Raw genomic sequence first — 72,089 nt, forward strand, 5'->3', positions numbered from 1 at the left:
GGACCCAGAGCACACGGAGCACAGAGCGGACAGCAGATAACGGAATTGCAGTTTTATTGCTTATAGATTATCAGAACATTTCAAAGGGGACACAGCCCCATTGGATATTAATCTATGGATTAACTACATCATCGTTTTTATCGTTTTAATGCCATTGAAGACCAGTTTAGACCAGACAACGAGGAAGGTAAGTCATTGTTAGCCTAGCGCATTAGCGCTAACGCCATTTGTTTTGATGTACGTTTTTGTTGATAACGTCGCGAGTTTGTATATTTCAGTGTTGGGCTGTTCAGGTGGGCACCGTTAGATTCTGTGTCTCCTTGCGATCATAAACAATTTGTTGGATGTGCAGCAGCTAGGATAAGTAATAAGGGAGCGAGGAGTGATTTTCGGTGCAGTAATAGGCTAGCATTTTTCGCTCGGGGCTAATTCAGAGGATAACAGAATAGGCCTATGTTTTATTTTTATTTTTTATTTTTATTTTTCACAACAGTTGTATTTGGATGGAATGAATACCTATAGTGATAATTCAAAGTAATAAAATGATTTTTACAGTGAAAAAGTTCAAATGAAACCGATGGTTCCCAAATTACCCAGAGGTGAGTCCGCTTAGACTTTATTTTTCTAAATCTCTCTAAAAAGGTCAAATTTCACTTGTTTTGCATCAATCTTGATACAGGGTACTTATTATATGTTATAGTTTGGATTCCTAAAGCTTTTAGTCTACTAACCCATCATGCAAGGGTGGTTTTCACTATAAGTAAAGGTTTTTTTTTAGGTGGACATTAGAATTGACATGTTTTTACTATGTTCCATCTGAATTTACTTTAAAATAAAAAACATCTATATTGATTCTGACAATTCTACATCCAACTCACAGATGTAACCTTGCTTTGAGAACAAATAATTATTAATTTACCCCTTTTAGAAGTGAAGATATATCATTTGTTGTGTTAGTGGCATTTTCGAGCCTGAAACCTGAAAAACAGGCTCAGGGCTTAACTGGTTAACAGAGATTAAATCCTGGCTGAGTCAAAACGTCCTCACCCTTAATGTGAGCAAGACCGAGGTCATCTTTTTTGGACCCCAACCAACAGTCTCCCCGATTGATATTCTGGGCTCCCTCAATAAAAATATCCTCCCCTCTGTTATGAACCTTGGAGTGACCTTCAATAGCGCTTTTAAATTTGATAAGCAGGTTAGCACTGTAGTCAAGACCTGCTTTTTCAAAATACGACTATTGGCTAAGACCAAGTAGTTTTTATCTTTTAAAGACCTAGAAAGGGTTATTAACGCCTTTGTTACCTCGAGACTGGATTGCTGTAATGCTCTGTATATGGGTATGGATCAGGCCTCAATTAGACGCCTCCAGCTAGTTCAGAATGCAGCTGCACGTCTTCTCACTGGCCATAAAAAGCGTGACCATATCACCCCAATTCTGGCTTCATTGCACTGACTTCCAGTTCGGTTCAGAATAGATTTTAAACTCCTTTTATTTGTTTTTAAAGCCCTAAATGGGCTGGCTCCTGCCTATATAGCCGAACTCCTTCATCACTACACCCTAGGCAGAGCCTTAAGGTCGGCTGATCAGCTGTTGTTGATAGTGCCTAAGACCAGGCTTAAAACCCGAGGGCATCGAGCTTTCGCAGCGGCTGGCCCTAGGCTCTGGAATACTTTGCCCCTCCATGTGAGGTCGGCCCAGACCCTGGTTTTTTTTTTATTAACACTTAAAACTCACTTTTTCTCTCTGGCTTTTGTTTAATTATTTATTTATTCATTTATTTATTTATTTAGTTATTTATTTATTCATTTAGTTCTTTATTTTAATATTTATAACATAACATAGGATTTCATAAAGTATTTTAAAAATAGTTTATACATTATTCGAATATAGGAATAGTAGATAGGATTACTTCAAATATAATACCTTATATTTCATATTTTTTCCCTTTAGACCCTTGTGGTTTATTCTTAAAAACCCTTACCCTTACCTACCCCCCATTTTCCCTCTGCTGGTCTATGGCCTTGTAGAGGGTAATGGGGTACAGAGTCGCTTAGATAAGCCGGGGAGTGCATCTGACGAAGAGATAGGTTGTTGTGCTCCCTCTCTCTGTTTCTTATCCTATATCTAATAGAACTGCTCAGGTCTTGATAGATTGAGTGGGGAAGTTCATGAGATCTTTCTAGAGGGTTATCAAGAATAACTTTTATCCAATGACCTTTTCCCTCTCTGTCTGTGTCTGTGTATTCTCTTGTTCCGATTAACCCAGCCAAATCTTTTTTCTTGTTTTGTATCTATATCTACGCCGGGATCCGGAGTCGAGGCTGATCCTCTTGCTGTAGTCCTGTGTCTTGGATCCTCTATCCTGAGTTCTGGATTAAGTCGTGGACTTCGGGTCGTGGCTGAACCTGTCTCTGCGGTCCTGCCTTGGGTCTCGTCATGCTGCTTCCCTGATGGCTTCCACAGGATTGTAGCTGACATCCTCGTGGATTCATCTTCTTATTACAGACACATGCATTTCCTAACATTCGGTCTATATGCTGTAAAATGTATTATCTCTTCGATTTACACACGGCATCTATTGCACGTCTGTCCGTCCTGGGAGAGGGATCCCTCCTCTGTTGCTCTCCCTGAGGTTTCTCCCATTTTTTTCCCCTTAAACTGTGGGTTTTCTCTGGAAGTTTTTCCTTGTACGATGTGAGGGTCTAAGAATAGAGGGTGTCGTTTTTTCTCATACTGATATTCTGAACAATCTGTGCTATTGTATTTGCTGTAAAGTGTCTCTACTGTAGGCTATTTTTATTATATGTACAGCACTTTGGCTCGACCAAAAATCGTTTAAAAATGTGCTATATAAATAAAACTTGATTTTATTTGATTAATAAAAATAAGGAACAGGGAGAGGCTTGCAAAACTCTGGGAGTTGAGACTCAGGTGCAGGGTGAGGGTCTCATTGCAGGTCTTCAGGCTCCATTGAATCTCCCTGGGGTTCTTGTGCTGAAAGAGGGAGACAAAGACAGGAGAAAGGGTTAAATACATCTAGCAACCTATAGGATGGGAAATTGCTGGCCGATTTTAAACTTACGTTGTGTTTTCACTCAAACTTAAGTCCCTCTCCCTTTGCCATCAATCCAAAATCAGCTGAGCTGCACCATAAATACAGGTAATAATCAACAGAATCACAAGGACATTATATGACTCTGCTAAAAACACTCACCAATAAATTACGTTTTTGTTTACTGTTTGGAAGTTTCAAATATATTATATATTAGAAAGTAACTCAGCTACAGTAAAGCCCATGTTAGCCGGTGCGGACCGGAAAAAGGTATCTCCTATTAGCCGTCCCCCGGCAACTCCCGAGCAGCAGGGAGACTGGGTGACTGTTCAGAAGGGGCATAACGCGAAACCCGCAGGTCCCCACCAACCCGTTCACGTATCTAACAGATATTCCCCACTCAGCGAGACACCCGCTGAGAAGCCAACTCTGGTTAATGGTATCTCTATTATGAGACACGTGAAATTAGAGACCGAAGCCTCCACAGTCACATGCATTCCGGGGGCCAGAGCGGGCGACGTTGAGGCGCATCTTAAACTGCTGGCTAAAAATAAACGTAAATACAGTAGGATTGTTATTCACGTCGGTGGTAATGATGTTCGTGTACGCCAATCAGAATGCACCAAACTTACACGCAGTCTTACACGCTTCTCTGCGCTCTCTCCTAGGCAGTCATCCATAGGAATCCCGAACCCAATAAAATACCCAATATTAGCGGTGTGTGTGTCTGCCCAAGGACAATTTAAGGTAAAACCTAATAGAGGTGTCATACATAATAACCTAATAAAAGTAAATGTAACAACTACTACAGTGCAACAAAACAGGAAGATTAAATGTGGTCTCTTAAACATAAGATCTCTAGCATCTAAAGCAATATTGGTAAATGATTTAATATCAGATTATAATATTGATATATGCTGTCTCACTGAAACTTGGTTGAGACATGAAGAATATGTCAGCATAAATGAGGCCACTCCACCCAGCCATATCAATACTCATATTGCCCGAGGCACGGGCCGAGGAGGTGGAGTTGCAGCAATCTTTGACTCAAGTTTACTTATCAATACTAAACCAAAATTAAATGATATCTCCTTTGAAAGTCTCGTTTTTAGTCTTACGCATCCGACCTGGAAAACTTTGCAGCCAATCTTATTTGTTACAGTGTACCGTGCACCAGGTCCTTATTCAGAATTCTTATCAGAATTCTCTGAGTTTTTATCAACTTTGATACTTAAAACAGATAAAGTAATTATCATAGGTGACTTTAATATTCATGTTGACGATGATAAAAATAGCCTTACTGTTGCATTTAACTCTATATTAGATTCTGTTGGTTTTTGTCAGAGTGTAAATAAACCAACCCACTGCTATAATCACACTCTCGACCTTGTTCTGACTTATGGTATTGAAATTGAGCAACTATTAGTCGAACCGCATAATCCTGCTTTATCCGACCATTTCTTAGTAACTTTTGAAGTACTGTTAATAGACTACAAAGCATTAGTCAAAAGCTCCTGCAGCAGAAACCTATCTGTTAGTGCTATAGCCAAATTTAAGGAAGAGATTCCACCAATACTTAACTCGATAGCATGTCTGCATGTAAGGGAGGAAACTTATACAAAATGTACACCACCCCAAATTGATCATGTTGTTGATAGTGCTACAGATGCGCTGCGAATAAAATTAGACTCTGTTGCTCCTTTGAAAAAGAAGAAAATAAAACAACATAGATTAGCTCCATGGCATAATGCCGAAACCCGCAAAATAAAGCAAAAGTCGAGACAACTTGAAAGGATATGGCGTTCCACTAAACTTGAAGAATCTCGTTTAATTTGGCATATTACTCTCAATGAATATAAGAAAGCACTGCGTAAAGCGAGAGCAGCATACTACTCTTCATTAATAGATGAGAATAAGAATAATGCAAGATTTCTTTTCAGCACTGTAGCCAGGCTGACAGAAAGCCACAGCTCGATTGAGCCTTCTATTCCCATAGCACTCAGTAGTAATGATTTTATGTGCTTTTTTAACGATAAAATTGTTACTCTTAGAAACAAAATTAATGACCTATTGCCTTTGACCAGTATAGTGTTATCAACAGCTCCCGGAAACGTAAGTTCTAATATTACACGAGATAGTAAACTAGAATGCTTTTCAGCCATAAACCTTGAACAATTAAATTAAATGATTCTCTCTTCTAAACCATCAACGTGTATGTTAGACCCAATTCCAACTAAGCTGTTGAAGGAAGTTTTTCCATTAATTAGCACTTCTTTATTAAATATTATGAATATGTCTTTATTATCAGGCTATGTTCCACAATCATTCAAAGTAGCAGTGATAAAACCGCTTCTTAAAAAGCACAACCTCGATCCAGAGGTTTTAGCCAATTATAGACCTATTTCTAATCTTCCGTTCCTCTCAAAAATTCTTGAGAAAGCAGTCGCAAAACAGTTGTGTGATTACTTAAAAAACAATGATTTATTTGAAGATTTTCAGTCTGGCTTTAGAACACATCATAGCACAGAGACAGCTCTGGTTAAAGTCACAAATGACATTCTAATAGCCTCTGACAAGGGACGTGTCTCTATTCTTGTTTTGCTCGATCTCAGTGCTGCATTTGATACTATCGATCATGATATCTTATTGCAAAGACTAGAGCACTTAGTTGGCATACAGGGAACTGCTTTAGGCTAGTTTAGGTCCTATCTATCTGAACGCTCTCAGTTTGTACATGACAATGATGAATCTTCCACGCAAACCAAAGTTAGCCATGTAGTGCCACAGGGCTCAGTGCTCGGACCTATTTTGTTCACATTATATATGCTTCCGTTAGGCAATATTATAAGAAATCATTCTGTAAATGTTCATTGTTATGCGGATGATACTCAACCATATTTATCAATCACGCCTGATGAAATTAATCATCTAAATCAAATTCAAGACTGCCTCAAGGACTTAAAAACGTGGATGACCTTAAACTTTTTGATGTTAAACACGACCAAAACTGAAGTTATTGTACTTGGCCCGAAGAATCTATGAAACAAATTATCTAAAGATATACTAACTATGGATGGCATTAATTTGGCCTCCAGTGAGACTGTAAGGAATCTTGGTGTTATATTTGATCAGGATTTATCCTTTAACGCCCACATAAAATCAATTTCAAGGACCGCCTACTTCCATCTACGCAACATTGCAAAAATCAGGCATATCTTGCCTCAAAACGATGCAGAGAAACTAGTCTATGCATTTGTTACTTCAAGGCTGGATTATTGTAACTCTTTATTATCAGGGTGTACCAAGAAGTCAGTCAAGTCGCTTCAGCTGATTCAAAATGCTGCAGCTCGTGTACTAACCAGAGTTAGGAAAAGGGACCACATTACTCCTGTTCTGGCTGCCTTACACTGGCTCCCTATAGAACACAGGATATAATTTTAAATTATTCTTCTCGCCTACAAAGCCCTTAATGGGCAGGCGCCATCTTACCTTAAAGAACTCATTATACCCTACTGTCCTACTAGGGCATTGCGTTCCAAGAATGCAGGGTTGTTGGTTGTTCCTAGAGTCTCTAAAAGTACAATGGGAGCCAGAGCCTTTTCTTATCAAGCTCCACATTTGTGGAATCAGCTTCCAGTTTGTGTTCGGGCGGCAGACACCCTATCCGTTTTTAAAAGTGTGCTTAAGACCTTCCTTTTTGATAAAGCTTATAGTTAGGGCTGATTAGATTCAGCCCCTAGTTTTGCTGATATAGGCTTAGTTTGTCAGGGGACATCTTACTTCTTCTTTCTCTCTGTCTATACCTGTGTACTCTCATGTTCCGATTAACCCAGCTTCCCCAAATGTCTTTCTTTTTGGTGTCTATATACGCTGGGATCCGGAGTCATGGATGATCCTGCGGTCCTGTGTCCTGCATCGCGAGCCCTGGATCTTGAATCGTGGCTGTGGTCCTGGATCATAGGTTCTGGATGGATATCCTAGTGGATTCATCTTCCTATTATACACACATGCATTTCCAAACATTTGGACTACCTATGTTGCAAATGTATTATCTTTTCAATTTACACACGGCATCTATTGCACGTCTGTCCGTCCTGGGAGAGGGATCCCTCCTCTGTTGCTCTCCCTGAGGTTTCTCCCATTTTTCCCTTTAAAACTGTGGGTTTTCTTCGGAAGTTTTTCCTTGTACGATGTGAGGGTCTAAGGACAGAGGGTGTCGTATTGTCATACTGATATTCTGTACAAACTGTGAAGTCCACTGAGACAAATGTAACATTTGTGATATTGGGCTATATAAATAAACATTGATCGATTGATTGATTGAAATATGTACTCTAAATCCATATCAATAGCGATGTATCACAAAAATAGCTTTCTTCCTTATTATTGTGTAACGTTAACTATATTATGCTAGCTTGAACTCCAAAATGGATATCCTCATTTCACCACCTCCACCCACTACAATAACACACCCCAATGTTATATTTAAATCCCTCCACCCTGGATAAAAGCACATTAAGAAGCCCCTTTTCTCTAATTCCACAACGTTGGATGAAATAACATTAGGAGAACGGATTAATAGGCGGTTCATGGTTAACGTGTGTTGCTAACTTTATCCGGTATCCTAGCCTAATCTGTTTAGTTGTCCGGTTGAAAATTAACGCAAGCTCTATGCCCATCGTAGAACAGGAAACAGAAGTTGGTCCAGGTTCTGGTCAACCCAAAATTGTGATAGAGAGAGAAACATGTTTTGTCATTCTGCCACCTCTAATGCTTACAGCAAGTAATAAATACCTCAGAAGGGTTCATGTACATGTAGGCTACGGTTTGTTAGCTGTTTGCTTAAGCTACCCATATAGCTATCCCAGCTAGAAATGTTTGGTTCTAAAAACATTCTGAGAATGTTACAGTCATTGTTCTAGGAAGGTTTTCAGCGGGAAGTTTTTGTTTGGTTCCCAGAAGGTTCTTCTGAAAGGTAGGATAACGTTCTCTAAAAACATTCTTAACATTTTTGGTGATAACCTTCTTCAAATGTTTTTGATAACATTGTTAGAACATTATGCCCTACTATAATTAAAACGTTTTCAGCGGGAGGTTTTATTTTCGTTTCCAGAATGTTCTTCTGAAAGGTAGGATAACGTTCTCTAAAAACATTCTTAAAATGTTTTTGCTAACATTGTTAGAACATTATGCCCTACTGTTCTTAAAACATTTTCAGCTGCAAGTTAGATTTTTTATGTTGCCAGAATGTTATTATTTTAGAGAAGGATAACATGGTTTATGTTTAAAAAAAAGTATGCAAATGTTCTGTGGTAACAATTTACTAAAATATGGTTACATTATTCAAACATAAAGACATAATATTCCTGTAATTGTTCAACTCAAAATTCCTGGGTAAGTGAACTGACCACTAGGATTGATCATTAGGATGATGATAGTTTACTTAACTATTGGAATTTGACTATTAACACATGTAAAAGGATGAATCGGAATCAGCTGGTGACAGTAACATTTGTTTATTAGAAAAGGGGAGCTGGGAGTGGAGGTTGGTTATGGCGGCAGTGGGAAACAGTTGTTCCAGGGTGGAGAGGCCTAGCTGGTCTTGGGAGTGTGGAAGGCCTTTGATTCCTCCTGGGAGAGACACAAAAATGAGTGTGAGGCAAAAGCAGGCAAAGTTGTCAAAGAATATGCTGGTAAAAAGCTAGAGCGGCACGCAACAAACCGTTCACAGCAACAATCCGGCAGGGAAGGAGTGCAGGCTGCAGGGTTTCATAGTGTGGCTGATGAGCAGGTTGCAGGTGTGGTTGATTGGAGATTGCTCCCAACCGTGTAGAGCAGACCAGCAGGCAGGTGGGGGGGCACTAACCCACTAACAGGGGTTTCAGGGATGGGGAGTGATAGTCGGTCCATTCTTCTATATGTCTGTCTTTGGTTTTCTAAGTGTTATTCGATCCATATGACCGTAGAGATATGTGCATAAACAACAAAAACACTTGGGGTATAATGTTCGAACAATGTTATCACCAAACATTTTAAGAATGTTTTTAGAGAACGTTATCCTACCTTTCAGAAGTACATTCTAGGAACCAAAATAAAACTTTTCGATGAAACCATTCCTAGAACAATGAATGGTAACATTCTCAGAATGTTTTTAGAACCAACAATGTCTAGCTGGGAACTCAGACATGCCTACACAAATGTGCAATATCATGAATTACGTGCTTGTTTGTTTTTTTCAAAAGGAAAATGTGGTGACATCAGATTTTTTTAAAGCATCCTTTTCAAACAAATGCAACAAGTTTGTTTTTTAAAGCGCACTACAAATAAATCTGACGTTGACCATGACCCTGTTCATATTTCGCATTACAGGAACATTTTATAAAAGAATAATAACCTCCTGAAAACATTATCCAAATGTTGCTTTCAAAAATGTTCTTCATTTGTTATCATGTAACATTGAGGGAACGTTTTATAAAGAACATCTTTAATGTGTTACCCAACAACGTCCAAAACACATCCTTAGAATGTTGCAAGGAAAACGTTCCACCTTTGTTAACATATTAAAGGAACGTTTTATAAATAAACGTTCTGTCATCTCAGACCTCAATAACATCCTCAAAACATCCTCTGAATGTTGCAGTTAAAACGTTATGTCTTAGACCTTATAGGAACATTATTTGAAAAAATAAACATCCTAAAAGGTTCTTTGAACATCAGATTAAAACGTTTCTTTAAAACCTTATTAGAACCTGTAGGTAACATTAGCCAAAGTTGTGAGAACGTTCCCCGCTAGCTGGGATGTTGCCGGCTAGCAAACGCACCCTTATCTGAAACGATCGGATAAAAGGTTTCTTCAAAGGCAATAACAATAACGTGATATCAGAACACTAGAAATGTATAACTCACCTGACACTGTGGCGTACTATTCTCTTCATTCGAGTCTGTCATGTCCTGTAAATGTCAACGATGGATGTGTATAGCGGCCAAAATCATAAAAATATAAGAAAGAAATATAACGCAAAGTGCCGCCGAGGCACCCGTCAGCGAATCTTACGCATGGGTAAAAATCAAGGTCCGAGCAAAAGTCGTTTCAGTGCAATTTATTGTCAACACATCAAGCATTTCTCTTCCTTCTTACCCGATGGTAAAAAAACCATAAGCCTACCGGGTGCGCCCCTCACTACCACCTGTTTCCCATATTTATAATGAGCCGGTCTCCCCTCCCCCGGTGCCCAAAGGCTGTCTTTACAAAACAGAGGCATGGTACAACTTATTTGATCAACTTAAATAAGAATTAAAAGGAAGATTTACTATAAACAAAAAAGAACAATAAAATAAATGGATAACTATTAAATAATATAAGCTCCTAGATATGGCTTCATCATACCAGCCCCTAATTGTGATGCAATAGCAAATCAATTACAACAAAACATTCTATGGAGCCAGGTAACACCTTTAAATATTTGAGACTACGCAAAATATCTAATTACTTTTTTGTTTATCATACAAAATCTACTAATATGCATATATACATTCAACAAGTCATTTCAATTAGCCCCCACTTAGATCCCCCCCAAAGTTCATGCTGCATCAGTGTCTTTGGTGGTTTCACCAGTCACTGTCCCTGAGGCAGGAGACAATAGTCAAAGGGCATCCGTGTAGTTTGAAATGGAGAGGTTTGTGTATGGAAAGATGTAAGAAAGACAGTATGTGTGTGTGCAGGGGATAGGGGTAAGGCATTGGCTAGCTCTTGGCTCAGTTGGCTTCCAGGAGTAGACAGAGCTTACTAATGGGCCTTTGCAGGATGTTAGTCTTGGTCTGAACTAACACACTTCTGACCAGACCTTTGGGTCCAGGCAGGGTTTTAAACCACACGGCCGAGGGGCCACGAGTTCCTTGGTGCCGTTTCATCGACGATGACCACAATATCATTGGGTTGAAGATTCCTTCTAGTGTTGACCCACTTTTGCCTTTGCTGCATGAGTGGCAGATATTCTTTAGCCCACCTCTGCCAGAAGAGGTCTGCAATGTATTGAACTTGTCTCCATCTCTTTCTGGTGTAGAGGTCATCTTTGCAGAAGAGTCCAGGTGGTAAGAGTGGTTTGGTTTTCAGCTGCAGCAGGTGGTTTGGCGTGAGGGGTTCTAAATCATTAGGATCAGCTGACACAGTTGTGATTGGTCTGTCATTGAGAATAGATTCAACTTCACAAAAGGCAGTTTGTAGCATTTCATCATCCATGACCTGATGTTGAAGAACTGAAAAGAGTACTTTTTTCACCAGCCGGATCAGTCTTTCCCACACTCCTCCAAAGTGTGCTCCTGATGGGGGATTGAACAGCCACCTGACTTGCTCAGAGAGCAGGGAATCCTGGATCCTTTTGTGATCAAGCTGGTTTAGAGCAGTCTCCAGTTCTTTCTGAGCGCCTACAAAGTTGGTCCCACGATCTGTTCTGATTGTTAGAATTGGTCCTCTTCGACATGAAAACCGCCTTATGGCGTTGATGCAGGAGTTAGTATCCAGGGTACTCGCCACCTCCAGATGAATAGCTCGACTCACAAGGCAGGTGAATATTACCCCCCACCGCTTCACCTGGCCTCGACCTCTTTTAACCACGATGGGTCCGAAATAGTCAATTCCCACATGAGAGAAAGGTGGAAGGTCTGGAGCCACACGATCTTCAGGTAGGTCAGCCATTTTTTGTTCTCCAACTCTAGCTTGCATGCGTCTACAAAAAACACAAGCCTTTATTATTTTCCTTGCAGAAGAGTTGGCAGAGGGTAACCAGAATTTCTGGCCTAGTCTGGAGAGCATGTGGTTCCTCCCAGAGTGTCCGACCTGTTGATGAATATCGCGTAGAATCAGTTTGGATATGTGGGAGTTTTTTGGAAGGATTATCAGGTTTCTCAAATGTACTGGCATAGCAGATTTACTTATGCGTCCTCCAATCCGTAGGATACCTTCATCCAGAATAGGATCAACTTTGCGTAAGGGGCTGTCAGCTTTAACATATTTTCCTTTCCTTAGCAGCATCAGCTCAGATTCAAAGTAGCGCTCTTGTTCATAGTGAATGATGGATTTCTCTGCTTCCTCCAAATCCTCCACAGATAGTCCTTGTTGTCTTTCTGCAGTTTTGGAGCAGGTCACTGGTGCTTTAGCTCTTTTGGATTGAAGCAGTCTTTTGAGTTTCAACAACCAACCAACTGCTCTCTGTAGTTTTTTCCAAGAGGAGTAGTGTTCAATGAGGTCGGTGGTTGCACAGTTATTTATTTTCAAGCTGTTAACAGAGATGTCCTTTTTGATCTCTGGATCATTAAGGAGGATGTGGCCAAGATCCTTTGGCACTTCGGGCCATTCACTTTCCTCCTTTGAAAGGAAGTCAGGGCCATTCAACCATCTTGTGGACTCCAAGAATGGTTCAATATTCAATCCACGTGATGCAAAGTCTGCTGGATTGTCCTTGGAACTTACATGCCTCCATTGGCTTTCTTGGGACAAGTTGTGAATCACAGCTATCCTATTAGCAACATAGGTATGGAATCTTTTTGTTTGGTTGTGGCTGTATTTTAGTACTGATATACTATCTGTCCAGAAGGTTGATTTCTGTAGTTTCATGTTTAGTTCCTTCTGTAACATCCTGTCAACTTTTACAGCAAGTGTAGCAGCTGCGAGCTCCAGTCTGGGAATGGGGATTTGCTTCAGAGGATTGACTCTGGATTTCCCGAGAATGAATGACACATGAGTATCTCCTTTGTGGTTCGTGAATCTAATGTAGCTTGCAGTGCCATGCCCTTTTTCACTTGCGTCACAGAAGTGATGCAGCTCAGCAGTCCTTATGAGTCCAACATGTTCAGGCTTCATGCACCTGTTCACTTCAAATCTGCCCAGCTGATCTAGTTCTGCTATCCATCTTTGCCATGACTTTGAAAGGTGTTCTGGGATAATTGCATCCCATCCACACTTATCAATGCAGAGTCCTCTAAGGATTTGCTTCGCCTTGAGGATGAATGGTGAAAGGAAACCGAGGGGGTCGTAAATAGAACTGACAATAGAAAGAACTGTTCTTCTTGTAGGAACTCTGTGTTTGATGGCAGCAGTGAAGGTAAAAGTATCTCTCACAATATTCCACTGGATGCCTAGAACTCTTTCTAGAGGTGTTTTTTCGTTGTCCAGATCTAGTTGCTCAACTGGTTTAGCTCTGTGCACTTCAGGGCTGGTTCTAAGCACGTCTTGGCTATTACTCACCCATTTGGTAAGAGTAAATCCTCCTTCGGCACATGCCTTCATTAGATCCTTGGTAAGGTTGATAGCTTGAGTTGTAGAAGCCACTGATTTGAGACAATCATCCATATAGAAGCTGCGCTGAATGGTTTCCAGTACTTCCGTGCTGTATTTACTGATATTGTCTCTTGACACTTGTTGCAAGGCAAAGCTGGCTATGCTTGGGGATGATACTGCACCAAAGAGATGCACATTCATCCGATAGACCTCCAGTGGTTTGCTGATGTCTCCTTGAGGCCACCACAAAAACCTGAGATAGTCACGGTGGTCTTCCTGTACTTGTACTTGGTAGTACATTGCTTCAATGTCAGCCATTATTGCAATTTTCTCCTGACGGAAACTAAGCAAGACGCCTAGAAGGGGATTAGTCAAGTCCGGACCTTGGAGGAGTGCAGCATTAAGGGACTTTCCTTTAAATGAAGATGAACAGTCAAATACAACCCTGAGTTTCTTCTTTCTTTTATGGTAAACCCCATGATGCGGTATGTACCAGAGCCTGCCGTCTGATCTTTGAAGTTGATCTTGTGGAACCTTTTCGGCATAGCCCTTGTCCAGTACCTTTTCCATGAAGGCTTTATATTCTTCAGCATAAACTGAATCCCTCTTGAATTTCCCAGCAAGGTTGGCTGTGCGATGTAGTGCCATGTTGTAATTGTTAGGCAGGGCCAAGTCCTTATCACGGAAGGGTAGAGGTAAGTTGTAATGTCCGTTTTTGATGATTATTGAACTTTCAGCCAAGTCCATGAATTTCCTGTCCTCACATGACATCTCTCTTTTTTCCTCATATTCCTTTTCAGGGAAATCCTGGTTGTACTGTGAGACTAGCTGGTCCCTCAGATTATCCAGTGAAATTCTATTGACGGTTGCTGACCTTGTTTCAGAAGTATCCAAAGCAGTGTGAGATTTGAGGGGCCCATTGACCACCCATCCAAACATTGTCTTCACTGCATATGGTCCATTACCCTGACTGTGGATTATATCCCAGGGTTCCAAGGCTTTGGGAACATTCATCCCTATCAGCATTTCAATGTCTGCATCAATTTCCTTGATTTGGATCTGACTGAGATGAGGCCATTTTTCAAGATCGGAGTGTGTGAGAAGGTTTTCCGTTGAGACAGGAATCTTAGTTTGTGTATACACTTTGGGCAAGTTGATAAATTGTCCTCCATCTATGTTTCCTATTTCCAGACCTGTGATTTCATAGCTTTTTGCATTCCTTTTTTGTCCCATTGTACGGAGTAGAATTTCAGTCTTTCGTCCTTTAGTATTCAGTTGGTTCATTAGGTTTTCAGTACAAAATGTGGCCGTGCTCCCAGGGTCAAGAAAGGCGTAGGTTTGAATATACTTGCTTCCTTTTGCTGCTTTAATTTGCACTGGAACAATAGCAAGAGCACAATCCTCACCGGCCCCTGTTGACTGATCAGCTGATACCTTCGCACTGTTGATGGACGCTCGCTTTGGTTCTGTTCTACTGTTTTGAAGGGTGACTTGTTTTGAATTTAAATCATCAATATGCAGCAGTGTTGGATGTTTCCTTTGGCATGTTAGACAGTTTAGCTTCAATGTACAGTCTTTGCTCATGTGACCCTTCTTAAGGCAACCAAAACAGTAACCATTTGTCTTTAGATAATTAACCTTTTGGTCGTGAGGCTCTGATTTGAGTTTTAAGCAGTCCACTACTGCATGCCTGCCTTGACAGAAACTACATAGGGTTGCAGGGGCAGCTTTGATGTAGGTGGGTTGCTGCACCTTAAATGCCTGTAGCTTGGTGTCATGATGTTCAGTTGCGGCGACAGCCGTGGCAAAGCTACTGCTCCTTTTAGGTGTTCTGAGGTCAGTTGTCCTATTGTTGGTGATTATTCTTTTAGTGGGATTTGAGTCTTTAATTTCTCCAAACACTGGGTGTAATAATATGTCAGAATGCTTTTCGGTGAATTCGACCAGATGTTTGAATCTAGCCCTGATGTTCTTCTTTTGAAATTCTTCATACGCTGTTGTGCGCCATCTTTCCCTGAGCTTATATGTTAGCTTGGATACAATTAGTCTTAACGTTGATGTGACGTCTAGCTCATCCATGTACTCCAAGTCCTGCATGGCGTTAAGGCATTCTCTTAGGTATAGTGAGTAGGCATGAAGAGATTGTCCATCATCTGGCTTGATAGCTGTCCAGTTGAGTGCCTTATCCAGATAAGCATTTGCAATTTTCATTTCATTTCCATAGTGTCTCTTTAAAAGTTGCATGGCCTCTGAATATCCTCTTTGTGCATCCATGTGAAGACAGATCTCTGGCTTGACCTGATGTAAACTGTTCAAGAAAGTAGAGCCTGTCCTGGCAGTTACTAGTTTTCTCTTCAATTAGGTATCTGAATGCATGCATGAAAGGTTGATAAGAGAGTGGGTCCCCATTAAACACAGGCACCTCTCTCTTAGGTAGCAGGGATAGATTTTGTTGCATTATCATGAGATCAGCTATGTCCTTTTGTCTCTGTGCCAGTGTGTTGAGGTTTTCCTGAGTAAAAATGTTGATTGCAGGATTTTCCAGTTGTGGGCTTGATGCACCATTTGCTTGCCGAGATCTTTTATGGAAATCCACAATTGTTCTATGTAGTGGAGTTTTAGGTACAGCAGCTACTTCAATAAATTCCAAGACAGAAGTGTCTGTATACGTTTGCTCCACATTTTCCAGTTTACATTCTTCATCTAAATAAGCATTCGTAGCATCCCCAAGATGATCATCCTCATGTGGGCTGAGAAGTACCCTCATTTTGGCATCTGCTGCTGCAATCTGTGATTCCATCTCCACCTTTTCCATCTTTGATTTGAGAATGGTTTCCTCCAGTCGCAGTGCATGCATGTGCTTTAAAGCAGCACACTTAGCCTCCAGAGCTGCCCTTTCTGCTGATGCTAACTTAGCAGCAGATGAGGCCCTTGATGTTGAAGTCCTTTTGGAGGCATTGGAGATACTGTCAAGTGGATCAACTTGTAGTTGTGCAATACGTTCTCTTCTCCATGCTTTAACTTCCTTTGCAAAGTAATTAAAGTTCATAATTCTGGGTTCATACCAGTCCGTTGCATCAATGTCCTTTTCCTCTTCAGATAAGAGTTGTTGGAGAGAATGATGCACTTTATTGAATTCATCCATAGCAGTTTTAAACATATCCATGCAATCATCAACATCATCAACATTTCCATCGTCAGTGAGCAGGGCTTTAGTTTCATTTAGTTTTCTTGTGCACACTCCAAGTTTCCCTCTGCGTGTGGCCGTGAGGGATTTGAAAAGATCCTCTGCCTCAATGGCAGTTTTAGGTTCAGTCATTTTTACTTGAGAGTTGCTTTTAATTGTATTCAATACCTTTGATCAGATTGCGTCTGCGTTAATCCATCACGCTGTTCTCCGCAGCGTGCGTAAAGCTGGCTTGCACAGACGTCCTTATTTCTTTGATGAAGCGTTTAATCATTCCATCCATAACCTTTGACACGTTTGGCTCATATCTTCATTTGCGTATGCATTGATTAAATCACAACAAGCATGACTCATTCATTTTTCCTCTTGTTTACTCACGAGTCCCACGCGCTCTGCCTCGCGTACAAACATTTCCAACTCGAGGCCGGCGTCCGTCCTCTTTTCCACGCGACTCACGGAAGTTTCAATAAGGAAATCCTTTTCTCCCTCTTTGCAGCGGGCCATCCACAGAAAAAGGGTTTCCAAAAAAAATAGTATCCATTCATGAGGCGGGTTTTTTACTATATAGCGGCCAAAATCATAAAAATATAAGAAAGAAATATAACGCAAAGTGCCGCCGAGGCACCCGTCAGCGAATCTTACGCATTGGTAAAAATCAAGGTCCGAGCAAAAGTCGTTTCAGTGCAATTTATTGTCAACACATCAAGCATTTCTCTTCCTTCTTACCCGATGGTAAAAAACCATAAGCCTACCGGGTGCGCCCCTCACTACCACCTGTTTCCCATATTTATAATGAGCCGGTCTCCCCTCCCCCGGTGCCCAAAGGCTGTCTTTACAAAACAGAGGCATGGTACAACTTATTTGATCAACTTAAATAAGAATTAAAAGGAAGATTTACTATAAACAAAAAAGAACAATAAAATAAATGGATAACTATTAAATAATATAAGCTCCTAGATATGGCTTCATCAATGTGTAATAAGAACGTCAACAGCCTGATGGCAACCGAAAATCCATCTCTCATCTCAGATAGAAGATATGATTGGAGACAACCCAGCCAATCAGAATGTACCTTCTCGAGTTGTCCGATTGGTTGGTTTTGTGGCACATTTGTAACGCTGTGACAACTTAAGCGAGCAGGCAGGCAAAGCTGAGCGCGCACAGGGTGGAGAGGTCGAGCGAGGGAGAGAGAGAGCGTGCAGCGGTCTGCTTGCGCACGGAGCAGGAGTTTTATGAGAGAAAATATATTTCTCTGTGCTAAAAAATGTTCAAGTGCGCGCTCAATAGCATTTTCTATGCTCAACATGTTTCATTGCGTGCTCAGGATAGAGGCACAAATATAACGCCATAAAGGTCAGGGTCCTTGAACACAACACGAGCCTAACGTGTCATCACGTGGTATATGTCTCATCTGACAGGGGTGCAGTTCTGATGGAGAGCACCAGAACGCCACTCCGGCACTTCCACAAATTGCAGTACCCATAAGGAGCCGTACACATGCCGCAGTTTTTGCGTGGCTGTGTCTTTAGTTGAAAGCCCAGTGGCGATCTGTTCATCCGTCATACTGATCATACAGTCAATAACTTTGTTGTTATTAGCATCTGGTTAGCTAGCTATGCTAACGAATAAAGAAGAAGCTTTTTCTACAACCAGTGAGGTAAAGGTACATCTTTATATGGTCATTATAGTTATAAAAAAATAAGAGAATAACGTAAACAGGTATAAAATAGCCTACTATATGACAATTAATATGATGATGAGAACCATCACTGGGTATGGAAACAAGACTGACCAGGTGATGGGAGGAGATCTACAGGAGGCCAATGACTTAAACCTGTTTTTCAACAGGTTTGATGATGAGGTTACCACCCCTCCCCCCTCCAGCTCCTCCACCTGTGACTCACCCCCTGTGACCCCCAGGGAGCCTTTTCCTCCCATCTCACCCCTCTTGCCTCTTGACTTGTACTAGCTGCTGGTCGCATAACAAAAAAAAAGACTTCTGATAAATCGGAACGATAAAGCACGTTATCCTACTCTAAAATAATAACATTCTGGCAACATAAAAAAATCTAACTTGCAGCTGAAAACGTTTTAAGAATAGTAGGGCATAATGTTCTAACAATGTTATCAAAAACATCTTAAGAAGGTTATCACCAAACATTTTAAGAATGTTTTTAGAGAACGTTATCCTACCTTTCAGAAGAACATTCTGGGAACCAAAATAAAACTTCCAGCTGAAAACATTCCTAGAACAGTGAATGGTAACATTCTCAGAATGTTTTTAGAACCAAAAATGTCTAGCTGGGAGTCCGGGACTGGGTACAGGAGGCGTAGAGAGAGGGATCATTGTCCACAAGTTAATCGATCGCAGATGGCGTCATGGTCGCGGATGGATAAAACATTTTATTTTTAAAAACAAAAACCTAAATGGGTCGCAAAATATACTTGGGCGGCCGTTAATATACCTGGATGGCCTGCCCAAGTAAAGTCTATGTGTGGGAAACCCTGAGTCAACACTGTGGATGTTTCTCGAAGTTGGTGAATGTTTTCTAAATCAATGCTTATTGTTGTAAATGCCCCTTGTTTTCCTTGATCTGCGTTATATCGTTCGTGTTTTAGTCAGGCACATTTAGGGACAGCTAAAGTAGCGCAGCTGCGGGTCCTAGAGCTGTTTACACATGTGCGTTCATGACAGGACATTATTGCGGTCACATGCATAATTACCATCGTCACAGAGAGAATGCGTTCGTGAAGAATAAACCATGCATTCATTCATCTCTACATTCATTCATTCTCATTATCATCATCCTCATCAAACCCATTCGACATCCTGTACTGTATGTGATTCCACATCAAACATGATGTATTCTGTGTTGATGATCAGAACCAAGCTAATATAAAGTCCAACAACTGTACTTCCTGTCTCCGTGTCAACTCTCTAACCGGAGTGTTTTGGATGAAGCGGCTCCAGCACAAACATCACAACACACATAAGATTCCCCAATATTGGTCCTTCGAGCCGGAGAGCTTCACCCACGACAGCGCCATGGATGCACAGGAAACAGCAGCAGCTACGATTGGAGCTCATGGAGGAAGACTGTGACAGCTTCCAACACACCTGCAAGGCTATAAGGTCAGTTTACCACAGTCTCTCTTGCCTAATCCTACCCCCCTCCAATATGACAGTGCCTGACAGCTGCGGTCACTTAGCCTGCAAACCGGGTTTGCAGCTGAGAGTGACCAGCTACACACTGCAATTGGACGCCCTCCCTCTTACTCCTTGCCAGGAGCAGCAAATAAGGCACATTTGTGGGACATGGCACCTTATGCTAGCAGCATGCCTGACCTGCAGAATATGTGTGTGATGAGAGCAGAGCTGCCACAGTCACCAATCGTCAGAATACAGCCTCAGTGAGAACGGATCTGGCCCACTCTCGTCACATCCACCTTCAACCCACTCACACTGGTTGGACTCACAAGCAGATAATCGCACCTTACAGCAGCAGCCGTTATCCATCCAGCTGGGACAAGCCACCAAGCATCAGGATAAGCTGCCAACAACAACACTGCTGTGCACGACCACAGCGACATTCCAGTCTCAAGCCCTCCCAGCCTTCATGCCGAGTCAGAAGCAGGAGAGAAGCATATTGACTCAATCTCTACCACCAACAGTCACATCTGCACGGTTGTTGGGAGCTGTTTCTAAGCCAACAGCACTTCTGGCTAGAAGCACGGTCATGTCGTCACCTATCGTCCAAGGGATGCAGGCAGCCGGTCACGTTGGCCAACAACTGCTGACAACTACAAGGTACCAGCCTGCTCACCAGCCATACCAGCCTGTGCCTCCTCCTGTGGCAACCATGTATGGCAGCATGCAGGCGGCAACACAAATCCCATATCAGTTTATGACGACGACATCCGCAGCAAACCAATATGTTCCGGCTGCACCTGTCCAACCACCATATCAACCACAGTACACACCAGCGCTGTGCACACCTGGGACTCAAAGGTGAAGCTGAGTCTCTCTTTCTGCAGACCATCCATCAAGATGTGGCCAGCCTCACTGGTGAGTCTGTTGACTTCCATGTGGCCTCTCTGACACAGCCTCCTAAGCAGCATCTCATTACGGGTGCCTTTACAGCGGGTCAGATAGCCTTATCAGAGCAGTCCTACCATGTGACAGCACTCCAGAAGCGTTATCGCCACCTGAAGGGGCTTCCGCTGAAGAACTTTAGTAAGGTTCAGCCGCTACTGCTAATTGGCTCGGATTTCACCCACCTGATCACAGCCAGGGAGCTAGTCAGGGTCTGCCCCAAAGGTGGACTCACAGCCATCAATACAGCGCTCGGCTGGGCACTTCAGGGTCCAGATTGGCTAATATCTTAGTTGACTTCATGCTACTTCACATCTGTCAAGCCAGCAGCAGATGATCTCTACCAACATGTTGAACGTCTCTGGCAACTTGATGTACTCCTGTTCAAGAGTGAAAGGCTAGTAGTACGGTCCCGATTGGACCAGGAAGCCATGAGTATCCTGGAAGCCCGCACTGAGAGGGTGAAGGTGGGCGACACACTAAGGTATGCTACACCTCTTCCCCACGTCAGGGACGCTCCACCCTTAATGGCCACTCCTGAAACAATTATGCCAATGCTTCGCAGCACAGAGCGCAGACTCATTAAAGATCCAGCTAAGGCCAAAGTTTACAAAGCAGAGATCCAAAAGTTCATCGATGGAGGGTGTGTGACCAAGCAGTTCCTTCACGGGGCGGCAACTGGCCCTTCCTTGCCTCAGTCTGACCTGCGTGACGCTGAAAGCCTCCCGTTGCAGCGCAGCCAAGCAGAATGCTTCCAAGAGGAGATTTAGGCCCATTCCCAAACCGCCCCCTACACCCTACCCCTACACCCTACCCCTCCGTTTGCGCGGTCACGCGGAGGGTCCGCCATATTGAGGGCTGTTCCAAAGCAACGAGTGTGGAGGGGGAGTGGGCTATCAAGCCCTCAAACAGCGAGTCTGCAGCGGTGCTGACTTGAGACCGGTCTCTACCTGACCGGACTCACGCTGTGTGTGTCCGTCAGGAAACACGCTGTTTACAAGTAGTTCCAGCAAACATCCACTGATAAATTGCGATGTTAACAACCTCATGATAACCTCATATGTTTTTAACTTAGGATCATACCTGTGTTTAGTCTAGAAAAAGGTAAATGTGTGCATTTTATTATAAAGTTGTGTATATTTACAAACCGTTGCAAAAACTAAGAAGCTTATAAACATCAGGTTTAAAACTAAAAGAGCTTTGAAACACAATGAAAGATGTTTGGAGTTTTATTTGAGTTATTCATTTAAACTTTTTGTCTAAGAGATGCTGATTTGAAACCGTTGTTACATACAGTTACGGCATTTCCTGTTTCTGCCGGAGAGAGGGGAGGCCGTCCCAAAGCTTGCTGCTGTATTTACTCCCTCCATCTGACAGGAGGGAGCCTCGTTGAGCTGCGAGTCTGGCTACAGACGGAGTTCACTCCATCACGGAGGGGTAGGGTAGAGGGAGTGGTTTGGGATTGGGCCTTAGTGTCTCAAGGCTGGCAAACCAGTAAAACCTGGCAGTAAGCTCAGTATGCTTTCACCAGAGATTGATCCTGCAATGGGTCTGATCCGCGTCGGTGGAAGATTTCGCCGCATGGAGACTTCCTGTGATATGGAAATTCACCCCATCGTTCTCGATCCCAGCCATGCAGTCACGAAACTCATTAAGTACATGGTCGAGCGCTTGCTCCATCCAGGGCCCGACAGGGTCTTTGCTGAGACTAGGCGCCAGTACTGCAAGCATCATCAGAGGACTTGCACTGGATGCAGGAAGTGGAAAGGGAAGCCAGTGATACGGATTATGTCCGACTTGCCTTCTGCCCGTCTGCGGCTCCTCAAGCCTCCATTCTTCCCTACTGGGGTCGACTGTTTTGGGCTATATACTGTCAAGGTAGGGCGGCGCAGTGGAAAACGATGGGGAGTCATCTTTAAAGGCCTCACCACTCACTGTGTCCACCTAGATCTACTTAATAGCATCGATGCAGATGCTTTCCTCTTGGCCTTGAGGCGATTCATCGCTCGGCGAGGCACCCCCTTCGAGATTCTCTCAGATCAGGGGACAAACTTCCGGGGAGCAGCTAGGGAGCTTGAGGAGGCGTTTGCTGGAATGATGCCCCAACTGCAAGAGGAACTTGCCAAGAAACAGATCAAGTTTCGCTTTAACCCTCCAGCATCTCCCCACTTTGGTGGTGCCTGGGAGCGCGAGATACTATCAGTCAAGAAGGCTCTACAAGTGGTGATCGGCACTCAGTCTCTCCAGGGAGAAGTCCTCCTTACCTTGTTAGTTGAGGTGGAAGGTATCTTAAATGCCAAACCCTTAGGCTATGTGTCATCAGACCTCACAGATCCAGATCCTGTGACGCCAAGCATGTTGCTGATGGGGCGGCGGGATGCCTCCCTTCAACAAGTATCATACGCTACAGACACCCTCAGCAAGAGGCGGTGGCGTCATTGTCAAATGATGGTTGACCACTTCTGGGTGCAGTTCATCAGAAGCTACTTGCCATCCCTTCAAGTCCGCCAGAAGTGGCAGCAGCACACTGATGGTCTTCTCCAAGGTACTGTCCTGATGATAGTTGATCCTTAGCTTCCACGTGCCCACTGGCCAGTAGGGATGTGCATCTCCATCACTGAGGCCGATGCAATGCGCATCTCGATACGTTGCCACGATATGATACATTAACGATACATTTGAAACACCAGGCGATACGATACGATTCACCCCTGTTGTGATACAGTTCGATACGATTTGATTCAACATTATGCGATTCGGGGCGATACGATACGATTCAACACGATGCAAAATAATGACACTTCAATATGGTACGACAGAGGATTTTTGTTTTATTCCTTATATGCAGCAAATCATAAATTATCAAAAAAGTGCTTTACATATTTGGTTCTCTCTACTAGTACTGCGCACCCCATCATGCTGTTTCTTTTTTACCTTAAAAAACTCTCCAGAGTACAGTACAATGTTATAACAATGTATAACACCTCACAGTTAAACAATTTAAGGATGCATTGCTCATGATTAACAATGTGCAAATAACAGCTACCATAGAGCAATGCCCATACAGCTGCCAGCCTGATGTGCTTAACACTCATTCATAGGCTAACTCACCAGTGAGCAGAAAGCGGTGGGTTCTATATGAACAATAAAGAATACAAATAACCTTTCACAAACAGCTCTTTCATAACTGCTTACAGTGAGGAATACATTTACATTATTATTGGCCGTCACAGGCTGCTGTAAACTAAACACCACTCTCTCTGACAGAACACCTCTCTGAGTGATTTCACTCATATGTCTAACTTTCAGGTTTCTCTTTTCAGCCGCAGACCCCATGTCGCCTCTTTATGTGCGTCGCTGAGTTCCTCGTACTACTTGTGTACTTTAAAGCGGCTCGGCATCGTTTACAATTTGCGAGCGATTTTTCAAGTTGACCGTCTTTCTTGAAAAATCCAAAGTGTTGCCAGACGTTTGATTTGAAGGTATTTTTCGGTGCACTGTGTTTCTCTTTCTCCTCGACTTCCGTGTGTGTTGATAACTGAGACACCCGGCCTCCGTAGTGCGAAGCAAATATCAAAGATCGTCTCTGCTGAGTGCTGACAGGATGAGGAGATATTATATGAATGAATTGTTTTTTTACCGATGCAAAGATTGATTGATTGATTGAAAAGTTTATTAACAGCTTGTATATTGGGTACAGTACAGTACAGCTCAAAACATACAATTGTTAAGGGGATGCAGACCAGAGAAAGACTTTCGTCTTGTTTACATCAGGGTCCCCCATTTCCAATTCATCATGTCATTTAAGACATATAAGACATATTTGACATACAGATGGCTTATTTACAATTTACATACAGGTGGTTTTTTTACATACAGATTGCTTGTTTACAATTTTCATTTTAGATTTCGTTCTAATACATCCTAACCGGACATTTAAGACATACCAAGTCTACAGATATACAGTTAGTAACAGAGTCTAAAATGCGAGTATATACATAGATGGGGGGGGGGGGGGGGGGGGGGGGGGGGGGGGGGGGGGGGGGGGGGACGCTACGCAATCGATGCATCACGAGTTCAACCCAAACTGTTGCCGATGTGCACTCTTTCAACCGGTGCACTCGCATTTTGAACGTTTATGCCGATGTGCACCGATGTGAATCGGTGAATCTTAACATCTCTACTGGCCAGTGGGGAAGGTCGTGAAGCTGAATGCCAGTGCTGATGGATGCATCCCGTCGGCTGAGGTTCAAGTCGGGGACAAGACGTACCTGCGACCCGTGGCACGCCTTGTGCACGCCGGGACTTCTGCTGCACCTTAGGGAATGTATTCTGTTTTACATAATAGCTATGCTATTCTGGGGGCGGCTGTTGTATATTCCCCTTGTTTTCCTTGATCTGCATTATATCGTTCGTGTTTTAGTCAGGCACAATTAGGGACAGCTAAAGTAGAGCTGTTTACACATGTGCGTTCATGACAGGACATTATTGTGGTCACATTTATAATTACCATCGTCACAGAGAGAATGTGTTCGTGAAGAATGTGAGCATATATGCAGATCTTTAGTGTTAACTTATAAGATTGTATGCATAGTGTCCTGCTGAGTCAGTGTGTTAATGAGTCTATTGATGTCCCGTTTTTAGCTGCTATGTTGTTCAGAAATTGAGCTAATGCTAGCTAGTTAGCTAAGTTAAGCTATTCAGTGATAGTGTGTGGATGAGATGCTAACTTAGCCTTTACTAGCCATGTGTGTGTTTGCAACGTGTCTAATGTGTTTTAGCAACAATTAGTATTGCTGTTGCTTATTATTAATAAACCAGAAAGAACGAGATCGCGGATACAAGCGGCCGAGATGGGTTTTCCTCCGCAGGGTGGTGGTGTCTCTCTTAGGGATAAGGTGAGAAGTTCGGTCATCATGGGAGGGGACTCGGAGTTGAGCCGCTCCTCCTTCGCGTCGAAAGGAGCCAGTTGAGGTGGTTCGGTAGCACCTAGTTAGGATGCCACCTGGGCGCCTCCCTAGAGGGAGGTGTTTCCAGGCACGTCCAGCTGGGGAAGAGACCAAGGGGTAGACCTAGGACCAGGTGGAGGGATTATATCTCTTCGCTGGCCTGGGAGCGCCTTGGGATCCCCCAGTCAGAGCTGGTTGATGTCGCCAGGGAAAAGAAAGTTTGGGGCTCTCTGCTGGAACTGCTACCCCCGCGACCCGACCACGGATAAGCGGGAGAAGATGGATGGATGGATGGTTTAGGTATTGTAATGTGAACCTTATTTCTATTTCTGTGTATTTTGCAGAAACCATTCATTCATCTCTACTCTACATTCATTCATCTCTACTCTGCAATGCATTCATTCATTTTCATTATCATCATCCTCATCAAACCCATTCGACATCCTGTATGTGATTCCACATCAAACATGATGTATTCTGTGTTGATGATCAGAACCAAGCTAATATAAAGTCCAACGACTGTACTTCCTGTCTCCGTGTCAACTCTCTAACCGGAGTGCTGTTTTGGATAAAGCGGCTCCAGCACAAACATCAAAACACACATAAGATTCCCCAATACTTATAGTGACTAGGAGTTGTGAGAAAGAAGGACAACTAGAGATATCTGCAAGTTATTCGTTTTTATTGAACATTCTTTTCCATTATGATAGATTGACTGAAACACATTCCTTCATCTGTAATGGGACAGCGGTTTTTAGGTGACTCACTTTAAAGGTTCCACTAGCCACACTCATTGTCATTGCGCAGATCTCTCTAAGTTCAAGTTAAAGGATTAATGAAGATAGACATTCTGAAAAATTATACGACACATTTTATGTTGACACTGTAATGCATAGTCATGAATTAATCCTTTCAATTCGTTCCAACTCAACAGCTCTTACATTAAGCAATGTTTAATGCACAGTGGTAGTTCAGTTGGCATAGTATTAATACAAAATGGAGAGACATCAACCAAAATGATTGGATACCATTTTCTTTTACATTCATTAGTGCGTACAAGTACCATCGGCCAATTCTAGGTTTGACTGTCAAACAACATACTGGAGCTTTGCATAGTATTACCATCATGAGATGATCATACTGTTAGTACACAACTGTCAACAGATTTCACATAACTGTATTAGTTTAGTTGAAAGCAAAAATTAAATTAAAAGGTCCCATGTCATGCTTTTCCGGTTATTACCCGTCCCCTCAAAGTACACTCTGTAGCGAGCAAAACTCTAACACAGAAAATACCTCCCCAAAACGCCTCGTTGGAGATTTCTCATTTACTTCCTGGGTATTGCTACGTAGGGATACCCAGTAGCCACGCCCAGAGCTATGGCCGCACCCTCTGCCAGCCTTTCACGAAACAAAGCTTCCCAAACCTTTCAGCGATTCATGCCAGATATATTATATACAACGTACTGTAGGGCACTGAAGAACGATGTGTCATATTTATTATGCTACACAAACATTATATTGCAGTTTTGGTGTCGTCAACTCCGTTATCTAATATGCAAAAAGACTACAAAAATGCATCTATGATTATTTTTAGTATTTTCGATCTTTCCAATCCAGACGAGAGATCTCTCTCTCCCCGTCTGTGTGCGAGGCAGTTTGCACACATGCGGCTGCTACATGCAACACACACACACACACACACACACACACACATACACACACACACACACACACACACCACACACACACACACACACACACACACACACACACACACACACACACACACACACACACACACACTGCTCCTGCTTTGTTTGGACCAGCGGGAGATTCGGGTACACAACCTGTAAGTATTAATTGTTGTTTGTGTATTTATGATGTTTAAAACAAACAAGGTATCTACCACGACTGTTTAAATGGGTAAACGTTTTTCGGACTACGTTGGGATCGCAGAGAAATGCTCTCCAGACCCATTCTCACAGCTTTATAAACCTTTTTTTTACTCAATATCAAGCCACTCTTATTAGCATAGCTCCAACAAGCCGTTTAGGACAGAGAGTGAAAACCGGTGAATACACATACTATACAGAGATGCTGTTTGAGAAACCAATGTGAGTTTGGAAAATTGCTCAGTATAAATCTATTCTAGTAGACCTCAACAATGGAATTATGATCAGTAGAAATGGCCATGACATGGGACCTTTAAATATACATTATTAGATTCAACTTAATAGTATTGCTTTCAACCATCCTAATATAGTTATGTGAAATGTGTTGACATACATTTCAGTTTTTTCAGTGTAAATAAAAACCTACATGTGTAGAAGGGCTGGTTTATCAGAGGTGGCCAGACTGCAGGATGTTACACCCATAGACTGTATGGTTACACCCAAACTCAGGATCACTTCTTTTCAAACTGAGGCATCAATACAAACTTTAAATTTCACAATCTACATCAGAACATTTATAAATGCTTTCATTTTCAAAGCAGTTTTTGTATTAAAAAGCATGGAGACATCTTTGTTGTTATACCTGACAAACATCACAGCATGTCCTTTATGCTACATTCACCGTAGATAGGCTAGGTGTGGGTTTACATATAGTAATAGTATACCGAAAAATCTTCTGTATATCTTTTTCCTTCAGTGCAATGCTGCTAACAAAAAATAATATACTTTTTTTTATTTTTTATTGTATTAATGAAGTTTTAGAGTATATTGGCTTCTATTTTGAGTATATTTTGTGAAAGAAAAAGCATATTATATTGGCACACATCAATAGACACTAATATTTTAAATTATAATTAATTATGAGATTAGGAGCCAGAAATCCTGTCTCTCTTTGTGACAATTTCAGGAGATCTCGGGTCCCTCTGTTAGCCTATAAAGACTTAAAATATTAGGCCACCTTTGTCTGTATTAAGGCAGTGTCTGACCAAGGGGACAATATAAGCGTCTTTGAGTTTCCTGAAAAGCGCTATACAAGTCTCATGTATTATTATTATTATTAATATGTATTTTTATTCCATGAGGGCACAACGTATGACCCAATTTAAACTTCACACATCCATATCCGTGGCTCAATGTAAATTAAAATATCTTAAATATCATCTGGACTTTTGATATGATATGCGTAAATATGTCTTGTGTCTTTATAGTGTCAAAGCTCAAAAATCTGTTATTTTGTTCAAGATATATCCAGTACAGTAAGTCTATATTATTGAAACTTTAAGCAGATTTATTTCAAGTTCATTTCCTTAAGGCTTAAGCTGGCTGCATGTGGATATAATAGGAGAATGAAGGTTTGTGTAAGGAGGGAAGGAGGAAGCAATGAAGATGAAGCGCTGTTTATTTGAAGGAGGCGCGGACCTGACGGCCCTTCAGAGGCTGGGGGGGGGCGGTAGTTGTCCACCATGCAGCATGGAGCCTCTCCTTCTCCGGTGAAGAAGAGGCCGCGGAACCTGGCCATCTGATGAAGAAGGAGAGACACTGTGTTTAAATCAATTAACCTGTGTCCTGGACACGTACCCACCACACTATGTTGGTGTAATATAGATTGTATACACTGTTTACTATTTTTAATGTTTCTTTGAGACATACAAAAGAAACGCCCAACAACAAAAATCAACAATATGAAAATGTCATCCGATCTGGGACAGCCAGACAAGAGCCAAAAAATTATTAATTGTGAGCGGAAATAGAGCATCTGAGATCTTTACTGCTCCACTACAATAAAGTGGTGAGGTAAAGTGGAAAATAGGCTTTATGGCAGACACATGTCCATGAAACATAAATATTCTGTTCAGCAGGATAATCTCCACATATCCACACTAGTTTATGATTTTTGAAGCATAACTGCAGTCGGCTGAAGTAAAAATCTAACGTTTGGCAAACTCACAGCCAGGCTGTATGTGTGTGCTCAGGCTGAGTTTCGCGATGTCTCGCTGTCTCGCTGTCCCGCAGACCCCACGCAGCAACCAGGAAACCAGCTCACACTGTCCGCTCCAGCAGCAGCGAGCCGCGCAACGTCCCGCCAACACGGCACCCAGACCTCACGCAGCATTCTCATCTGTTTGTCATTACTGGTGTCATTTTCTGGTTGCTAACAAACGCCATTGTAAAACATAATCACTGATGTTCTGCTGTGCCGGTGGTGGACTCATCAGAACAGAGTGGGCGAGCTGACCAATCAGAGCACAGTGGGCTCACAGGGAGGGGGAGGGGGAGGGGGGGGGGCAGGAGTTCCAACAAGCCGTTTAGGACAGAGTGAATACACATAGGCTACTATACAGAGATGCTGTTTGAGAAACCAATGAGAGTTTGGAACATTGAACAATGTACATCTATTCTAGTAGACCTCAACAATGGAATTATGATCAGTAGAAATGGCCATGACATGGGACCTTTAACAAAGTGACCACACCAATGATCACATGACTCCATGCTCCATAAGGTTTTCTAATACTGGATAAGTACCCAATGCTTGAAATGGTGTTTGTTATGAAGAATCCATGACTTGCACAGATTCAAAAAAACTCTTTGGTTTCAGACAGGCCAACACCTCCAGAAAGAGCCAGGAAAAACAGGTCAATATCCACGTCACCTGTCACCTGCAGTAACAGGTCCAGGAGAGGGCTTCTACTGGGGTTTGAATCTCTGTCTTCACCAACTAAGCCTTTGGAACCTCTGTTTTGGTTCATTGGAATATTAACATATTTAAGGTTATTTAGGGGAAGAGCCATAAGAAAATGTCCACACGGTTAGTTAGCCAAGAGAGTCACGACAGAAAGTATTCCTTCTAATTCAACTATTTCTGATTTGGTGGGCAAACTTCCCGCACATACTGTATGCATTCTTACAGCAGACCGTACTCTATTTAACCTTATCTGAGGATGAACGCCTCAGTCCTGCGTGTGCGTCTTATTGTTGTGTAGTTATCTTCCATGTCTCTCTTTCGTTTCGCCTCTATCTAAAACCTAGTCATGATGTCTGCAGTTAAAAAAACAAACAGACACAGAGCATGTGTTTCCTAGGAACATGAGTGATGAAACGTTCTCATTAGCTCTTGAATCCTCAGTTGGCCAAATCAAGGTGCACTTTGATGTACGTTGGAGAAAACAGGTGAGCATTAGGTGCTATTACTGCACATGCCCTAGGGCGGAAGGACACATTACCTGGATCGTGTTAAACTACAAGCAATGCAGTATCTAATGCAATCAGCTGCTTCACTTCTTCCTGTATATCTTTTATCTAAGTGGTGTATAGAGCCACCCCCAAACCCCTTAATGCTGCTCTGCTGTTATCTCCCATGTGCACATGGTGGTGCAAAACACCACCCTGCTGACCCTGAAAGTAGTCCCATACACAAACATGTACAGTTGTAGCATTATGAAGTATAAGGTAATTGTCCAACAATTAAAACAGGCTTATTTCACTACAAAACAAAGTAAATCTAAACACTAACCAAGTGAAGACACATGTGAATTGTACCCCCCACCCCCCTTAATTCATTGTTGGGAGAGTCATTCCGACTCTCCCGACAAAGTTATTACACCTGAATTTTTTTTCAAAACTGTAAAATGATTAGCTACTCTATGTGTGCGTGTGTGTGTGTGTGTGTGTGTGTGTGTGTGTGTGTGTGTGTGTGTGTGTGTGTGTGTGTGTGTGTGTGTGTGTGTGTGGTGTGTGTGTGTGTGTGTGTGTGTGTGTGTGTGTGTGTGTGTGTGTGTGTGTGTGTTTGTGTGTGTGTTGGTGTGTGTGTGTGTGTGTGTGTGTTGTGTGTGTGTGGGTGTGTGGAAAAAACTGAAGCAGCAGGCCTGCAGTAAACAACATTTCCTTTGGGAGCCATTTAGCCTTTAGCTAGCTGGTGAGCTTTAGGAGGATTTCTCTGCCTCAGCAGGCTCAATCTGCAATGCTGCACTTCTTCACCATAACAAAGTAAGCGTTAAACTGTACAGTACTTGTGTATCAACATATTTATTCCTACATTAAAAACATTACTCACTTCTTAAAGCTGATGTATATCTGTTAGGGTAGTCAAACAGTGTTAAACATTTAGGAAAAGCCTACGGTATGTCACATGAAGGTACAGGTTGGCAGTGTTCAATATGTAGAGAGTGCAGTCTGCAGATACAGGCTGTCAGTGTAATCTGAGTGAAACACAAGGTCTTCAGGGCTCAGACACACCCTGCTCTAAAGCATGATATGACTTCTGACCCTCTTGACGTTGGCAATGTTTAAACCAACATCCAGCCTCCTTAAAGCTTGCACGAACACATCATTAAAGAGGATCTAGAGCAGGGGTTCCCAAACTTTTCAAAAATAACCAGAGCCAGAGTCAACGGGGGGGGGATATCAATATATATTGCGGGAATATCTCCGCAATGGAGCGAGCTTAAGTTTCACTTTCGATTGCATGATATAGCCCAGCGCAACACCTTCGTCAAACATGTTGCCACTTGTTTGTACCATTTTCAGGCGATTTGTAATCTGTTCTAGAAGACGATGTGTTTTTTAGGATTCCAAGAAGCATATAGAACAAACAATGGATGTATTTTATGAACATGTATCCATGCTGAAAGTAGATTTAGATGTTAGGAGTGAGATAGAGATGATTATCTAATGCATGCAACCGATGAAGCATTGCATGAAGCCTGTTGATGATCAGAGGCTGTTGTTGGGGCTGCAGACCATGCAGGCCTCAGAGAGTTAAACTTGGGCCTGCGACCATAGTTTTACTGTATTTGCTTTTGAAAATCCACAGCGGAGGTTTGTGTCGTACTATGCGGTGTGTTTTGCATATCTCTCAGTAGCCAACGATCTGTGAGTCTGTTGGACATAAACTCCGTAATAAATGTAGTCTACATTTCATAAGAGGTGTACAACCTGAGAGCATTTTAAATCGCATTTGAACTAAATGCTTATATAATCTGTAGTTGAATTTGTATTGTTGATTTAATGTGTGAACGAGGCGATGTAGAGAAGGTTAAGCTGTCATTATTAGGCTGTAATTTGTTATATAGCCTACTGTTGGAGTGGTAAGCAGGCCTATTGTTTTTGTATATGTGTGCAGTCAGGTGGTTCGTGAGTGTGTTTTTATTGGTTAAGTGTCCTTGGTATGAAAAAGTTTGAGAAACACTGCGCTAGTGGATTGTCAAAGGGGGAGCCTCGCTGCGGGGAAATTATACAGATGGCTAGTCTGCCCCTGAAAAATGTCTATGCACAGCACACGTTATTATTAATAATAAAAACATTTATTTTTTATTTTCTAATCATCGCGACCCCCACTCGGGGTCTCGCGACCCCCCTTGGAAACCCCTGATCTAGAGGGTATTTTAAGATAAAATATAGTTATGATGAAATAGCCAGCTATGTTGATTCGGCAGTTATTTATTGGATATTCGTTTGTTTTTTTCAGACTTCCTGAAGCTTAACACCTCACGCCTTGCATTTTCTAATTTTTAGTGAAACACTTTAAACTTCTACTGGATAGTTCAGCAGGATCCTCACCAGACTACATAATATAAAAGCAGCATGTCCAACCCGCATCTAGTATGTGGACTTTCAAGACAAATGTCTGTATTTAAGAACTGCCACAAAGCTATTTTGTGCACATACTTACACACATGTGCATATGTGCACTGAAACACCCTATGACCTTCCTAGCTATATTTAAATTATATTTAGTCTGCAATCCAGATGTGGCTTCACTTTAGTTGTTTGGCTCTCAAACTTCAAGTTCAATATTACATGTATTTGAATACTAAAACAACAAGCTATAATTATTCTGCAATTCAAGAACAGAGATTGTATAGCAGCAGTTTTGTAACCCTATGTAGGCATTTTTTTCCAACAACGTTAAAAACAGCACTGTTCATGTCCAAATATCTGGATGTTACATTCTCAGTTTTTTGTATACAGTTGTTATATCAAGGTATATACAGTAGGGTAAAAGTATCCACTTGTTGGCAGATCAGAGCAGAATCATTGTGTTTCACTGTTTATGTGGCTTTTACACAGGACACACAGGACAGACATTCACAGTAAGTCATAATCAAGGTTATCAACTCTGAAATGTGTATTAAACAGGAAGTACTCATTTAAAATCTAATGTAAGTAGAGAGTGAGTACGCACCTGTACCGGGCTGACACTGATTGGCTCCTTGAGGACGATCCAGCTGACGCTCTCCAACAGAGGGGGCGTGGTCAGAGAGCCGTCATAGGTCCAGAAGTCCAGAGAACCAGGCAGGAGGGTCTTTGGGTCGAAGTTAGCAAAGACGGTCTGCTTCCCCTGCAGGTGTGACGGCGGAGGAACAGGGAAGAGGGGGTTAGGAAAGGAAGGGAAGCAGTTGTCACTCATTGTTAACCATTACAATTGTAGGTCTTCCAATAATTTAAAATGTGTTTCATTGACAGAATAAGCTCATTTGTCTTCAGGAAATATGTTTTGGTATTTGCATGGATTTGTGTGTTTTTAACGTAGGCGGCCTGTGAGGCTCAGGATACGGAAAGCTAATATTTGACCAACTTTCATACATGAACACCACAGAAGACATGATTATGTTTTACAGCATATCATAGACCTACTGAAACACAATAACTAGCTAGAATGTTTATACCAGGTGTACACATTCATTTTGATGCTAATAATAATAATATGGTAGCTTACAAGGGTAGATAAATACGAGACTCAACGATGCCGGGCTAATGTGCTACCAAATGATTTAGCGCTTCACAAAAACAATGCAAATACATTGAAATTGAAACATGACATTACAAATGAAAATGAAAAATGAAATTCATACACTATGTTTATTGGAAAAAGAAGATTTATGAAATACTGTTGCTGTGAGCTAAAACAATGCTAATGCAGAGACAGCATCCGTTACTGTGCAAAAAGATGTATGTATACAATCTGTGATATACATCATGTAATACATCTTCTTGCCGGAAGTGTACGTTGAGTTTGTAGCAGTTTGTACGAGCCTCACTCTGCTTGTTCTGACAGTCAATCATAGTTAGTGCTCTGATAGTGAAGTTCTTAATAGTTATCGGATTATTAATCAGTATCAGAATACCATTATTCGTACAACAGAGGGGAAATGTACATTGTTACAGAGAAAGTAAAGAGCCAGAAAGAGTAAAATATTGACTCAGAGACATGCATACAATATTAAAGATAATAATAGAAATTACACAATTTACAAATTACAACGTACACATCCAGGCAGACAACATTAAAAACCAATAGCAGTATTTTTTAAAGTGTTTTACATTTCATAACATAACATGTCACTTGTTAGACGCTTTTATCCAAAGCGACTTACATACTCAATACTGTGGGCAACCCCCACAGGAGCACTTTGGGGGTGAAGTGTCTCAGGGACACAACGACATGCTGACTGCAGTGGGGATTGAACCTGTGCTCCCCTGATCCCAACACCAACCCACTAAACCACTGCGCCACACGCCTCCATGTTAAGTAATATGCTATAGCAGCCAGGTAACCGGAGTGAAAGTAGAAGTATGTATTGCACAGTTAAATGTATTTGTTGACGATAAAAACCTTATATAACCTCATATTTCGAGTGGCTTATCAGAATGTATCGTAGCAGTAGCATGTATGACTTTTAGGAAACATTGGTAAGCACAGTAGTAAATCCACCAATCATTTATGGAAGGCTAAGCTTCTCCAGCGTTTTTACCCCCCACCACTGATTTTTACCTTGGTCATAATGCTGTCAAAGGCATCCAGAACCTTCTGAAGCCGGGGGTTGGCGGCACCGATCTGAACGACAGAGACAAACACAGTTACATTTACAGTAAACTTACACCGTCCTGTGAAGGGCATGAATACTTAAAGCTACCCCCCACTCCCTGCCTCCAGTGCAGTCAGACTGAGAGCTTGTCAGGGATGAGTCACTGATGACTCACCTTGAGGAAGACCCCCACCACTGCAAGGCCATCAGGCTGGCTGGCTGCCTCTCCAAAGCTGGGGTACTTAGTGTTCCAGTGCACCAGGTGAAGCTAACAGGGAAAGAGGCACATTTTAAGACCCAGGCTACAGAAAGTGTCATCTTGTCCAAAATATACTGTAACATGTGCAATAACGTGGATATTTTACAAATAATAAGACAGATCTCTAAAAAGACGACCAATGCAAAATGTTTCAGCCAGAATTTGAAGCACATCTGTGATAATGTCAGATGTATCTGACAAATATAAATATACCATTTTCTTTATCATTAGAGATAAACCACCAGTCTGATTTTTATGACACTTGGTGGAATAGTATGGCATGGGCCAAGAAAGAACCCATTACGTTTTGAAGCAGACGGCGTCCCAGGTCAGATATATGAATTACTGTTCACTTATGGAAACGATCCATCTAGTTCATTTATTTCTTAATAGAGTGCCACAGTGACGCATCCTAAAACATGGAAGTAAGCTTCTTCCGGTTCCTTCGATAAAAAACCAATGCAATTTCTCCATAGGATTTTGGAAAATAGCTGGAAATAAGGTCTGTGGTTGACACACATTTAAGAGACGGATCACGTTTTGTTCAGCCGGATAATATCCACATGTCTACCCTACTTTTGTAATTTTTGAATCATAAATCTAATCGATAGATTTATGATCGATAGATTTCTAATCGATAGATTTATGATCGATCGTATTGCTTTTTTGTCGAAGGAACCCATGCGCAGCTTACTTCCGGGTTTTAGGATGCGTCACTGTGGCACTATAGATTCTAAAAATAACCTAATTTGAATATATTGGAACTAAAGACACTGGAATCCATACATTTAATACCCAATGTGTTTTTGTATTGAGTAATGTAAACTCCAGTCACCCCCAGTTATTTCTTAAACAATTACAGAAGTAATGCCCATTGTGTGTTCTCAAAAAGAACCATTAAGAACAGTGTTACTCTTAAATGTTTACTGATTCCTCTTGCCAAAGACAGGACAGTTCCACCATCACAGACCACAGGCTGTTCAGGCCCTGTTCCTGCAGGGTTAGTAAAGCAGCAGCTCCTTCAGTACCTCACAGGGGAACTTGATGCCGTTGACGGTGTGTTCGGAGCCTCTGTCATTACTCGCTCCCCAGTGGAAATGAAACTGCTTCAAACGGTACGTTCCAGAAATAGGACCTCCAGTCAGGACTGGTGAGCACAAAAGTCATTACAGATGCAAAATGTCAGTCTGAATTAAATACTGTAGTTCTACACATTCTACAGACCTTTGATGGAAACAATTATGGAGAAATCATCATCTGATTTTTATCGCAACTGAATTATCATTAATTACAATTAGATAATTTCCAGATCATTTAGTCTTTATAATGTACACACTGATAACGTCATCATCATAAAGATTACACTTTTTAGGCAGATGTCCTAAGATACTTACACAGTGATGACCAGAGATGGGGTCGTTACTCAAAAAAAGTAATATATGACTTTACTTTGTTACTCTCTACATAAAGTAACTCCTTACTTTACTCCTTACTTTACTCGTTACTTTACATTACTTTTGCGTTACTCAGCAACAGCCTATAGCCAAAACTTAAAACGTAGGCCTACATGTGCACACATATAACAATTACTATTGTAATAAGGAAGACATAACACAAGTTAATAACGGTGACAATTCTAGTTTTTGCTGCTTGTTCGGAGTCGGCACACACTCAACATCATCACTCTGGGTTCGGGGGTCTTTAGCTACTAGCTTCGTGTTAGCATGTTGCCTCTGCAGGTGCTTGGAGAGGTTTGATGTAGTTGTGTTTGCAGCAGTTACCGTCACATTCCTGTCCTTTCTTCTGACAAATAAAAAATAATGGGCATACCTCCACCCCTCGAAAGTTTTAGCTGTTGATGTCTCAGTCTGCAGCTCAACCCCTGTGACAGCTGCATGTGGACAAGTCGCGCAAATGTTACGAAAATATAAACCTGCGGCGGAAATCCCTCTAGTGACTTGAAATATTTAACATGTTAAAAGTTAGACCTATCACATTTACCAATCTTATCTACCCCTGGAACTAGCTAAACTAGTAATAAATGTTTATTATTTACTGTCGTGTGGCGTTTCGCGCAAAGTTAGTAACTTTGTGATTACTGAATTTATAACAGTATCGCGTTACATTACTCCGTTACTGACAAATGTAATATTATCACACGCTCTTATCTACTTAGTACATACAGCGGGGTGGGGGCCTGAATGGGACAGCCAGATAAAGCTTACTAGTACTTAACCTTTATGGAAATTAATACATAATATAACGAGTGTATACCGTAAATAACACTGAAAAGAGTGCATGAATGAGTCCTTACCCGGAATGAGTCAGCATTTTATCTCTTGCAGTTTCTTGTCTCAAATATTTGTATTTAAGCTTAAAATTAGGACTGTGGTTAATGCAAGATGAAGAGATTTAAACTCAAGGTTCAAGGTTCTTTATTTGTCAAACGAACATAGCTACAGTGTAGTTTTGTCGATGAAAATCTTGTGTCACAGGCTTCTCCAACAGCAACACAAAACACAGATAAACAGAAAAATATAGTGCAAGTAAATAGTAAATACAAGAAGAAAAAAACGTGAAATAATGCAATAAGAGTCTATGCAAGTCATTGAAATATGATATATTAGGTAAATAGATAAATAATTGTTAAGTAGCAGCCAGATGAATATTGTGGATGTTGTTTCAACAGTTCAGGTGTTTAACAGTCTTATTGCCTGTGGCAACTATTAGTTTAATGACATAAAATCACTCAGCAAATACCCACTTGTGAATGTCTTAAGCTTCTGTGTTTCATACAAACGGCGGTCTCTAAGAAGTGACTAAATGAGGCTTTTAAATATCTTCCTGCGAAACATTAGCCAACTTGTGGCCCCATGCAAAGTTATGTGACAAGGCCCTCTGTGTCGCGAACGTCGACGGGGGATGGGTGTTTGCTGCTAGTGGAGCATGCGTGAACTGCGAGCGCGCTTAATTGCGGCGAATTTGCGCTTCAGTAGAGGCCCCCTCCGCAATATGAGGCTCCCGAGCTAGCGGGGAACGTTCTCACAACTTTGGCTAACGTTAGCTACAGGTTCTAATAATGTTTTAAAGAAACTTTTTAGGATGTTTATTTTTTCCAATAATGTTCCTATAAGGTTTAAGGTTAACTAAGACATAACGTTTTAACTGCAACATTTAGAGGATGTTTTCAGGATGTTATTGAGGCCTGAGATGACAGAAAGTTTATTTATAAAACGTTCCTTTAATGTGATATGTTAACAAAGGTGGAACGTTTTCCTTGCAACATTCTAAGGATGTGTTTTGGACGTTGTTGGGTAACACATTAAAGATGTTCTTTATAAAACGTTCCCTCAATGTTACATGATAACAAACGAAGAACATTTTCAATGCAACATTCTGAAAATGTTTTCAGGATGTTATTCTTTGTTTATAAAACGTTCCTGTGATGGCAAATATTAACACGTTCATGGTCCACGTCAGATTTATTTCTAGAGCGCTTTTTAAAAAAAAACTTGTTGCATTTGTTTGAAAAGGATGTTTTAAAAATGTTGATGTCACCACATTTTCCTTTTAAAAAAAAAAAAAAACCAACAAGCACGTAATTCATGATAAGCTGTAAGCAGATATTGCATGTTTGCGGTGGCATGTGTGAGTTCCCAGCTAGACATTTTTGGTTCACAAACAATTCTGAGAATTCGTTGTTCTAGGAATGTTTTCAGCGGGGCGTTTTATTTTGGTTCCCAGAATGCTCTTCTGAAAGGTAGGATAACGTTCTCTAAAAACATTCTGGAAATGCTTGGTGATAACCTTCTTAAGCTGTTTTTGATAACCTTCTTAAGATATTTTTGATAACACTGTTAGAACATTATGCCCTACTGTTCTTAAAACGTTTTCAGCGGGACGTTTTATTTTGGTTCCCAGAATGTTCTTCTGAAAGGTAGGATAATGTTCTCTAAAAACATTCTTAACATTTTTGGTGATAACTTTCTTAAGATGTATGAGCGCATTGAGACAATGAATAGGACGTATAAAAACGAACTTGCATGCCAATATTCACTCACATGCACTTATAATCACACTAAGGTATGTAGACCCACAGTATTCATAATATCATATGTGTAAAATATCAGAAAATAATCACACTTTTTTTTCTGACTTGTTTCTCGTATGTAAGTTCTAACTGTTGGATAAGCTATCTGGCCGTGTGTGGTTTGTGAGGGCTGTGTCTACAGTAAACAGTGTCCGCTGTTTATGCATATTGGATAAATTGAGACCGACAGATATATAGAAGAACGGACCGACTGTCACTGCCCCCCCCCCCCCCCCCCCTGCCTGCTGGTCTGCTCTACACGGCAGGGAGCAATCTCCAATCAACCACGCCTGCAACCTGCTCATCAGCCACACTATGAAAGCCTGCAGCCTGCACTCATTCCCTGCCGGATTGTTGCCGTGAACGGTTTGTTGTGTGCCGCTCTAGCTTTTTACCAGCATATTCTTTGACAAATTTGCCTGCTTTTGCCTCACACTCATTTTTATGTCTCTCCCAGGAGGAATCCAATGCCTTCCACACTCCCAAGACCAGCCAGGCCTATCCACCAACAACAACAACAACTGTTTCCCACTGCCGCCATAACCAACCTCCACTCCCAGCTCCCCTTTTCTAATAAACAAATGTTACTTTCACCAGCTGATTCCGAGGCTGATTCTGGGTCCCCTCCAATACATGTGACACCGACAGTGACTTGTACTAGCTGCTGGTCGCATTTAAAAAAAAAGAAAGATTTCTGATAAATCGGAACGATAAAGCACGTTATCGTTCTCTAAAATAATAACATTCTGACAACATAAACAAATCTAACTTGCAGTTGAAAACGTTTTAAGAACAGTAGGGCATAATGATCGAACAATGTTATCAAAAACATTTGAAGAAGGTCATCACAAAATATTTTTAGAATGTTTTTAGAACCAACATACCTGGGTCCCTCCGCGAAGTGAGGCCCCCTCCGCGAAGTGAGGCCCCCTCCGCGAAGTGAGGCCCCCTCCGCGAAGTGAGGCCCCCTCCGCGAAGTGAGGCCCCACGCAGTCTGCTTGATTTGCGTGTAGGAATGGGTGGGCCTGCATGTGACCGTGAAGTTCCTTTATAGCCTAACATTAGCTTCAATAATCATAAGGTGGTGTTAATACGCAGGGATTATAATGCTGAATAATTATTCTGCAATATTACAAAGTATTTGGAAATATCTCATTGCTTTTTGTTGAGGGAGTCCTTGTGATGCTAACTTTTGGGTCGGAAAACAAATATATATTACCACCGCCGCAGTCTATAGCTACTATATAATACTATACTATACAATACAATATCATATTTTAATATATGATTTATTTTGCAGCAGAAATCTAGTTTTGCCAGCAGCTTTACAACACACGAAAAACAAGGACAATTAAGATTATAGATGTTTTACATTTAAAATGCATATACATAACTATATTTCTGTGGCTTAGTGTCCTAACACTGAAAGCTGAGCGGTGGAACTTACTGGAACTGTTGGCGTCGTCCTCGTAGTCCACCTGGAAGGAGTGTCCGTTGTTGAGAATGCCATTGGCGTTGGAGGGGTCGTACTTGAGTTTCAGAGACTTCAGAGTGGAGTCGTACTGGGCCTCCTTAGGGACGATGTTGATGGGAGACTGTCTGGGCCCGTTAGCCACAGGGAAATCTTCACCCCATTTTTCAGGCCCTACAAATATATATTTAAACATTTAATACCTCATGTTAATGTGTGGAGAACTTTTGCTCCAGCTTCTTTAAAGTGAGTACATACGTGGCAAAGAAAATACTTCTTCTGTTGGCGTCTTGTCTTTGTTTTTTAGTGCAGACATACATATTCAGATATTAATTGAAAATAATAAGTTACATATTCAATATTATTTTCAAGTGAACTCAGCTGCTGTGTGATATTAGGAACATTTCAATAAAATAACAGCAGTGCAAAATTACTCATAACGTAAAATCATCAGGGGTATTTACTTGCAGAAGGCTAATTACTAACTGTTTCTTACTACTAAATTGCAATTTAAGCAGCATTTAAACACTGCTGTGTCACTAAGTTATACAATAAATGCACCTTACTGTTATCATCGTATATATAGTAGCAAGTATATTGTCCTTCATCTGATGCTTATAAGGTGAATAAAACAATATCTGAATAAAACATTACATAATTTCATAAAAGTAAAAGTTCCCCATTTAAATATGTTTTGTTATCATTCAAATAAACAAACAATTAAGTTAATGTTAAAGAATGAATGTGCTGGTAATTCTGTGAGGTGGAAAGTCCACTTTTTAAAAGTTTTGCAAAAGTTTGTTTTGCAAAACCTACATTAATAACTGCCCAGCAGATTCTGAAAAGTTATGAATATATAATCAAATAACAAAAATCATAAAATATAAAATGTTTGCTTTTTTTCCCAGTAAGTACATACAATATTAAAGTTAACACACAACCCTGTCCTGATTACTGAAGTAGGCTTATGTAATAAAAGTGGTGGAGAGTAAATAAGTATATTTACTCAAGTACTGTACTATACACATTTGAGGTACTTTACTTGAGTATTTTGTTTTTGTGCAACTTCATGTTTCTACTTCACTACACTTCAAAGGGAAACGCTTTTTACTTAGTTAGTTTCTTTTTCTTACGTTTTTAGTTACTATGTACTTTAGAAGTTCAGAGTTTTACACACAACACTTAGAATCTTAGGAAATTATGCTTCAATATTGATTCAAAACATTACCAATGAGTGGGTTGACGAAAAATGTATCAGCAGTCATATTGCAAATAGTTTTTAGTTAAGAAACATTTCACAACGTTTCAGTTTCTCAAAAGTGAAGATTTGCTGCTTTTATTTTGGAAATATTTTAATAGTTGAGAATTGTATCTGAATAAATTTGAGCACTTTTCATCCTAAAACGTTAACTACATTTCCCTATTCATACCTTAATACTTTTACTTAAGCAGTATTCTCAATGCAGTAGGCTACTTTTACTTGTATGGAGTCTTTTTTCCAGGAGGTCTAGTATTTTTACTTTTACCTAAATGATCTGAACACTTTGTACACCACTTTGTAATAATTTAAGTTATGTAATTATTAATGAAGAGTGGTCTGCACTGACTGCACACTGCACACAGAGTGTAGGACAGTGTCCACCTGTTACTCCTGAACATCCCACCATACTGAGCTCACCGTTATTCGCTCCGTATCCCCATCCGTGAGACATGGCTGCTGCTCCTGATAACACACACACACACACCGATTAATCTGCGTCAGTCTGCGGGTCACAGAGAGTGATAAGGCTGCTGACACACGGGGCTTTATATAGGCTATCCCTCAGCCTCACACCGGGGGGGAGCCTCTCGGTCCCCAGCAGGCCGGACTATCGGGAGGACGGAGCCTCCACCCAGAGACGCGATGATGGTGACTGGAGCTCTCCACCCCCTTGAAATCTTGAAATCATCTAGACAGCTGATGCACATTTACCACTGCTCTGTAAATAACATCTTCAAGATGAATGTAGGCCTACTCAATTTGCAAAAGCAGCTTACATTTTATTTGTATATGATATTATGCCCCAATACTGATTTCCCTCTAATAAAGCCATTTTGTTGCCACTACTTTTACTATTTCGTCAATTTTTAATCAAATTAATTTAAGTTTTTTGTATGACATTTTATTCTTCTAATTACATTTGTACTTAAAATACATTATTGCCTTGTTTTTATGGTCATATTTTGTCCTGATGTCTATTCATATCTAAAATGTACATATTGGGGCCATTCTAATAAATGTACCTTGTCTCTAAATCGTAAAGCATCATCATCCAATCTGGTATTATATATTGACATGCATGTTATGCATTTGTACCAACAATAATAACATATATTCTGGGTAAACCGCGAGCGTTCATCTTAATCTTTCTTCTAAATATGTAGGCTACTGAATATCACAGTCAATACATTTGCTGCCATCTAGTGGTTGAAAAAAGACAGATTTGACACACTTTTGGTAATAGTTATTAAACAGCGGAATGTAATCAATCATATTTACTTATTATTGGTAAAGCTATAATTTATTTTGAGTACTGATCATAATCTATTATGTTCAAAATACATAGGCTACAGTTTTCCTTCAGTTTAAGTTCCCCCTCGTTATTTCCCTTTACATTTTGTTCCCTTGAATATGTCATTTCATTTCAAACCTTTATTTATACAGATAAATCCCATTGAGATCATTGATCTCTTTTTCAAGGGAGACCTGCTCAAGTAGTTCGAGAATAGAACAACAAAAGGACATCATACAGCATCATTTACATAATTATCCACATAAACAGGTACCAATAGCTTCCGATTGACTAGCATCCAACCGAGCTTTAAAAACATTTAGTGGCACCAGATTGTTCAGTTTCCATTTAATTTGCAGACTATTCCAAGACAGAGGAGCTGCGCATCTAAAAGCTGTCTTCCCTAAGACAGTCCTAGCAGTTGGCTCATTTAATAAAACCACAGCATTCGATCTCAGGCAGTAGCCACTTACACTTCACCGTGAGATCAGGGAGCAGATATAAGATGGAAGTTTCCCTAACATGGCTTTGTATATAAAAATGTACCAGTGACTGAGCCTCCCTACAGTTAGTGAAAATAAACCAGCCCTTGCATACAGGGTACAGTGATGGGTTAATGCTTTATAGTTAGTAACAAATCTCAGGGCACTGTGATACGCAGCATCTAACTTGACCAGGCAATTAGCAGGTGCATTCATATACATCAGATCACCATAGTCCAGCACAGGTAAAAAGGTCACAGTGACTAGCCTTTTCCTGGCCTCAAGCGAGAAACAGGACTTGTTCCTGTAGAAGAAACCTAGCCTAACCCTCAGCTTTTTAAGCAGGTTATTGACATGAAGTTTAAAAGTGAGACAATCATCAAGCCAGATACCAAGGTATTTGTAACAGGTAACCACTTCAAGTGTTATTCCTTGCGTAGTTACAATATCTAAAACAGGCTCTGGTGTCTTTTTAGCTTTAGAAAAGAGCATTACCTTGGTTTTCCCAACATTTAAAAGAAGCTTAAGTTCAGCGAGCTGAGTCTGAATAATGTTAAAAACAGCCTGTAATTTCACACCAGCCTCCTTAATGGAGGGACCTGCACAGTACATCACGGTATCATCCGCATAAAAATGTAAAGTAGCTTCATCCACATTTTCACCTAAACTGTTGATATATATGGAGAATAAAAGTGGACCTAAAACAGAACCTTGGGGAACACCATTTGCAATGTTCAACCACTCAGAAGACAGCCCATCAAAATGAACACATTGGGACCTTTCAGAGAGGTAGTTCACAAACCACCCCACTGCATGGCTGGACATGCCTATACTGAGTAGCCTCTGTTTTAAAATGTGATGATCGACGGTGTCAAACGCTTTTGAAAGGTCAATAAATAGAGCTGCACAACTCTGCTTATGTATCAAGAGGTGGGTGTACTTCTCAGATCTTGTATTTGAGTGCCAGAGTAAAGAAATACACAAGTAAAAGTCCAAAATGTAACTTAAGTACAAGTCCAAAAGTGTTAGCATAAAAATATACTTAAAGTAGCGACAGTAAAAGTAGTCATTATGCAGATTGGTCCATTTCAGAATAATATATATGATATGTTTTATAATGATTGATCATTAAAGTGTTATCAAAGCTGGTAAAGGTGCAGCTAGTTGTAATGTCATTGTATACTATTACTATATATTTGGTGTAACTAACTGATTTAAGAGTTGATTATATTTCACATCATTCATCCAAATCTGCAAAGTAACTTAAGGTATGGAATGGAGTAAAAGTACAACATTTACCTCTGAATTGTAGTGAGGTAGAAGTACAAAGGAGCATGAAATGGAAATACTGAAGTAAAGTACAAGTGTAACAGTTGTAAATATGCAGTGAGGTTTATTTGTAAATCATTTTGTGTGTAATCACACACATTCTGTGTTTTATATTAAGTAATTCTGTGTTCTTCATTTTATGAATGTTCAATACCTGACAAGGTCGGAGATCAGTGGGCAGAACCTCTGAAGTGTGGTCGCTGTGCTCAGAGGATTGTTTTTATGGGGACTTCCCCCTTGATATTGTGTCCCTCACGTTTCCTCGCCCCTTTCTGTAAATGTTCCACGTGAAAGGAGTCACTGTGAGGGAAAGCTAATATATTGATTGTTATATCTGTTGTCAGTGATTAAACGGAGATCGTCTAAACTGTATGCTGGCTCGGGTCTCGTCCATGAACAACACAAAACACAACACGGAGACCGCTTAACGACAACGGTTACACAAGTACCTCAAAATTGTACTTAAGTTCTTGAGTAAATCTACTTTGTTACTTAAACCACTATTTAGGATTCATAGGTTAGCTATCTAGTTTACAGCAGATTTGCTATTATATTGGAAGGAATGATCTCCTATTGAACAAATAAGACAATAAAACGTTGTGCCCATGCATGTGTCGTCAAGTTTTTATTACTGCGTTGTTTCTTAAGCTGCAGCACTTTTTCAAATAGAAGTGTTTTGGGTCATTGTAGCACATTTGCACATATTGCCCACCGTACTCATCTGTTTAAAGAAGTTACTGCTTGCCCTGTTTGGGGTAAAAATCAAGAGAGAACGGCTGTTCTTCAGAATGGATGGTGGCACACTGTGACTGCATGTATTGTTTATCCTCTGTTGTCCTTTTACCAGATCTAATAAATTGTCACACATCACGTCTCAATCAATCAATCAATGTTTATTTATATAGCCCAATATCACAAATGTTACATTTGTTTCAGTGGACTTCACAGTTTGTACAGAATATCAGTATGACAATACGACACCCTCTGTCCTTAGACCCTCTGTCCTTAGACCCTCTGTCCTTAGACCAGGGGTGCCCAACCTTTTTTGAACCGAGAGCTACTTTTAAAGTTGCCAGTCTGCCGAGATCTACCAGTCCAAATAGAGAGGCGTAGCCATTACTGACAGCCTCCTACCAGGTAAATACACACTTCTACTTGTATAAAACTGACCTTTGTACGATGAATACTTCATAAAATACTGCAGATCCTTTATCTTACCTCTTTTCTAATCAACACGTTCTCACTCCCAACCTGTCACATGTTGACCCGTCCCCCCTCCCCCACCCCGTCCCCAGAACTACACATGCTGGCTATTGTGTGTTTTGCAACATGTTCTCTATGGCATGTCTCTACTGGGAATTGTAGTTTTAAAAGACGTTTTCGTATTTCCCATAATAAGAAGTTGCCAGTATTAAACTGTGTACATCCCTGGAGGATTAGGGGATAGGAAACACTCAAATTTAAAACATGTAATTAATAAATGGGTGAAAATGGCTTGTGTCCATAATGGGCAGCATTAATATATATACCCACATGACAGCTAAGGTCAGACGAGCTTTATTTAACAGCTGGTCTTATGTCTGTGACCCCTCATGTTGTTCATTGATTGATAAGCCTGAAACATGCACTTGTCAAGGTTCAGAGGCAAATATGGCTTAGCCATCGATCATCTTACATTACATTGCATTTAGCTGACGCTTTTATCCAAAGCGACTTACAATAAGTGCGTTCGACCAACAAGATACAAACTTGAAGAAAACAGAATCATATAAGTACATCAGGCTTCATAGAGCAAAAACATTTCAAGTGCTACTCAACTGGCTTTAGATAAGCCAGCCCTTTATTAGTATACAAGTGCTTTGTTAGTAATTATATCGCTCAAAGTGGAGTCGAAAGAGATAAGATCTACTTTATTGATCCTAAGTTGGAAACATTTGCTTTACATCAGCATGTGTAACAGTTGTAAATATGCAGTGGTGTTTATTTGGAAACCATTTAGTATAATAACACAAATTCGGTGTTTTATATGTAATAATTCTGTGTTCTTTATTTATTTTGTAACTTTTTTTTTACAGAACATACAACAAAACATGTAACAACAAACAACTAAACAAAACGTAATGGAGGGGGGTGGGGGGAATGCAAGGATGACTTCCTAAGACAGCTGATTGTGACATACACAGGACATTTCATACACAATACATTATACAGGAGATGCCATATTGATAGAAGATGCCATATTGACAGGGTCAGATAGGAGAGCTGCGGACAGTGAACCACAATCCTCCTGTCTACCCTCAAAATCCCCCAGCAGAGAAGCTGCACGCTCCATGTTCAGTAGGTCCAGATACTCCCTCAGCCATGAGTCCCTAGTAAAGCAGGCTGGTTTGCGTTCCTTCCAGTTTAGTAGGATGAGTCTTTTTGTTGCTAAACAGCCCGATGTCCAGATCCGATCGGCAGTCCTTGCAACATTGCCATCTGGCTTGAGACCCAGTAGACATGCAATGGGACATGTAGGGAAATTAACTTTGAAAGATTCAGACATTAAGGATATTACTTCTGACCAAAGTTTTTTTACCGCTGGGCATTCCCAGAGTAGGTGCAACAATGTACCTCGCTTGCCACATTCATGCCAGCATAAGTCTCTGTGTTTATTGTCCATCTTGGATTTTGTAACAGGGGTGATGTAAGCTCTATTGAGAATTTTGAACTGTATGATCCTGAATCTTACACATTTAGAAGAGAACATAGCTGACCTCCAAATGGAGTTCCATTGCAAAGCAGACAGAGAGATATTCAAGGCATGCTCCCAGGACAGTTGGACAGGAGAATAGGTATTCGGGGCAGCCCTAGATAATAATTTATAAATGTTAGAGACCACACCGGATGATATGATTGCTTTCTTGAGGCGCTGGTCCTCTTCCATACATGAAGCAGGCATGGCTCCCTCCTTACATTTTGTTCTAATAATAGATGCTAGTTGTGCATATGATAGAAAAGATGAGTCTGAGAAACCATACTGATGTTTGAGTTGTTGAAATGGAAGGGTTTGGTCTCTATATATCTGTCCAATTGTAGTAATACCAGCCCTCTGCCAGATAGAAAGACAGGGGTTACTCCAAATGGGGCAAGATGGCAAAGAGAGCCCCTCTATGTTGAGTCTCCTGTGCAGTTGCTTTACCATAGAGCATGAAAAGCGGATGATGGTATTATCCATTGAGGGTGGTGGTTTTGGGCAGTACCACATTGATGCCAGAGATATGTTTTGGTTTACAGACATGATGGATTGCTCCAGCCATTGCCAACTGCCTACCGGAGAGACACTTTTGTACGCCCACGATAATGGATACTTTGCGTTGAAGGACAGATAATACTGGAATACATCCGGGACTCCCAAACCTCCCATTGATTTTGGAATGATCAACTTATTATGTGCAATTCTGGGTTTTTTATTATTCCAAAGGAACTGAGTGAATAGGGATTTGATATCTTTAAACCATTTTAGTGGGAATTCAAGAGGGATAGAGGAGATAATATGAGAAAGCCTTGGGAGAACATTCATTTTCAAGGTTTCTGCTCTGCCCCATAGAGAAAGTGGTATGGCCATCCATCTGTTGATGTCCTCTTTAATGGAGTGGAAAATAGCAGGGCCGTTAAGGCTAAAGATTTTGGAGATAGGAGAGACGATGTTAATTCCCAAATACCTCATTCCATTTGTTTTCCAAATAAAGGGGGTGTTCATTAGGTTGTGTTATATGTGTATGAGTTAAGTGGGATTGCTTCACTCTTGTTCCAATTTATATTATATCCAGAGAATCTGCCAAATAAATGTATCATATCAAGAACTGCGAGTGCTGGCTTGCTCAAAGTAAGAAGTATATCGTCAGCGTACATATTTAATTTGAAGTCGTGTCCATGAATGTTCACACCATGTATGTCACCATTAGAGCGAATTGCACAGGCTAATGGTTCTAGAGCCATAATAAAAAGTAGGGGACTAACTGGACACCCTTGCCTCACGCCACGGTGTAAGGGGAAAGGTTTTGAGATTAATCCATTAGTTCTAACAGAAGAGAAGGGAGCGCTATACAAAGCCTTTACCCAGCTAATCAACTTGGGCCCAAAGCCACATTTTTTGAGCGTGTAAAATAGATATGCCCATTCTGTCAAAAGCTTTCTCAGCATCTAGTGATGCTGCAATCATTGGCAAATTGCTGGAGCTTGCTTCTAGGATAATCTGAAAAACCCTCCTCATGTTATTTGAGGACTGGCGGCCTGGAATGAAACCTACTTGGTCTAGATGCACTATAGATGGAACCACCTTCTCCAAACGGAGTGCCAGTATATTGGCTAGAATCTTGTAGTCACAGTTTAAAAAGGCTTAAAGGGCGGTGGTTACCCATCAGAGAAGGATCTTTGCCCGGTTTAGGCAACAATGAAATAATGGCCCTGCTCATGGAGGGAGGCATGGCTTCAGATTCTAATATTTCATTGAATAACAACAGTAAATATGGTGAAAGCTGTTCTTTAAAACATTTATAGAACTCTGTTCCAAAACCATCATCCCCTGGAGTTTTTCCTGATGTCATCTTCATGATTGCGTTTTCTATTTCATTTTGGGAAACAGGTGCCTCCATAGCAGATCTGTCAGGCAAGCTGACGCTAGGGAGGTTAAAACCTCCAAAAAAAGCTATCTAAGGCTTCTTCATTCAAGTTATTTTTTGTGCTATATAATTTAGAATAATAATTCTTGAAAGATTCGTTGATTGTGGCTGCATCACACTGTAGCCTGTCATGCTCATCTCTGATCGCTGGAATAATCTGTCTGTTTTCTATTTGTTTCAATCTACGAGCTAACATTTTCCCTGCTTTGTCTCCGGATTCAAAGTATGTTTTTCGTAAACGAAAAAGAGCAAAAGCTGTCTCCTCGTGTACAAGTTTCTGCAAATTAGTCCTAGCGGTGAGAAGTGAGTTCCTTAGATCTAAATTGGATGGGTCTAGCATATGCTGCTCTTCTAGAGTCTTGAGTTTAAAGTTTAATTGGGATTTCACCTCTCTGCGCTTTTTATTCTCTGCCGAGGAGAAACTAATTAACCAGCCCCTGCATGTTGCTTTAAAAGCCTCCCAGACAGTGGTGACGCTTGGTACAGAATTTAGATTGATCTCAAAGAAATCTAAAATGTGGTCTTTAATGAGCAGTGTGCATTTTTCATTTTTGAGTAGAGATGTATTAAGTCGCCACTGTCTGGATTTGCAAGGGTTGGTTGGAGGGGAAAATGTGACAGATACCGCAGCATGATCACTTAATATACTATGCATTTTGATCTCAATAACATTCTGGATCAAATTTGAAGACATCATTATGTAATCTATCCTTGAGTAGGAATTATGCGCACCAGAATAGAAAGAGTACTCTCGAGCATCTGGGTGCACTAGGCGCCACACATCTGTAATACCGAGCTCGGATTGGAAGTCCCTCAAGGCGGTGGAAATGTTTTTATCTGAAGGGAGAGGGTGGCTGGATCGATCCACTATAGGGTCACAGACAGAGTTGAAATCGCCACCTTTAATAAGAGGACCCTCTATGGACTGCAATATCTTTGGGCATAGCGAGGTAAAGAATTTAGATTGTAAACTATTTGGAGCATACACATTCACTAATGTCACTATTTCATTCTGTCGCAAACCTGAGACAATTACATATCTTCCCTCTTGATCAACATGTACATTGGATGATTTGAAAGGCATATTCTTAGAAAATAAAATACTAACTCCTCTACTAGCTTCTCCTCCAGGGGAAGAGTATATCTGCCCATACCCAATTCTGTCTTAGTTTTTTAGATTCCATCGCATTCAAATGAGTCTCCTGTAGCATAGCAATATCACAATTTAGAGACTTTAAGTACAACAAAATCTTATGTCTTTTGATTGGATTCCATTTACATTCAGACTAAGCAAAATAATTTTGTTCAATTGTGTATCCATTTAAGTAAGGTAACAATCATATCGGACGCCCGGCTAGTATTTTGGTCAAATTGGAAGGGTGTCATCGATGCATCAAGGGAGGGGAGGGGAAATATATAAACAACAACACAAGACCGTAGACAATACAACACAAGATTACATAAAAACATAGAGATGCTACCACCCTTCCCCCTAACAATACACACAAACAAAAAATATATTGCCAAAAGACAATACGACGGAAAATACATTGAGATGGAGGAAAGTCCATCTCTATCCGTGAAGAAAAAGAAGAGCTCAGGTGCGGAGAGGTAATCCTTCAATAGCCTATATAGGCCTATTCATTTGTCTGCCATTAACCACAACTTTGCTAACTAGTTGGGAGTTAAATTACAGTATAGCCTGCATCAAAATCCTAATGAGGGTGTGTGCGACTGTGAGTCAGTGTATGTGCGGGCATGCGTCAGTATAAATGAGTGTGTGTGCGTGCGTAGGCCAACTCACAGTCTTGTGGTAATGTCACATCCCAAATAAATCATGTCTCTTTTCTTTTAGAACTTTCTCAGCTTCCTTGGGTTCTTTGAATATGAAAGTCTCCTCGTTGATAGTTACGATGAGTCTGGCAGGGTACAGGATGCCGTGCCGTAAATTCTCTTTGCGCAGTATGCTACGGAGCTCTCTGTATGAATCCTGCTGGCGCTGCATCTCCATTGGGAAATCCTGAATAATGCTCAGATCATGTCCGTCCCATGTCAGCTTTCCTTTAGCAGACGCCAGCGTCTTAAACACCTCGTTCTTATCGCTCCATCTGAGAAAACGTATGATGATATGCCGCGGAGGGTGCCCAGGGTCCGGGATGGGACGCAGAGCGCGGTGGGCACGCTCTATCTCAGGTGCGGGGATTGTGTCACTCAGCTTCAGGAAGTGTCGGAGAATTTTATCCAGTAGTGGGGAGATGCCACCGGCTTCTTTACCCTCGGGGAGGCCGGCTAGGATGAGATTATTTCTCCGACTTCTAGCTTCCAGATCCAGCATTTTACCCTGGAGGGCTTTGACATCTTTGGACAGCTCACCCATTGTCTTCCCTTGGGAATTGGCTTGATCCTCTATCTCGCTAATGCGCTTCTCTGCGTTGTTTATTCTTTGAGAAGTGGCCTTAGAGTCTTTCTTCAACTGAACAATAGCCTTGTCCAGATTGTCAAACCTTACGTTACAGGTTTCTTTAACGCTTTGTATTTCAGAAAGCAATTGGCCAGCCCACTTGGGGACATGCACAAAACTAGGGCCAACAGGGTGGGTGGAGGGGGTCTGGAGGACGGGCTTGGGCTGACAGCCCAGGGGCAAGGCAGAGCTTGAAAAGGGGGTTATGGAGGGGTGAAGGTAGTGGCAGGAAGAGTCAGGGGGTCGGGCCCGAGGGCGAGGACCGCGGCACTCAGGGGGCAGGGCTCGAGGGCGAAGACCGCGGCTCTCAGGGGGCCGGACAGGAACCGGCGCTGGTGGGACAGGCCTCGGCAGGATCCCCCACGGAAGAGGACCAGGAGTTGGCAGGACCCCCGCCAGGAGGGCAGTCGGCGGGACCCCCAACGGGACAGGACACAGGATTGGCAGGACCCCCGGCAGGAGAGCAGTCGGCGGAACCTCCAACAGGACACAGGGTTGACAGGACCCCCGGCAGAAGGGCAGTCGGCGGGACCCCCAACGGAACAGTACACAGGGTTGGCAGGACCCCCGGCAGGAGAGAAGTTCGCGGGACCTCCAACAGGACAGGACACAGGGTTGGCAGGACCCCCGGCAGAAGGGCAGTCGGCGGGACCCCCAACGGGACAGCACACAGGGCTGGCAGGACCCCCGGCAGGAGAGTAGTCGGCGGGACCTCCAACGGGACAGTACATGGATTGGTAGGATCCCCGGAAGAGGAGTAGTCGACGGGGCCTCCAACGGGACTGGACATGGAGCCGGAAGGACCCCCAGCGGAACCTCCATCGGCACAGGACAAAGGGTTGGCAGGACCCCCGGCAGGAGAGTAGTCGGCGGGACCTCCAACGGGACAGTACATGGATTGGTAGGACCCCCGGCAGAGGAGTAGTCGACGGGGCCTCCAACGGGACAGTACATGGAGTTGGCAGGACCCCCAGCGGAACCTCCAACGGACCAGGACATTGGGTAGGGACTTCAGACGTGACTCAAGTAGGGACTCGAGAGGAGACTCGAGAGGGGAACCAAGGGGGAACTCGAGAGGAGAACTAGAGAGGGGACTCCAGAGGGGACTAGAGGAGGAACTAGAGGAGGGAACTCGAGAGGGGACTTGAGAGGGGACCTAGAGGAGGGACTAAAGGAGGGCCTAGAGGAGGGACTAAAGGAGGGACTAAAGGAGGGAACTCGAGAGGGGACTAGAGGAGGGACTAGAGGAGGGACTAGAGGAGGAACTAGAGAAGGGACTCGAGAGGGGACTGGAGAGGGGACTCCAGAGGGGACTAGAGGAGAGACTAGAGGAGGGACTAGAGAAGGGACTCGAGAGGGGACTGGAGAGGGGACTGTGGCAGCTGGGGCCGGGACTGGGGCCGGGACCATGGCTGCTCGGGCCAGAACTGGGGCTGAAACCATGGCTGCTGGGGACTGTACTAGGTCTGGAACCATGGCCGGAAATATGGCTGTATGATCCAGTTCTGAAGCCGGAAACATGACTGTATGGGCCGGCTCTGGAGCCGGAATTGAAACCAGAATCATGGCTGTAAGGTCCAGTTCTGAAGCCGGAAACATGGCTGTAAGGTCCGGTTCTGAAGCCGGAAACATGGCTGTAAGGTCCGGTTCTGAAGCCGGAAACATGGCTGTAAGGTCCGGTTCTGAAGCCGGAAACATGGCTGTATGATCCAGTTCTGAAGCCGGAAACATGGCTGTATGGGCGGGCTCTGGAGCCGGAACCATGGCTGCTAGGACCGGTACCTGAGTACGAGCTGGCTTCCTGACCTTGCGTCTTTTAGAAGTCTTTTGGAGGCTCCGTGGACCTCCAAACGCCAGGCGGGATCCCAAGAAAGGGTCAGAGAATGGAGACTGGCACTCAGGGCTGCGTGAGAAAAATCTGAGAAACTCAGGCAATGAGCCTCTCAACCATGGGATGTTGTCCACCTGCATTTGTGCCTTTTTGAGGACAGCCTCTTTGTCCCTTTTAGCCAAGGTTCTACTCCATACAGCATAATGACACTGAAGAGTGTACTCTATGGATAACAAGTCCAAATCAAAATTAAAATCCGCTGGGTCCATTGTGGGTCGGTTCGTAATGTTACGGTGTGCAGGAAGCAGGACCCAAATGCAGATTTAAGTGACAAAATAATTCCTTTATTTCAAGGCTACAATCTTCAGAGACAGAACAGAACACTCACCGCAGTTTACTCACAACACAAGACGAACCGACACTGAACACAGGATGAGACAAGACTAAATACAGGAAGGGGTAATCACAAGAGGAGACACAGCCGGGCAGGGGAGGAGAAACACAAGGGCCACAGGTGAAAACAATCAGACAACTAGACACACCAGGGAAACTAACGACGGGAGGAAAAACACAGGAAGAAGGACCAGACAAGGATGAAAATACCCATAACCAGACATACAAAACTACAACACAGACAGATCCTAACAGAGACTTTCAGTTTTGGTTAAATCATAGTTAAGTCTGATTACCGCCTGCACCCGACTACTCCGCTCAGCTCGCCGGTGTCATCACGTGATCATGCCAGTCTGCTTGCATGCCCTACTGTGCTTCACCGCTACACTACTGTCTGGCGGGTGTTGCTCTTGGCCTCTATGTGTGTTCTTTATTTATTGATTGTTCAATACCTGACAAGGTCGGAGATGAAAAACCTGGGTCGCAGGTTCCTCAACAGAGCATTACAAAACATCTATCAATATGTGTGTATACCTCCACCATCGTATTCTGCACATTTCTTATACTATCTACATACATCTTATAAGAGTATAATACATATGTATAATATCAGTTAAAATAAGTGCTTAAACATACAGTAGTTAACATTGCAGGAAAGCAATAATTAGTACTTTGTCAGGCTTGATATTTATACCCCCAAAGCTTTTTTCTTATTCAAAATAAGACCTTAACCTAAATTATAGTTAATGTTTAAATAAAGCCTTATTAGTTTGTCTGTCTGTGTCTCCTATTAATATCTAATGATAAAAATAATACATTTCAATAACGTGCTTTAACCACCAGGTGTCCCTTTCTATCAGCTGTGCACCGTTATGGTGTAAATATACCGATTGGATCAAATATAAAAGTCAGCCGAATTAGTATTGATACTGCAAGGAGACGTATTGTGTGAAGAGAAATTGAAGATTTTGTTTGATTGCTGATATATTTATGATCCACGTCACATATTCAGTTTGTCTAGAAGTCCTATCATCATGGGCTCTATAAATAGTGAACTACGGCAGATATGTAATATTTAATGCAGCCAAACCGTGTATTACAATGCTGTTATGGGATGACCTTCAAAGAGAAAAGCAAGCAAACTCAGAATAAAGTATTAATTTTTTTTTAAAAAATGTTTTCGGATTTCACATCAACAGGAAGTCCGATTAACTAAAATGTCCGTGCGGAACCCATAGGTCCGCGGGTGAATAATGTCAATCACCACATTACACAAATCCCTTCACATTTAAATGTAAATTTAAATTAAAGTATTTCGTGAGGCCTTCTAAAATGTTTTTAAATATAATTAGGGTTGTAGTTGAAGAGTTTGTAAAATATTTTGCGTTGCGCAATCGCACAACGGTACGTCCATTAATTCCACAACCACACACATGGATTAACATCGATTTAATACATTAATGTAGCCTTTGTTTCTGCTAAAAGAGGTGTCGACCAGCTGGGGCAACAAGAACATCGGCGAAATCGAGTGTAACTATGAAAAAATAAATAATTATTATATTAATATTGACAATAACAACCGACCGTCGGGGTAGCATTTTCCGGGGAGCGTTCTCATGTCGTCTATTATCAACGCTATGGGAGCTCTATGCAAGTCAATGGGACGCCCTTCCCGTTGAAAACTGACTTCCAAGGGGTACCCTGTCCGTAATAGAGTGACGGGGAGGGGCCCTGACCGTCCGTCAACATGTGACGGGTTGGGAGTGAGAACGTGTTGTTCTAATCTACACACATAAAAGTATTTAACTGAAGTTACACAACAGTGTTGTTGATACAGAGTTGGAGTTTATTCACACGTCACATACTACAGTGGGTAATGTTTTCATGTGCTGCCACATAGGACACAGGAAAAAAAGAAAATACTCTGAACCCTTTCTTTGCCATTATATAGCCTATGCATTTTGGTAGAGTATAAACATAAATGCCTTTAAAATAGGATGCAAGCAACACTAGTTTCTTAACCTGAATTGATAATAGACTATAATCAATTTAAGTTTGCATTCTTATACCATTTTGTACAATAATTATTATAAAAACAAACTAAAACTCACTGCTGATTAATAACGGTATCTAACTTGAGTTTTTATTATATCAAAAACCTGTTGAAATGCTACTGATATTTTTGCTGTCCCCCAAAAGCACGTCGGCAGCCTCCAGGAATGCTTCTTTCACAACTTCGCCGTCTTTGAAAGACTTCATGTGTTTCGCAAGAACGTGCCTGACACGATAAGATGCTATGGTAGCAGCCTTGCTCTTGTTGTTGGGCCTGGTGAAAATGGACTGCTGTGCATTTAGCTGTCCTTTCAGGTCCCTCCCCTTTTGGGAGCGTAGGGCAGAATTAGGAGGGAATTCCGTCTCGTAGCGTTTGTGCACTGTTTTGAAATGCCGCTCCTAAATTACCCTTCTTCGATAAGGCCACACTCGCATTGCAGATGAGACAGATGGACTTTGAATTGGAATAGATACAAAAATAATCATCCTCCCACTCGGAGGGAAAATTATATATTTTGGGCTTTTTTGCTTCTGCCATAATTGCGGTCTTGTGTGTGTGCGGACTGTCACTCCTGTTGACACGGACAACGTCAGCTAACTAGTGCCCACTGCCCAGCAGCCACGCCCCGACACATGGGGTCACGCCGGCCAATCACAAAGCTTTGATGCGTCCAAGTGCATTATTCTGGCACAGGAAGATTATGTTATAGGACATTAGCGATAAAACAGAATATTGTTGTTCTTTTTTTAGACACATCTTGCGATCGACTGGGAATCTCCTGCCTTAGACCCTCACATTGTACAAGGAAAAACTTCCAGAGAAACCCCACAGTTTAAAGGGGAACATGGGAGAAACTTCAGGGAGAGCAACAGAGGAGGGATCCCTCTCCCAGGACGGACAGATGTGCAATAGATGCCGTGTGTAAATCAAAGAGATAATACATTTTACAGCGTAGGTAGACCAAATGTTTGGAAAGACCAAATGTTTGGAAATGCATGTGTCTATAATAAGGAGATGAATCCACCGACCGTAATCCGGGGGACACCCAGAAAGCTGGGTTGCTGTGCTGCGACGTGGGGACGGGCGTGAATGTCCCGGCGGTCTCCAGCAGGGAGGAGCGCTGCCCGGCCGCAGACCAGGGCACAGTGGCGGTGGGAATGAATTCCCCGGGGACCCGTAGCGTCTGGCCATAGACGAGCTCCGCCGACGAGGACTGCAGGTCTTCTTTGGGAGCACAGCTGAGGCCGAGCATAACCCACGGGAGCTTATCCACCCAGTTGCCGTCTGTCAAGCCGGCACGCAGTGACGCCTTCATGGACCGGTGAAACCGCTCACACAATCCGTTAGCCTGAGGGTGATATGCGGTGGTGCGGTGCAGCTTGACCCCCAAACCCACAGCAACAGTGTTCCACAGCTCCGAGGTGAACTGAGAACCGCGGTCAGAGGAGAGGTCAGACGGGGTCCCGAAGCGCGCCACCCAGGTGCCGATGAAAGCGCGGGTGACGTCGGAAGCTGACGTCGAGGCGAGGGGAATGGCCTCGGGCCAGCGGGTCGTCCTGTCCACCATCGTAAACAGGTAGGTGAAACCGTGAGAGGGGGGAAGCGGACCTACAAGGTCGACATTGACATGGTCAAACCTCCTCTCAGGAACCGCAAAAGGTTCAAAAGGGGCCCTAGTATGGCGGTGGACTTTGGCCCATTGACAGGCCATGCACGAGTCGACCCAGGACCTCACGTCCTTCTTAAGCCCCTGCCACACGAACTTCTGCGACAACAACTTCACGGACGGCTTCCTACCGGGGTGGGAAAGATTGTGAACCGCCTCAAAAACGGGTTGGCGCCAGTCCGCAGGGATCAGCGGTCGAGGCTGGCCTGTGGAGACGTCACACCACAGCTTTGCGCCAGAGTCACCGACCGTGACCTCCTCCAGGCGTAATCCCGTGACCAAGGCCTTGAGGGTCTGGACCCCATGGTCAGAGGCCTGGTCAGCGCCCATGCGGAGGTAATCGAGGCCCAGCTGCACAGCTCCGATGACCGTTTTGGAGAGGCAGTCCGCGACCACGTTAGCCTTGCCAGCGATGTGTCGTATGTCCGTGGTGTACTCGGAGATGTACGAAAGCTGGCGTTGGTGTTGGGCGGACCACGGCTCGGCCACCTTGGACATGCAGAAGGTCAGTGGCTTGTGATCCACGAACGCCGCAAACTCCCGGCCTTCCAGCAGGAAACGGAAGTGGCGAACCGCCAAATAGAGACCAAGGAGTTCTCTGTCGAAAGCGCTGTACTTGCGATAGACGAAGATGAATGGCTTGTCTCTGAGCGCGGAATCCATCAGCCGCTGAAAGGACTGAGTTGCGTTCTTAAGTCCAAACGGCATACGCAGGAACTCGAAAAGCCCAAACGGCGTAATTACCGCAGTTTTGGGGACGTCCGAGGGATGCACCGGAACCTGGTGGTAGCCCCGCACCAGATCCACCTTGGAGAAGACCAGCTTGCCCGCCAGGTGTGCAGAGAAGTCCTGGATGTGAGGGACCGGGTAGCGGTCTGGCGTAGTGGCGTCGTTAAGGCGGCGGTAGTTACCACACGGTCGCCAGCCACCGGCTGATTTAGGGACCATGTGAAGCGGCGAAGCCCAAGGGCTGTCTGAGCGGCGGATGATGCCCAGACGCTCCATGTTGACGAACTCCAACTTGGCGACTGCCAGCATGTCAGGGTTGAGCCCTAGCGTAGACAGGGGGGCCTTCAGTGTCAATGTGGTGCTCTACCCCGTGTTTGGTAGTGGCAGCAGAAAAGGTGGGCTGCGCCAAGTCGGGAAACTCACTGAGAAGGTGCTGAAACTTGTCGCCCTGTGAGAGTGAGCTGGAGAGCCCGCTGAATGACGCCTCGCCACGGGTACATGTGAACGAGGCAAACGGCAGTGCGTCCACCAGGCGGCTGTTCTTGACGTCCACCAGCAGTCCGTGAGCACACAGGAAGTCTGCGCCGAGGAGAGCAAGGAGATGTCAGCCGTGACAAAATCCCACTTAAAACCGCTGACCTTCGAAGCACAGGTCCACCATCTTTGTGACATAGGTGCGAATAGGGGTGTCGTTAGCGGACATTAAAGCTGGGCCGTGGCCCCCACCGGCGGCGTCCTCCACGGTAGCCGGCAGGACGCTCCGCTGGGCTCCTGTGTCACAAAGGAGTCTGCGACCAGAGAGGGTGTCCCTGATGAACAGGAGCCGGTTGGATGTGCCCACGCTCGCGGCCACTACCGAGCGCAGGCCTTGGCGTTTCCCGTTACCTTGTAGGTGCAGGGGGGGCGGCACATCTTCGCTTTCGCCCCGTAGCGTGCATGGTAATAACACAGGCCAGGGCCGGAGTTGCTGACGTCGGCCCCGGAGCTTCTGCTAGGTGGCATGCCTGTACCAGGGAAGGTGCGGCTGCGTGTCGGGGCCAGCACCTCAGGGGCAAAACGCTGGGTTGCCAGGAAGAACCGGTCAGCTTCTTCGGCCACAGCGCGGGGCTCAGTAATAGCCGTGTTAGCGAGCGCTGTCTGTACATGCGGCTGCATGTGCCAAAGAAACAGTTCTATGAACAAAAAATGAGGTTCTTCCGTACCCAGCAGGCTGAGCATCATCTCCATGTGGTCAGAAGGCTTGTTGTCCCCCAGGCGATGAATAGCGAGTAGGCGGCGGGCCCGTTCCGACCGTGACAGCTCGAAAGTCTTTAGCAGGAAAGCCTTGAACGCTGCATATTTATCCTGGGCAGGAGGAGATGTAATAAAGCCCACTGTCCGGGTCGCAGTGGAGCTCCCCAGCGCCGAAACGACGTGAAAATAGCATGCTGCGTCGTCAGTCACTCCGCGGAGGGCGAACTGAGCCTCCGCCTGAGCGAACCATGCAGCCGCAGATGTCTCCCAAAACTCCGGCAGTTTGAAAAAAACGGCGTTATTTGCCATGCTCGGTTCAGTCTCGAATCCTTCAACGTGACTTATGTCGGGGTCACCAATGTAGTGCAGAGAGACGGGAGGCGGAGGCGGGGTATCAAAGGTACAAGGTAGACTTTTATTTAGCATCTGAAAACACATGTAAACAACTTCATGCCCGGGAAGCGAAGACCGGCGGAAAACAGGAAGAATATCCCAACCCATAGATCCGTGGGTGAATAATGTCAATCACCACAACGTACATGCACTCCCTTAGGATAGATTGAGTCTCCTGTCTCCTAAAAGCTTCTTTGACAATTTGCTCGGTAAGATTTTCCTTCACATCATGACTTGAAGACTTTTGAAGGTACAGGGTTTTCCTGAGTGGTGTCTTTCCAGGATTGAAGTCCTATCAGGAGGTACCTGATGGCCCAGAATGCACCTGGTATTGTCTCCCCCTCCTCACTGAGATGATGCTGAGGCTCTCTGAGCGTTGATGTAGGTGAAGGTTACAGTGCAGAGTGACTGCTCCATGTGGGGGGCTTTTTACATGCTCTTGTTAGACTTCATGTGAACACGTGTGTGTAGGAATGGCAATTTACCCTCCTCAGTTTGTTCACTAGTGAACTGGATGTGTGGGACCATGTTCAGAGAAAGGCCATTTCCACTGTTCACTTAATTAAACTAGAGGAGAACAGACTGCTGCTTAGGAGGATACATATGCACACATACATATTAAGATAACATAATATGACACTGCTTTGGTTTAATTTCATTGGGTGATGCTCTGATACTTTGAACTTAAACTAAGTCTGAACTGGATCTGGATTAATGCTGAGCAGAACCCAGATGTATCTCGCTCAGTGGGGGATGAATATTCCTCGCTAAATGTCTATTAAAATGTGCCAAAGCACTCCACGGACTCTGCGTTGACAGCTTCTTCTGGTAGCATGTTACACTCTCTGATTGATAGGAAAGCATGAGTATTTCAGAGTGTCACTAGAAGCAGATATTTTCTGGAAGTTGAAAGAGTTAGCTTTGCGGGTCATACTTCTAACAGGCTCTAGGAACATCCATGCATCAAGAGACGTTATGGACAATCTTGAAGAAGAAGAATAATCAAACCGATCACTGCCTTTCACTCAATTTCATCCCAGTTGAACGGTTTGAGCATTTCTGTGACACTGCTGTCCTACTTATAATCTCCAAAGATTAATCTAACACCTCTTTGTTGTTCTGATTCCAGAGCATCCGACTGTTGGACTTCACAGACAGAGATTTGAACACGAGTGATACAATTTAGATAAAACGGTCATTGCGATAAAGGTGTAGTGTGAGACCATTTTGAAATAACCTCAAGTGACCTGTAGACATGGCCCTTATGATTCAAGTCTGTGCTGTCAGTTTCTGGTAGCCTGAATCCACTGACATACAGGCTGCTGTCCATATGTTGGACAGCATCCTGTTGTTGGTGCTGAAGAGGTTGATAACATAAGGCAGGAGGATTTCAAACCACAGTCATGAGCAAACACGGAAATTGTTGATTTTAGTTTTCATCTCATTGGGGAAGAGGCTCAGCTTCAGTCTGTCTTGAGGTTCTCTAAAAATTTGACGTCAAAAATGTTGGTGTTTAAAAATTAGATGTCCAAAATGATGATGCAACATCATCCGGGCTACTCATACAGGATAAGCAATCGAGCCCGAATGCAATCAAACTGACTTCTGGCCTATCAGAGCCAAGCGGTGAACTCCGGGAGTGCGGTGAAGCCCAATGCTGCAAACTGTAGGCGATGGATGCAGATGGGAGCAATTCCCGTATACCCTATGTTAAAATGTCCAACTTAACATCAGAAAATGAACATGTTTCTAACCTGGATCCACAAAAAACATATTCTGTATATAGTTAGATTCCCCCTTCATAACAACGGGACTGCTGCTCCTAGCTCCTCTGTCTCACTGCTAGCTCCATTGGCTCCGTGATGCTACAGCTCATGAGGAGAACACTACTTGAACTCGGCCGTGTTTTGTTGTGTTGGTTCCTGGTGGACTATTCGTCATACAAATATAGGATTTATCTGAGGTTAAAACAGACCGACGACCTGAGTCAATGGTTCAAAGCGACCAGCCAATCCGGAGAGTGAACCTTGACGTGAGTGCGAGATTGAGAGCAGCTGGTGGAATGCCGTCTTTGAGTCCTGGAGAGGAGAATATGGAAAGTGCATCTGAAGGAGAAGGAGGATGGAATGAAGTAAGGAAAAAGACTTCAAGAAAGAAGATAGACATGTCAAGTGACAGTCTTAGTGAATCTGATTCGCAGAATGAATTGAAGAAAGTAAAGAAAAGCATTGAGAATGAAGAGTGGAAAGTGATTGTGGAGTTTGGTGAGCAATCCGCAGCTAAGCTACATCCAGTGGCCCTGACTAAAGCGATTCACAAAGAAATTGGATCGATAAAGCAAGCAAGATTTTTGAGCAAAGGACGGATGTTGGTTGAAATGATGAATGCAAAACAACGAAAAGTTACTGAAAATGAAGACCCTGAATGAAGTTCGAATTAAATGCCATGTTCCTGGAGCAAATCGGAAAATACTTGGAGTTATCAGTGGAGTTCCCATAGAAATCGGCATGGAAGAGCTCAAGAAAGAAATTAAAGGGGGGAAAGTGTCTGTAGTTAAGCGTCTTCCTACTAGGTATCAGGGTAAGATAGTGGATAGTTTGTCTGTTCTTCTTCAGTTTGAAGAAACAATTCAACAGAAGATAATGATCGGTTGCATGAGCTTTCCAGTGAGAGAATTCATCCCTAAACCTCTGCGGTGCTTTAAATGCCAAAGGTTTGGGCATGTGGCAGACAAGTGCAAAGCAACTAAGCCCAGGTGTCCAACATGTGCGGGGGAACATGAATATGGTAGTTGTGATGCAGGTGCTAAGGTGACATGTTGTAACTGTGGTGGGGAACATAGTGCTGCGTATCAGGGCTGCGAAGTGCAGAAAAAGGCCAAGGAGGTGCAGAGATACAAAGTGCAAAATAAAGTCTCATATGCTGAAGCAACAGAAAAGGTTTCACTAAACATAGCTAGGAAATCCCAAGTAGCAGCAAGTATATTCTCTTTAAAAGATTTTCCCAAACTCCCACAGGCAAAGGAAAGCTCCACAAAGTGTTCACATAAGTGTGTGATAGGAGAGGATGCATTGATTGTTAATAAGTACACATTTGTGGCCTTTATTGGAAAAGTGGTGAATGTTGCTTTGCAACAAACAAAAAAGAGGTCAAGACTGAAATCAACAGTGGAAGCAGCAGGTGCATTTTTGGGGATAAAGGATATAACCGTTGAAATGATACTTGATATGCTAGCCCCCAATAATGATGATTCACAGATTAGTGAGTAGATTAATGGTTTTTCTCATTCTGCAGTGGAATGCTAGAAGCCTTATTGCAAATGGACAAGAATTCAAGACCTATATATATCAGTTAAAGGAAAAAACAGATGTTATTTGTATTCAAGAAACATGGCTGAAGACTCATTTGGACTTCATAATTGGGGGATATACTGCTATAAGACAAGATAGAAATGATGGTCAGGGAGGGGGATGTGCAATCTTTATCAGAGAAGTAATGTCTTATAGTAGGCTAACATTTAAGAACAGTCATGATTTAGAAATAGTGGGTGTAGAAGTTTGGATTAATAAAAGGAAAATTAGTGTCCTGAATTTTTATAATCCATGTAATAAACTCAAAATAGAGGAATTAGACAGTCTTTGCCAAGGAAATGAAATAATATGGTGTGGTGATTTTAATGCACATAATACAATGTGGGGAGGGAGATCAACAGATTACAACGGACAGGTGGTGGAGGATTTAATGGAGGCAAAGGAATTAGTTTGTTTAAATAATGGGCAAGGTACAAGACTCAATTTTAGAGATGGAACAGAGTCTGCGAACGACCTAACTCTTGTAACAAGTGAATTAGCTTCTGGTAGAAGTTGGGAAGTATTGGCAAATAACAGTATTGGGAGTGATCATCTTCCGATTATAATCAAGTTTGATATAAGTAATGCGGTTGAGCTAGATGAATTTAATCAGATTGATATGGCAGGAAGTATTGATGAAATAAATGAGCAATTTACTTCAAATATAATTAAAAGCGCTAATCAAACTATTGGGAATAAAACTGGTATTTTTAAAATAGTTTATACATTATTCGAATATAGGAATAGTAGATAGGATTACTTAAAATATAGTACCTTATATTTCATATTTTTTCCCTTTAGACCCTTGTGGTTTATTCTTAAAAACCCTTACCCATCCCCCATTTTTCCTCTGCTGGTCTATGGCCTTGTAGAGGGTAACGGGGTACAGAGTCGCTTAGATAAGCGGGGGGAGTGCATCTGACGAAGAGATAGGTTGTTGTGCTCCCTATCTCTGTTTCTTATCCTATATCCAATAGAACTGCTCAGGTCTTGATAGATTGAGTGGGGAAGTTCATGAGATCTTTCTAGAGGGTTATCAAGAATAACTTTTATCCAATGACCTTTTCCCTCTCTGTCTGTGTCTGTGTATTCTCTTGTTCCGATTAACCCAGCCACATCTTTTTTCTTGTTTTGTATCTATATCTACGCCGGGATCCGGAGTCGAGGCTGATCCTCTTGCTGTAGTCCTGTGTCCTGGATCCTCTATTCTGAGTTCTGGATTAAGTCGTGGACTTCGGGTCGTGGCTGAACCTGTCTCTGCGGTCCTGCCTTGGGGCTCGTCATGCTGCTTCCCTGATGGCTTCCACAGGATTGTAGCTGACATCCTCGTGGATTCATCTTCTTATTACAGACACATGCATTTCCTAACATTCGGTCTATATGCTGTAAAATGTATTATCTCTTCGATTTACACACGGCATCTATTGCACGTCTGTCCGTTCTGGGAGAGGGATCCCTCCTCTGTTGCTCTCCCTGAGGTTTCTCCCATTTTTTCCTTTCTACTGTGGGTTTTCTCTGGAAGTTTTTCCTTGTACGATGTGAGGGTCTAAGGATAGAGGGTGTCGTTTTTCTCATACTGATATTCTGAACAATATGTGCTGTTGTATTTGCTGTAAAGTGTCTCTACTGTAGGCTATTTTTATTATATGTACAGCACTTTGGCTCGACCAAAAATCGTTTATAAATATATATAAATAAAACTTGATTTGATTTGATTTGGTAAACTTAGTAAATGTGTTAAGATGGTACCGTGGTGGAACAAAGAATGTAATGATGCAATCTGAAACAAAATCAGGCTGTTTGGAAAGCTAAGAAAGACACATTCATTACACAATTTATTAGAATATAAAAAGGCACAGGCTCAGGTAAGGAAAAGTGTTAAAAGAGCAAAAATGGAGTGTTGGAGAGGATTCTGTTCAAGTATTGGGATAATTACGCCATTAGATAAAGTATGGGGAATGGTTAAGAAGATGAGGGGAATAAGACAGCAGAGTAACCTGCCAGTGTTGGAGAATGGAGGGGAAATTGCCACTGGTGCTATGGAGAAGGCAGAAATTCTAGCTAAAAATGTTCTCAAAGTTCATTCTTCGGAAAATGTGACAGAAGAAGGTAAGATCAGGAGACAGGAAGTGTTAGATGAACATCCTAATGTATATGAAGAAAGACATTCGTCGCAGAGTGTTGTAAATGTACCTTTTTTTATTCAAGAGTTGAGAAGAGCATTAAGTAAGTGTAAAATGACTGCTCCTGGGAAAGATAATGTATGCTATATAATGTTGACCAAATTAAGTGATTTTGCATTAGGAAAGCTGCTGGAGATGTATAATAAGATTTGGGAGAAAGGGAAGCTGCCAATAATATGGAAAGAGTCTGTCATTATTCCTATTAGAAAACCTGGGAAAGATCCAACCAGTCCAGGCAGTTATAGACCTATAGCTCTGACATCGCACTTGTGTAAAGTTATGGAAAGAATGATAACAGAAAGGCTGACATACTACATTGAGAAAAATGAACTAATGACTCCTTATCAGAGTGGGTTTAGAAGAGGGCGGAGTACTTTAGATCCACTGCTGTGCCTGGAGTCTGAAGTCAGGAAAGCCCAAGCGAATAAGGAGTGTGTTGTAGCTGTATTCTTTGATGTGGAAAAAGCTTACGATATGATGTGGAAGGAAGGATTATTAATAAAACTGGACATTATGGGTTCGAGAGGTAATGTATATAATTGGATTATGGATTTTTTGTTTGGCCGTGCCATCTGAGTCCGAGTTGGCAATTCATATTCTCAAAGGCATGAAGTTGAAAATGGAACCCTGCAGGGGAGTGTAATTAGTCCTCTTTTGTTTTCTATCATGATAAATGACATATACACACAAGTAGGATCTGATATAGGTATGTCACTTTTTGCAGATGATGGAGCTATTTGGAAAAGGGGCAGAAATGTAAATTATATTGTAGCTAAGATTCAGGAAGCCATTACGGAAATTGAAAGCTGGTCTCTGACATGGGGGTTTAGATTGTCGGTGGAAAAAACTGAAACTTTATTTTTTACGAGGAAAAGGATAAGTGAGGAGGTTAGGTTAAAACTTTATGGACAAGATCTAAAGGAAGTGAAGACATTTACATTTCTGGCAATATGGTTGGACGAGAGAGTCACATGGAGTACGCACATTGATAAAGTAGTAGATACATGTAAAAAGGTTTTAAATGTTATGAGGTGCTTGGCAGGCACTAAGTGGGGGGCTGATAAAGCTGCTTTGAGGAACGTATACACAGCCTTAATAAGATCAGCCATAGAATACGGACTAATAGTGTATGGTTCAGCTGCATATTCTTCTCTTCAAAAATTAGATAGAGTCCAGGCACAAGCACTAAGGATATGCTGTGGGGCAGTCAGATCTACACCAGTGTCTGCACTTCAGGTAGAGGTCGGAAAAATACAATTTTTTTTTAGGAGAAAACAGTTAATTGTTAATTACTGGGGAAATCTACAGGGCCATAAAGATACTCACCCTACCAAACAAACTGTACAAACAAGTTGGGAAAGTAACACAATTTAAAAAGAAAGTTTTTGTGTTTGTGTTTCAGAATTATGTAAGGAATTCAAAGTTAAAGAATGGAATATTAGTCCGACGGTGTTGTTATCAGCTGTTCCACCATGGTTGTTACCTCAACCTATAGTAGATTTATCATTATTGAAATGGTTACATTCAATGAAAAGTAAAATCAATGTGCAGGCTCATGTGAACACTGTTCTACATGAACAATATGGGCAGTTTATACAAATATTTACTGATGGAACCAAAAATCCAGAAAATGGTCAAACTAGTTGTGCATTTTATGTTCCTGAATTAAAAGTCAAAGTGGGAAAGCGAACGAGTGATCACATCGCAGTATACAGTAGAGATGGTGGCTATCTCTCTAGCACTTCAGTGGGTAGAGGAAACACAGCCAATGCGAGTGGTCATTTGCTCTGACTCCAGCGCAGCTCTGGAGAGTATAAACAACTTCTCTTCAGAATGTCGTCAAGATATTTTACATGAAATTTTACACATCATGTTTAGGTTAGTTCATCTGGGAATTGTTGTTCAATTTGTGTGGGTTCCAGCGCATGTGGGTATTAGAGGGAATGAAGCAAGGGCGCCGGAAGCGGGGGGGCCAGGGGGCCATTGGCCCCCCCACTTTTCAGCCCTGCCCCACATTTTCGCAGCGGCGGATGCCGTGTACACATCCCGTTTCAATAATTCCCTCTACTCTAAAGTCACATCTAAAACGCGATCTGATCTAGCTGTGTATATTTTGTTATTTTTTATTGTTATATCCAATCTCATTAGCTACAGGCATTTTTGAAGCTTGTAAAGGGAAGATGACAGCTCGCCTCTCACTCACCACTCTGCTCTTCCACAGTGCCGCTCCCCCTCCCTCCCGCTGAAATTATGAATGTAAGGCGTATAGTAATCAGATAACACGGCAGGGTCCGTTACAGTTTTTTTTATCTGATTTCAATTAAACAAAGTCTTGGCTTTCAGAATATTAAACTTGTTTCGGCAAATTCAGATGATAAATACAACTTTGAAGCTTGTAACGGCATAATTACAAGCGGAGAACGGAGTAACTTTACGTCACTGCAGGCATAACAACAGCCGGTGTTTCTCGTGAGTGTTTTCCCCGGGAATCAAACACAATACACACACAAACGCAAAAATATACAAACACACACGTACACGGCGCGGAACACTGTACAAATCCTGTTTCAATAATTCCCCTCTACTCTAAAGTCGCATCTAAAAAGAACGCCATCTGATCTAGCTGTGTAGGCTATATTTTGTTATTTTGTATTGTTATATTCAATCTCATTAGCTACAGGCATTTTTGAAGCTTGTAAAGGGAAGATGACAGCTCTCACTCGCCACTCTGCTGTTCCTCAGCGCCGCTCCCCCTCCCTCCCACTGAAATTATGAATGTAAGGCATAATCATAGATAACACCGCAGGGTCCGTTACAGTTTGTTTTTATCTGATTTCAAATAAACAAAGTCTTGGCTTTCAGAATATTAAACTTGTTTCGGCAAATTCAGATGATAAATACAACTTTGAAGCTTCGGCATAATTACAAGCGGAGAACGGAGTAACTTAACGTCACAGCAGGCATAACAACAGCCGGTGTACACAAAATACACAAACACACTCGCGAGCTTCCCCCAGACCAGTAATCCAAACGAAAATATCTTCCCTCCGTAGTATTTTGATCATTTGCTAGCCGCTAATAATCAATCAGATCGATCCAGAGAAGAGGAAACTTTGAAGGCCTTTTTCTCAAAATGATGACTCTAGTCATTATATAGGCTAATGTGACATATTTTGCTTAATATTTGGAGTACAAAAACAATCCTGATATCATTAGAAAGCTCGGAATCTCCTCTTTCCAGCAGTGTATACAACTCAAAATGTGTCTTCGGGTCAATGCGACTGATTTCGATTGAGCAGGTCACTTTGCATAAGGTAAAATAAAGCAGGCAGACATAACAGGAATACTATGTACATGTTAACCCAATCAAATAGGACATTGTCACACCATTCAAATGTATCCATGTAAATTACAACCAATAAAAAAGCTTAGATTTGTTTATTTGTTACGTTGTTTACTTTATTTGTTAAGTGGTGGCAGGCCCAGTTCTACGGGGGTGCATAAGGGTGCATTGCACCCTCAGTTGAGTCGTTATGCACCCTCATTTGAAAAATTAAAAGTGAAAAATATTACATATATAATAACAGTAATAATAAGAAGAAGAATATAGTTGAAATAAAGTAAATTGTAATTGTGGTTAAATAACATTGTCTGCTGCATTTATTTTGTCAATTTAAACGGTAGCCTAAGTAACGTTATTATGTCAGGTGCGTGTGACCTGTGCTGTGATCTGTGCTGTGCCGCTGCGCGTTCGTCATCTGCAAGGTGCTTACATAGCAGTCAATGATGGACATCAGATAAAACAACCAGCCCTTATCGCCAGCAGTAACACAGCATCTACTGCGGGTAATACCAGTTCAAATCATGGGGACATTACGTACAGCACTTCCTACGCCGGTTTCCCTTTATAAATCACAACCGACTCGAAATGCGGTGCAGCTTTTGCGGGCTTCACGTAACGCCCATATTTGCCTATAAATAGTCAAAGAAATGCCCATTCATTCATTCATTCATTCTGACTGACTTTATGAAGAAGATCGCATCAAATGACGACAGAACAGCTAAAAAAGACATCTCACACCGTGTCAGATTTTGGTTATTTTGGGGAGGTCGAGATAAATCATATTGTTTGGTGGATGCAGTTTGAACCAGAGTAGCATCATGGAGGTCGGATCGTCACCAAAATAAATAAATAAGTGGTCCGAAAAAGGTTCATGACAACAAAAATACACATAGCCTTCCTCAGGCAGTGTGTTTGTACCGGGGACAGGAGACCCCCCCTTGATGAGAAACTGTAAGAAGTGAACGGGGAATCCCCCCGGTGTGAAGTCATGACGACTGGATCTGAATTATGTTTTTGTATTTGGTGGTTTGTGTTCCCCCCCCCCGCAGCAACCCTATATCTACCAGTTAAAGGAAATACAACTAATGTGTTGTGTTATATTAGCTGTACAATTGACCACATATGGTGTTCTTAGCTTCCATACCTCCTGTGTTTTACGAGCGACTTATCAAGTCTTGGCGAACGGCATAAAACACGATTAAACATGGTAGTAAATAAAACCATGCTCGTATTTACAACCTATAGAAATGCAAATCGGCGTCAGTTTAGACGTAATTCTGTCCTTCTGCTTACCGCATCATTTATGAGAAAACATTTCATAACATTAACACAACATATTCGAGGTGGTTTTAAATAACATATCCGTATTTATTTATTTTTCCAAGTTATGTTTTTGTGTGCACTGAGGAGTCGCAAACAGGCGTTTGTTTAATCATTTTAAGATTGGCTTTAATCAAGGTTTGAAAATGAAATCTTCATATATGATAAATGAGAGGTAACATTTTATTTATGGTATTATTTCCACATATTTCTCTCCATTCTTCCTTCTGCCAACGGTGTCGCAGTTTCTCGTCTCTCCCGTTTTTGTGCTTAGTGCGTACGCATGGGTTAGAGTTTGCGTGGAGGACCGCACATTTTCCCATCAAGTTAGTATTTTATAAATCGCAAACATTGCGTAGAAACTGGCGTACGCCATCTTTTGAGCGTATATCCCTTTATAAATGAGGCCCCAGGTATATTTAAAAAGTACCCAACTCGCCTGTACAGTGGGGTAAGGCGCTAATTTTGCAGCTCATGGTTTCAAAACAGAGATTGGCTGGAATATTCCTGTAAAAAAGATGCCATCTTCTGCTATGCATGTAGACATTTCGGTCTTAAAAGGGGAGTGATTTGTAAAATATCCATAAAGAAAAAGTAAATCTGTTTACTTTACAGTTCTGTTTCATATGGATGTTGAGAGATGTATCCATAGATCTCTTCATTTTGCTCTCAAAGTGCATCAGATTGATGCTTTTAACTTCAATATTTAAAAACAAATCTTCCCGGGGGAGCATGCCCCCGGACCCCCCTAGAAAAGGTGAGGACCCCCTTAGAGGGTGTTAGGTCCGCTCCCCACTTATAAAAATAGCACTTTACCACTGCACCCTCAACTAATCTCAGATGCACCCTGAGTCATTTTGTTCTGGAACCGGGCCTGAGGGGTGGCCACAATAGCGGAAATGCTGGCGGCACGCAATCCCTCTTCAGTGAAGTGGACAAGCTTCTATGGCTGTATTTGACTGT

At 42.3% G+C, this 72,089-nt stretch overlaps 1 protein-coding gene across 1 annotated transcript; it reads right to left on the minus strand.

The window, feature by feature from the left end:
- Positions 1-28,207: 28,207 nt before the first annotated feature.
- Positions 28,208-42,965, minus strand: LOC117559694 (carbonic anhydrase-like). The gene is given in 8 exon segments (XM_034236369.1): positions 28,208-28,962; positions 28,964-29,035; positions 33,701-33,856; positions 35,291-35,353; positions 35,500-35,592; positions 36,612-36,730; positions 41,121-41,318; positions 42,823-42,965. Coding segments are annotated over 8 exon segments (783 nt in total). The 5' UTR covers positions 42,857-42,965; the 3' UTR covers positions 28,208-28,914.
- Between the last annotated feature and the right edge of the window lie 29,124 nt (positions 42,966-72,089).

The sequence above is a fragment of the Gymnodraco acuticeps genome, unplaced genomic scaffold, assembly GCF_902827175.1.
Source record: "Gymnodraco acuticeps unplaced genomic scaffold, fGymAcu1.1, whole genome shotgun sequence".
In the NCBI taxonomy this organism is placed as follows: Eukaryota; Metazoa; Chordata; class Actinopteri; order Perciformes; family Bathydraconidae; genus Gymnodraco; species Gymnodraco acuticeps.